Source organism: Pleurodeles waltl, chromosome 1_1 (assembly GCF_031143425.1).
Source record: "Pleurodeles waltl isolate 20211129_DDA chromosome 1_1, aPleWal1.hap1.20221129, whole genome shotgun sequence".
Taxonomy (NCBI): Eukaryota; Metazoa; Chordata; class Amphibia; order Caudata; family Salamandridae; genus Pleurodeles; species Pleurodeles waltl.
The window spans coordinates 912,473,013-912,545,101 of NC_090436.1; positions in this window are offsets into that span (position 1 = coordinate 912,473,013).

The window sequence follows — 72,089 nt, forward strand, 5'->3', positions numbered from 1 at the left end:
CGACCAAAAAAAACTTTTTCGTCACATTTCTGTGATGGAAAGTTCTGGAATCTAAGAGGAGCCACAAACTTCCTTCCACCTAGCATTCCCCAAAGTCTCCCAATAAAAATGGTACCTCACTTGTGTGGGTAGACCTAGTGCCCGCATCAGGAAATGCCCCAAAACACAACATGGACATATCAAAATGATCTATTATGAAATAATCTGTTTTTGCGGGGGGCACCTACGTTTTTGGTCCTAGGTGCGACGGTCATCTAGGGAAACCTACCAAACCCAGACTTTTTGAAAACTAGACACCTGGAGGAGTCCAGGGAGGTGTGGCTTGTGTGGACCCCCAACATTTTCTTGCCCAGACTCCTCTGCAAACCTCAAATATAGCTAAAACAGACCACATTTTCTAAACTTTCCTTTGTAGGATCACTGTGCCGGTACAAATTTCCTACCACCCAATGGTCCCCTAGATCTGCTGATAAAAATAATACCTCACTTCTGTGGGTGCCCCAGGTGCCCACAACAGGAAAAGACCAAAAATGTGTAGAAATTGAGGAGATTTCACAGCGAGTTGATAAGCACAATTCTTTCTTTTATACATTTTTAGGCGGACTCTGCTTTGGGGACCACACAAGTAAGGTATCATTTTACTTGGAAGACTGAGGGGAACGCTGGGTGGTAGGAAATTTGTGTCATCACGGTGATCCTACAAAGAAAATTGAGGAAAATATGCATTTTAAAGCAAATTTTGAGGTTTGCAGAGGAGTCTGGGTAAGACAATGATGGGGGATCCAGCAAGCCACACCTCGCTGGACTCCTCCTGGTGTATAGTTTTCAAACATGTCTGGGTTTGGCAGGTTTCCCTAGATGAAGGCTGCACCCGGGACTGAAATCGCAGCTGCCCCCCCGAAACACAGGTAGTTTTGTAATAGATCATTTTGATGTGCCCACGTCCTTCTGTGATGTTCCAAACACTTTGGGCCATATTTATACTTTTCGACGCACAACTGCGCCAACGCAGTTGTGCGTCAAAAATTCTAACGCCGGCTAACGCCATTCTGAAGCGCCATGCGGGCGCCGTATTTATTCAATGACGTTAGCCGGCGTTAGCCGGCGGAGCTGCCTGGTGTGCGTAAAAAAAAATGACTTACACCAGGCAGCGCCGGCGTAGGGGAATATGGAGCTTGGCCGTCAAAAAATGGGGAAAGTCAGGCTGAGGCAAAATTTTTGCCTCAACCCGATTTGCGCCATTTTTTTTTATTCCCAACCCCCATTGAAATGACTCCTGTCTTAGCAAAGACAGGAGTAATGCCCCCTTGCCCAATGGCCATGCCCAGGGGACTTATGTCCCCTGGGCATGGTCATTGGGCATAGTGGCATGTAGGGGGGCACAAATCAGGCCCCCCTATGCCCCAAAAAAAAAAAATATATACTTACCTGAACTTACCTTAAGTTCCCTGGGATGGGTCCCTCCATCCTTGGGCGTCCTCCTGGGGTGGGCAAGGGTGGCAGGGGGTGTCCCTGGGGGCATGGTAGGGCACCACTGTGCTCCTTCTGAGCCCACAGGTCCCTTAACGCCTGCTCTGACCAGGCGTTAAAAAATGACGCAAAAGCGGCTGGATGTCATTTTTTTTGACCCGCCCACTCCCGGGCGTCATTTTTGCCCGGGAGTGTAAATACGGCGCACATGCCTCGGAGTCATTTTTTAGAAGGGAACGCCTACCTTGCATATCATTAACGCAAAGTAGGTGTCCACGCAAAAAAATGACGCAAACTCCATGAACTTTGGCGCTAGACGCGTCTAACACCAGAGTATAAATATGGTGTTTGTTTTGCGTCGAATTTGCGTAAAAAAAAACAACGCAAATCCGGCGCAAACAGAGTATAAATATGGGCCAAAAATTGTAAAAAGAAACGCTCTTAGGTTATGTTAACAAGACCTCTCACTCCCCAATCAAGTTGGTGGCATGCTTCTACATCAGGGTCCCACTGAGACACATAGCATGTCACGGGTGTGCTTCAATGCCTGATAACAGTGGAACAGGTTTCGTCATTATTACCACACATACTGGTTGGATTTGGAACGAGGGTGAGGGACGGTTCAGTAGATCAAATTTTATTAACAAGAGATTACACAAAAATTAAATGCACTGTTAATAATTGAAAGGACAAAAAAATGAACCAATGACTCACAGCTCGTGAGCTGTAAAGCCGCAACAAGGCACCAATCACTTTACAGTCCATTCATACATCTTTCATACATGACATGCACAAGACCATTCACTCTGCCAGCCGCGGGCCCAGCATATTGCAACACTCGCATCAACATTCAGCGCTATTCAAGGGCCCATTACTTTCACACGCCCACATGCCTGATACAGCAATCACACCAACTGAAGGGAGTGTGAGGACTGGCGTTTGGCTAGCAGTGTGTTGCAGTGTCCAACAGCAAGTCACTATTTAGACCGCCAGCCAAGTGCCACTCCACGCACACTGCCAGCCAAGCACCACTCCATGCACACCACCAGCCAAGCGCCACTCTACGCACACCGCCATCACTTTTTTTTAAACAACACAGAAACCACTAACTTATTATAAGTAGGCACAACACTACAAACACAAAAGCTCTAACTAAATACATGACAGCAATGCCAACCGTAAAACTGTACATACGAAAATATAAAACAGGCAGTTTACGCTGACACTATTTCCCAGATTTTTTTTTTGTTTGGTAACTCCTGAAACAGCCGGCCACACCCAGCCCAGGCTTTGAAGGGCAATCGGGGCAGTACATCCGAGTCTCCCTCGGGACACCTCTTTGGGCACAGACTCTACATTTCTTAGATGGAAAGTGTTTTTTGGGAGTGGGAGCAATCTGATCAGGAAAGTGCCGCTCTTTCAATCTACCACATCCTCCACCACTATTACACTAGGAATTCTTGCATGATCCACTACCACAAGGCTCCCTATCACTGACTCCTGAAATTTAACAAACTTCATCCTTGACTCAGGGGAATAATCCTTGAACACAATAAAAGCATTAAAAGTTGCTAGATTAAATAAATGAATCAACAACTTTTTATATCAAACGTACGAATTATGAACAGCAGTGTAAGGTTCCAACCTTTGATCTACTCTATCAACACCACCATGTGCTTATTGTAGTCTAAAATGCACACAGGTTTGTGCACTTCAGCAACTTGACCCCAAACAGCCACAGGTGAAGTACGCTTATCATTGATGGTAGTTATCATGTACACATCCCTCCTGTCTGCAAATTTCAGAGCTAGCAGCTCATCATTCCGCAAGGCACTGTACTGTCCCCTCTTAAGTTTTTTACAGACAAGCTCACTTGGATAGTCTTTCTGGTTAGAGCAGATTGTGCCACAAGCAACAGTGTCTACGCGGAACAATTCCTTGAACTGCACTCCAGTGATATATCCCTACAAATGGTGACTTTTGTTAAACAGTCGTCTACCAAGTTCCCACACAATTTTCTCATTAACTCCAAAAGTGGGCAGACAACCAGGGGGAACAATACTGGAATCCCTACCTGCGTAGGCCCGGAAATTATAAACATATCCTGTACTACTTTCAGACAGCATTTACAATTTAATTCCATATTGTGCCCTCTTGCTAGGAATGTCCTGCCTAAAAACCAAACGACCCTTGAACAGGACCAAAGTCTCGGCCACACTTATTTCCTTGCCTGGAACATATACCTCTGAAAACTGATCTACAAAGTGATCAAGGATAGGCCTAATCTTAAAATGTCAGACAGAAACCTCACTGCCAGATTCTCTCACATCCTCCTCTGCCTCAAATGCAGAGTCAGTCTCAAAATCATGGTCAGAAGGCGACTCAAAAAGCATGCCAAAAACCTGCTGAGCGGTCACTCTGTTGCTAGCCATGACCTTTCTAAGAAGTGTAACTTGACAAATGCACCAACAACAACCAGCACTATCTAAAATAAGTAATAAACAAAGTGTGGCTTTATCAAAAGAGTTATGTACTCAACAACTATGCCACTCACTTGCCTGAAAACGATAGACACACCAGCAACTTCTCTGCACAGACACAGCAATCACCAATGATATCCCACTATAAAGAAAAAAGAAAAGCAAATAAGACATAAAATAACACAAATACCATTGTGCACAAATCTAAGAGCAATTTCACACACAATCCTGAATTTAGTGCACCACCTACAAATGTCATTCATGCATGGCAACAATACTCCTTTGAAGTAAATTGTTTTTACTTACCTGGAACATGCAACTATGCAAACCGCAGGTCAACCACTGCCAAAACCGCAACGAACCACAGCATAGGAAGCAAAAGCTTTGAGCTAGAACAAAAAGGAGAAATAGGGGGTGATTCCAACTCTGGCGGGCGGCAGTAGCCGTCCGCCAGACGGGAACCGGCATTTGGCCGCCATGCGGCCAAAATACCGCTGCCCCCATTCCAACATTCCCGCTGGGCCGGCGGGCGCTAACCAAGCGCCCGCCGGCCCAGGGGGAATGAGGCTGCAACACAGGAGTCTGCTATGCAGACAGTGAAAAGCTGGCCGGGGCCCTGTTAGGGGGCCCCTGCACTGCCCATGCCACTGGCATGGGCAGTGCAGGGGCCCCCAGGGGCCCCAGGACACCCCTTACCGCCAGCCTCTTCCTGGCGGTGAAAACCGCCAGAAACAGGCTGGCGGTACGGGGGTCAGAATCCCCAGGACAGCGCTGCTTGCAGCGCTACCCTGGCGGATTCTCCCAGCCGGGGCAAAAACGGCGGAATACCGCCGGCCCCGGCAGGGTAAAGCCGCGGTCAGAATGGCATGGGAAGCACCGCCAGCCTGTTGGCGGTGCTTCCGTCATTCGTGACCCTCAGAATGACCCCCATAATCTGTTATAATCACAAATGCAAATACTTTGCCAGTTGACAAACACCCCGGGAACAAACATTTAGAAATTTTCCCTGGTGTCTAGGCCTAAAAAAAATTAGGCCGATCTGGCCCTAAAGGGGAGTAGAAATGCCACAAGTACTGTGCTGAATCCCTTGCCCAAGGGGCCGACACCCCCACTGAAAAAAACTAAAAAATCCCTGGCTCCTTACTGGCTTCGGATGGGCCTAAAAATAATAGGCCGATCAGCCCTCAAGGGGGGCTGAAATGGAATAAAATATATTGCCCCCTTTGGGGGCGACCGTTGCCCAAGAGGCGACCCCCACACAAAGCACACACGCAAGATCCCTGGCGCTAAGTGGATTCTGCCCCCCGTGGGGGCAGATAGGCCTAATAAAATAGGCCTATCCGCCCTCAAGGGGGGCAGAAATGGCATAAAATATATTGCCCCCTTTGGGGGTGACCCTTGCCCAAGGGGCCAACCCCCAAACAAAGCACATACACACAAGATCCCTGGCGCTAAGTGGATTGCAGAGGGGCCTTAAAAGAAATAGGCTGATCTGCCCCCAAGGGGTGCAGAACTGCCCAACACTGCATTACCCCCTTTGGGGGGGGTGACCCTTGCCCAAGGGGCTGCTCCCCGACACATGAACCATCACTGAAAATAAAATAAACAATAATCCCTGGTGTCTAGTGGGCATTCCTGCTGCCCAATCGCATCACGATCAGACAGCAGGAATGCTGAAAGAGAGATCGAGGGAAAGGAATAACATCCTCCTGGCCAGAGAAGAAACTTACCTTCTTCTCCCTCAACACTCTAGAAGCAAATGCCTGCCAGCGCTTCGGGCAGCTCTAATGATTTCAGCGCGTGGTCACGTGCTGACATCATTAGACGAGGCAGGTGGGGTGGGTAGAGAAGGGGAAGCGATTCTCCTTCCAGCCCTGCCCTGGGGTGGTGGGAAGGAGGCCCTCGGGGCGAGTTCTAGCACTTCTCCCGAAGGCCTGGTGAAGGACGTAACAGTTACGTCCTAGGCACCTAAGGGGTGCTGCCCAGGTCATAGGCACCCAAGCGGTGCTGCCCAGGATGTAACCGTTATGTCCAAGGCACAGAGAGTTTAAGTCCCGAACTAAGTAGATTTGTCCATGTGGCACAGACTGATGCTACTGGGTACTCTTCCTACTGAAAGTAATTTGTTCCACATTTTCATCCTCTGATATGTGTGGTGCCTCTTGTGCCATTGGTGGTGCTGTTGAAGCAGTAGAGTCCACAGACACTTTAGGGGATGAAGATGTGGAGTCCAAGTTCCCAGCAGCTGCCATTTGTGGTAAGAGATAAGGCATCACTGCAGCAAGGAGAAACTGCAGATTTTTCAATATAGCTGCAACATCACGGTGGTAGACAGTCATGTCTTCCCTGAGGGAGGCCACTTCCCACTGAATGGACACCAGCCTGTTGTCTGCTATGCTGCTGCCAGTTTGGGAGGGGAATTGTTGTGGCCTCTCCCTCATGGCAGCAGCTATGTCCGCCAGGGACTTCTGGACTCCATGCAGTGGGGAGTGTGTGCCTCGGATGGCAGCTGTGTTTCATTAGGTGTCATGAGGAATGTCTGCACTCCCTCTAAGCTGCCTGCCACGGTCTCTATCCCCGCCCGCACCTGCTTAGCTAGCTCCCGCTGCACTCCTACCACTGTCCTCTGAAAGCTGGCCACTGGGTCCTCGGAGTCCAGGGCTTTGTCAGTACTGGAAGGTGGTATATTTTGGTTGTTGGGTGATTTATGTGGAGACCCCCCAAAGCTATGTGTCCTCCTTGGAACTGGAGATGGTGTCTGGAGGGATCCCATGACATCTGGAGAGTCGGTTAATTGATGATTGTCAGCTGGTCATCATTGAAATTCAGGACAGGCAGGCCGGCAGGAGGGAAGCCATCATGCTCTGCAATGAGATGGTGTAAAATAAATCTTAGATTGTAGTGGCAGTTGACATGGCACATAATGTATTCAGTAGTGGAGGCTCAGTGACTTGTTAATGGCCCAAGGTTGCTTTGTATGTTTGGTGGCATATTTGTTAACCCCTAGTGCCACTGGAGTGTCACGTAAAGGGACGCTCCAGTAGTGCCATGGACTGTGTTGTATTTACTAGGTGGCATTGAAACCACTTATTGTACCTTGATGCCACCTTGTAAAAATCAGCCCCTTCCCATGCAGCAGCTTGCGGGGAAAGGACGTGCAAACGCTGTTGCTTTGGGTGGCCCACGCCAACACCCATTGCAATTCGACGCAGACCCAGATTTACATGTTTTGTAGATCTAAGGCTGCAGAAATATCTAACACCACCCCAAGGATGACAGTAGCAGGGTGCAATGTCGAAGTATACTTTAATTCCTCAGCATGTTTTCCTTTGTCAATGTGTGCTGCATTACACTGCACACATGGACCAAGCAGATTGCCATATCAGATTCTTGTTGTGCAGGAAGGTGTTCTTTCCTACACAACAATATTCTCTCCCTCAACGCAGCCTTCCTTGCACTATGGTGCAAGTGATGCAGCATTTGGGATGGACAGTTAACTTACCACTGGCACAGAGGTGGACACAGGGATGGCACATATGCTTTTGATTTTTGGTCAAGACTGCATTTATTAAATGTCAGTGCGTGATCCAGCCAAATTTGGTACACAGGAACCCACCTTAATTTCCAGCTTGATCAGGGCCCCTATCTTGTTTGATGGTGGGATTGCACCTACTAGAACTACTGCACACATGGGCCCTCATGATGAGTATGGTGGTCCTATGACAACCAGACTTGCAGTTGTGCTCGGACCACCGCCAACTGCAGTGGTCCAACCGGTACATTGGGACCATGGTTTAAGCACCATGGACCAATGGCATGGTACTGCCAGGCTGCCGCCAGCTTACGGGATGGCGGTGCCACCAGTCTTGATCCTCCAGGCCAGCACTGCAATCAGCGCTGCCCTCCATGATTATTATGCCACTTTCCCACCAGCCTTTACATGGCAGTCCGTCCACCACGCAAAGGCTGGTTGTAATGGGATGTGGGGTGCCCCCCGCACTGCCCATGCACTTGCCATCTGCAGTGCAGAGGTCCCCACAGGCAGGCCCTTTGCGCTTTCCACTGCCTAATTTACTGCAGTGATAAGCACACCCCAACATTGGTGCTCGCTATATTACAAGCCAGCGTCAATGTTGTGGTGAGTTTTCCACAGAGCTGGCAGACTGAGACCACAGTTTCCATATATCGCCCCAGCCGGAATCTCACCTACTGCAGAGGGAAGACCGCACTGGCAGTTTTTTCAACACAGGACTTTGGCGGGCAACCTCCGCCGGCAGCCAGTGTCATAATGGGCACCATGACGTTCACAGACATGCACCATGTTTTGTATTTGTTCTATTGTTTGCCCATTCCAATGTGGGTAATATGGTTGTTGTTGGTTCCCCTGTATGTGTTGTGTTCAACAGGTTCCAAGCTTTAGTGCAGATTTTTCTCTTGGTGCACAGTTCAGGTCTGCAGCAATATGTGTAGCTCATCACTGCACCAGATTAGTTACTCAGGGAAGTGCCATGTTTTCTGGGATACGGGACAGCCCTACAATTCCCCCTGCAGATGCACTGATTTGTTCTCCCTGCACCAAGACATGCATTGTTGCAGCATGATATAGGAGTGGCTGCCTTGAGGGGTTGAATTGTTTATGTGCAGGGTGGTGTCCCTTCCTGCACATGTACAGGTCATGTTAGCTAAGGTGGCATTTCAATGTGTGCTGCAAGATGAAGCACACATATAATGGCAATGCAACAAGGAGGTAGGGGTGCATTTTTGCAAATGACATCACCCTGAGCCTTCCCAATGGTATTGACTTCCATCCTAGTTTCGGATATCTAAGTTGTATGGCTACAGGAAGTTTGACAATATGCAAGGGGTGTTGTGAGGGGACAGCCACAGGCACAGTATTTACACGTCTCTTCCAGTCAATGTGCTGCATATTTACGAGGTGGAGTACAGCCTTGGGGATTGCTATTGTGGTATTCTGTATATGTTGGGAGGCATAGCACAACCAAGGTGTGTGTACATGTGTTGCTTGTATGGGATTGGGGCATCTGGATTCAGGGTGCATGTGTCCCCATGCACTCCTTTAGCATGCATTGCGTGTGTCCTATCTACCTCCCCCTTCTGGCGTTGGTAAGATTCCCGTTAATTCCCCCAATCAACTTACTCTGCATTTTTGGTGGTGATTGGAAGTCGGTGCTGTCCTGTCCTTGGATTCCTGTGACCAGCTCTTCTAGGATGACCGCTGCAACCATCTCCTCCAGCTCATACAGGTCCTCCTATAGTGCAGGACTTCCACCTTCAGTTTGCAGTGCTGACTTCATGTTCTTGACCAATTTCTCCTTAGTTCTGCACTTGAAATCATGCCAGTGCTTCTTCCACTCAGTGACAGTTCTCTTCGCCTCTGCCACGCAGTTGATTTTGTCCACTATTTGCTGCCATATAGCCTCTCTCTTACCAACTGCCAATTTAGAGGTAATGAAGAGCTGGTGTCGGTGCTTTGTCACCTCTCTGACAAGGATGTTGTACTCCTCCTCACTAATGCAGCACTTGCACTTTTTCTTCGCCTTCTCAGGGACTTCTGTGGATCTTCCTGGCTGGTGCTTGGGCAATTGGGGTCTCCCTGGGGTCTCTCCTGCTCTGATTTTTCAATTTTCAGTAGCATTTACACTCTTTCCTGCTTGTGCATTTGAAATTGACACTAATGCGGGCCAAAAATGCCGGTAACCCTTTTGTGACGTTTACGTGTTGCAAAATTTTTTTGTTCCACTTTTGCAGCATTAACTTCATTTTTTATGACAACTGGGTGCAATGGTTAATGTCATTTATTTTATGCTCACGATTCCTTAGCGCCATCTTGCGCCATTCCATTAATATGGTGCCCAGCTTACACTCAGGAATTCTGCTAGCAGGCACTAAGATTTTTGACGCAAAAATGAGTTAACACAGTTTTGCGCAAAAAAGTATAAACATGCCTCATAGTTTATCATCCCTTCGTTGTGAAAGCTTTGCAGCTTCTGCTGCTGGCAGGGGTGGGGGGCAGTTTGATGCTCCTCTACCGTAGCAGAGGAGCCGCCACTGGAACTAAAGTGTTACAATTTCACAGTGTTATGAACTTGTGAGGACAGAAATGCAGTGACTGTTTTACGATCCTCTGCCGTCCCTTGTCCCTACCTACACCAATCTCATTTGTTTTTTTTATTATTTCTTTTTACCATTGCCAGAAAAGACCCTGGGTAACAATTCTGTCAATGTGCCTTCCTTTTACTTAAAATCGCTGAGTGAACTACGTTTATGTGGAGGATATATAGGAACATTTTGAAGGTCCGCTAGAAAAAGTGCACTGACCCAGAGTTAGCCACGTTAACAGGTATTTGTGAAGGTTGCTCTCATTGTGATGACATCGTTTCTTTTCTTTCATATTGTTTTATGTCACTCATTTGGTATATTGGAGCCCAAAGTCCAGATTTTAGGACAAGCACAAGTCAGGCTATGAAACTATGAAAAGTTCATTTTTGCTTCCAGCACACAAACGTATTAAGTGGATTTAGTCCAGAGCTGTTCCCTTTAAAAAGCAATACAACGTGTTCTTCTCACCTCATTTCCTTAAACCCGTTGGAGAGCTTTCTAATCAGCCCTCACCCCATACAAGAGCTTTCCAATCTGTACGAAAAGAACAGAAAATAATCAAGCCAGCATGACTATTTTCTTCCCTCCGGGAAGATTATCCATATTCCACTCTTTGCAATGGAGTGTTGCAGTTAAAAATATTGGCACAAGTGCTGGATTTCCAATTACCACTCGGAGACAGACACGCCTTTGGACCTGTAACCATGGAGGCTGCTTTTAATTACCTCAGGGCTCTGCTTTTAATTACCAGTAAGAAGAGGTATTAAAAAAAGAGCAAAAAAAACCTTGAATTCTTAAATCATTTTGAAAATCTTTTCAACGTTTGCTTACGGTGAACGACGTAGGTAAAAGCTACGTGAGGTGAGAAGAGAAGAAAGCAATACTACAGCTTAAAAAAAATCGAATTCGTCTTTGGAGTTATTTGACGCTTAGTGCGCGTGCTCAGATTTCAAGAACGAGAGATGTTTAAATGAGATGCGCGCCAAGGGCTGAACATGAAGTTGTTCACTAGTACGGCTGTCCCACAGCTCAGCTTTTATTCAAGGCCTTTGGGGAAATCTCGGAGTACAAATAGTAATTAAAGGCAAGAAGAGAAGAAAAGAATGGAACATTATAAGCATGGAAACCCAGTGTGAGGAAGGTAGCGAGTAATTAAACTGCGAAGGAGAAACATGAACTGCACATTCATCATTCTGTCCAGCGTCTAAAGGTAAAGAACCTGATAGCATAGAGTAATATCAAGAGCCGGAAAAAGTGACCTGAAATGGACTTGTTCGTTTACCTAATCAGCAGATTTACTTTGGGGGAACATATACCAATTCCATATCACGTACAGATAATGAATGAACCAGGGTGGCCACAGGGTATTGGAGGAACAGGGATTTTCTTTGCTTAAAGGTAAACCTAATTTAAAATATTAATAATAACAACTCGCAGACATTTAATTAAAAGATGCGTGCAAGCCGACAGCTGTACTTTTTGTGAGATGTTTTTATTTATTTATTGCACGGTTTTATTTAGCACAAGAGCATGGTTGATCGAGCTACATAGAACACCAAAACTGCATTAAAATGGTAATTTTTTTGTTTCAAAAATGCATTTTAATTCTACAAATACTTTACAGAATAAACGAACCAGGTCTCGAATAACGAAAAAATCCAATTTAGTAGCACAGTAAGTGGAAGAAATCCAAGGTCACAAAGTAAGTAGAGTCAACTACAGAATTAACCATGAGCGTCGTGACAGAGATATTACACGTGCTGTCACTCATCTGGTATATTAGAGGCTTGACTACTTTTCATTTATTTAGGCACTCCACAGCCATCGAAGTGCTGCCAATGGGCTAAGGGGAAAACAGGGAGTAAAAACTCAAGCTCTTGGAATTTTGATTACTTTCATGCTTCCGCCTTAATGGCCGAGGAAACCAGTTGTGGAGCAGGAAATGCCATTATTTAGATAGTACAAATCTGGGGTAGCAATAATCTACACTGCGTTTAGTCGTAGCGTCCTCATACCAGTCATTACTCAATGAGGTTTCCTTCTCGCTTCAATAGGAAAATGAACACAGGAAATGCTGTAAACACCCTCGAAGTCCTATCTGGGCACCATATACCCCTTGATTCAGCCAGCAATCTCTTGTTCTTCCAAGCGTAACACATACCAGAGAATGGGTGCAAAGGGCAGGGCGTACTGACTGGTAGAAGAGCGCTAGAACTAAGAGAACTGAATATTACTGATAAGTAATGTGCTAGGTGTTACCTCATTGATGTGCGCACATGTTCCAGTTGTTACTCCATCAAGAATATCAAAGCAATGCAGGTCAGTGTTTAGAACAATAGTAAATGAGCCCAATCATATGAACCACAGAGCAAGAAATGTATGCATCACACGGGGCTTTAGGGAAATTCATTTATGCCTAATATAGTCACTGATTTCAGATCCCCAACACAAACATTTGTTTCATCACAATTCCACTGATGAAGTTGTTTATGTTGAACAAAATTGTTAGGAACAGCCAAAAGTGCTGCTTTACAAATGTCTGTAAGAAGAACTTCAATCACCTCTGACTACGAAATGGTCAGACGTCTTTGTAGAGTTCCCCTAAGTATCCTTGGTCACTCTGTCCTCCTTTATGCCAAAGAAATAGTTCATTCTATTCGCCTACGTACTGTTAATGAGGATTTCATTTCCTTGGCTCGAACCTCTATAGGTGACAAAGAAAGCTGATATTTTCATACGACTCACCAGAGCCTTTCTCACTTCCAACAAGTGCAATTTTGCTTCCCCTGAAGAAAAGGAATTTGTGGAAAAAGCAGGTCAGATGATTTCTTGCTCCCTGTTATCAGATGATGGAACTTTAGGGAGAAGGGCAGGGTCTAATCTTACAGCCATTCTTTTCGCAAAATAGTTACAAAAGGAGGACAACATAGTAAAGCTCTTAACCAGCCTATTCGTTTTGGAAAATGTTAAAGCCACCATAAAAATCACATTCATAGTCCAAACGTGATAGAAATTGACTCAAGAAGTACACATGGAAGTACCTAAAGTGCTTTTAGCACAGACAGCAAGTCAGACAGAGGAGGTCTAAATTAAGCTCTCTGCCTCTTTAAAGACAAACCCTTGAGTAGCCATGAAATGGATGATTCTCCTTCCCCTAAATTATCCCATTAATCCACACAGACTTAAATGGATGCACACTGGGATCTTAATGTGTCTAGTAAAAGGTTTTTGTTTAAGAATATCAGAATACCAAAACAATAGGAATCTGATGGAAAAAGAGAATGGTCAGAGCAACAGGACTGCACATTTACCCGGTGTTTTGAATACGATTTTGTTGAACCCTTTAGATATTTTTCAATTGATTTAGCTAAATAAGAAGAAATTCCTCTCCTCTACCTCTGGAAATTTACAATCTGCACTTTATCAGCAAGTGAAGATGACAATGACTCCATGTGATGTTGTCATGGACTACAGCATGCAAACCACAACTTCTTGACCAGAATGAAACAGCCACGATGACCTCTTAAGACTGACTCTTTAACTTCTGTAAAATATTTGGTATAGTTGAAAAAGGTGTTATGTACATAAAAGTTTCTGAGGCAATTGTACTGTTAATTCAACCACCCCTCATCCTCAAGCCTCCACAAACCTTGAACAGAATCTCTAGGCTTGTTTCTTGCTTATGGTTGCAAAAGATTGGGGTATGGTGCCCTGAACCTCTTGCAGATATTTGAAAACTTAGCAACAGGCTCATTTCTTAGAAGGGGAACTTGTGGCTTCCACATTGTCCTTTCTCCTGATATGCACTGCTCTCAGGGAAGAACATGTCGCTTTGCCCACATGTGTATCTGCCAGTTTGATCACTCCTAGAAAACTAGTCCATTTCCTCCTTGATGATTTACATATGGAACAGTTCATAGATTGTCTTAGCATATCAGCACACACACAACCACAAACAAATTCTAGAAATGTTTCAATGCCTTTTCTACCCTGGTAATTTCTATCCAATTGGAGGATCATATACTCTGATCCCAAGACTATTGACCCTTCCCAGCATAGTCCTTCAATACTGCTCCTCATCCTAAGGAACTTTAACATGTTGTTACAATACATGTTCCACAGGCTAAAGAGGAAACTCCTTCAATAAACTGTCCAAATGTGAGCCACTATGTCAGATCTTCTTTTATCTGCAAAAAGATCCTTCCCTTCATGGAGTAATTCTGGAATTTTAAAGACCAATATGCATGCAGATATAATCACACTTGGTATAGATGCAACCGTGAACTTGGAAGCAGAAACATGCAAGACACCATAAGCCCTTGCTGTCTTAACCAAAACCTTACTGGAGCCTACTACAACTATTGTAGGAACAGTTCTATCAACTCTTGGATAACAAGCACCCTTTGCTTTGAGAGATACACCATTCCTTTCTCCAAACAAATGTCAACTCTTGCATTGGAGCCAGTTGGCATTTTTTCCTGTTCAGGAGAAGGCCATGTTGCTTCAGACAAGAATTCACTGACTCAAACCCCTCTAATGATTTCTCTCTCATTGGTTCTTTGAGAAGCCAGTTAGGGGAATACATCTTGCCCATGTAGATGGAGTACAGCAACCAAAGGTGCCACCACTTTCATAAATACATTGGGACAGACACCAGCCCGACAGTTAGGATTACACAAAACCTCAGGAATCTCTGATGACGTCTTGTTATTAGAATGTGAAAGCAAGCTTCCAAAGGGGTGATAGTTATCAGGAAACACCACGTGAGAAATACAGTAATAAACTTCTTCAAAGTCTCCATTCTGAGTGTGTATTGGTAATATCCATGTATATAGAGATTTCCAATTTACAACAATCCAGTCTTTCCTGAAATTTCAGCGGCTAATAAGATTATTGAGTATATTCCAATATTCTGCTCCCCTCTCCTTCACCAGAAATGGCACCACTGTTCCTTTCATTGGAATCTCCAGAATATTTTTCAAGGCAGTCTTTTTAAGGCTGTCAGCATTAGGATGACATTCCTCTGTTGAAGCCTTCTCAATTCAGGAACAAAAGCCAAAGACCAACCACCCCCTTGGAGTATAAAGACAAATATTTTAGTTACATGCACAGAGACCACTGACTGGGGAAGCCAAGTCCAAGTAGCCCAAATTAAGGAGGTAATACATGATCTTTTATTCCTGCAAATCACAAGGCGTGTTCATGCATTTCATTAATTCTCGATGTTAACACGTGATTATTTAGTTGACATTACAGAAGGTATCATTCTTTCTAGCGCACTAAAAAAGGTGAGATAAAAAGCACAAAGGAACTTACAGAGCATAGCCTACGTGTCTCATATTGCAAAGTAGGACCTTCCATCTAACATGGACGGCACGTACACAGGAAAGTACATCTCTACATACATATTGCTACAGCTAGCGTGCATGATATTTCATGAGAGCTGTCTTGCTAGCAAGCCTTGCATCATAATGGATTCCGAGCAAACAGAAAAGAACAGTAAACAAAGTTCAGCTAAGTCACAAGCTGTTCACCAAACAGGCCTTGTGAACATTGAGTATCACAGGGCTTAGCAGGTCCAAAATGGACTCAAGATAAAATGCGGATCTACATTCCGCCCTCTGATACTCGATGACAACCTACACTTGTTCATGTAGCAGTGTCTTTCGGGTGCCATCTTACTTTGGGGCGTCTCTTTTGTGGAGGTGTTAATGATATGGAGCAGTCTCACTACATCATCTTTCTAGCACTATCTTTATGCAGGTGGAGCACACTTGTATCAGCTCACACATTGTTATCAGAACCACTGTCCCTATTACTAGTGTCTCTATAAACCACGATCTCTAATTATGGAACCACAATACTAGCATTCCCCAAATTCCTCCAAGGTCTGTTGAGAGACGCACATTCTTTGCCTCCCTTTAGACCTTCCTTATAATTCCTATGGCCTTATTAATGCTACCACTATTGTCTGGTATACATACGCAGATAGCCTGATGGATTATGTGACATACCCCACCATCCTTTGCTAGGATGACATCTAGCGCAATTTTATTCTGAATCACCACAGCTCTCATGTCAGTGAGCTCCTCTGTAATATTTTCCAGGGCTGTTGCTATGGAGTCCGCCAAAGTTTCCACCAGTCCTGCTAGTTGGTGTATTTTGGACACAGATATTATGGCCCCAACTGTGGGCACCATCACCCCCATAACTGCTATGGCCTTATCTATCCAAGAAGGGGCCCTCCTCCCACGTGTTCCCCGGCGAGCTATGTCACTTATTTGTGACAAAGTTGTTATATATGTTATGCGTGGAAATACTAATCCTGAATAGCAGTTATTGCACCATCCAGCCAGTAGTCTGAAGTATGCAGAAATTCCACATATGAAGAAGAACCCCTAGGCCCTGATAGGCTCACTGGCAATTTCTTCGGGCCATCCCTAATTTTATCTAAGCTGGTGACCTGAGACAATCACTGGTGCCCACATTTATATTAACATTGGCATCAGTGGTACCTTCCTTACAGCGGTCATCGGCACGTTTAAGGAACTTCATCATGGGGCACAGGTACAGTTGATGCTCCTTGGCAGCCTTCTTCATAACCGGGGCACTACCCTTTGTGTACTTTATGCACCATGGTCCTTCTTCTGTCTGCTAATTCTTAGGAATGGAATGCCCACACTTCCTGCTGTTCTGTCACCTGGTACCTGCCCATCGTCTCGTTCCATCTTTATATCTTTGTCCAGTTGTCTAGCTCCCTGAAGTTGGTCCAAGATTAGCTGATCCTCTATCTGATGGGTCAGTACTCTACATGATGTGCCATTTCGGGGCCTGTCCCTGCCATAGGTATTCTTGCTATATTTAACAGGTGTGTTAAAACGCTGCTGTATTAAGCTGGTTACCAAGTTCGAGCCTACATATTTACTGAGTGGAATATCTTTATAATTCATGGTGTCTTGGGACTGTGTGGGCAAATGGGTGCATACATATCAGTTTAATACATTTGCGGTGTCTACATACATCTTTACCATTTGCACAAATGTATTCTCAGCGTATATTTCCCTAATCTCACTCCATGATACAGGTTGCAAATCTGTTGGTCCGGCCACCTTTTTGGTGTGGGAGTTGTGGGTCCAGGAAACTAGCCACTCACACTTGACTGCTGTGGCTGTTGTCATAAGGACCTGGTAGGGCCCCTTCCACTGGGACCGTAGACAATGTTGTCTGGCGTGAACTTTGACCCACACCAAGTCACCTGGCTGCAGTCTGTGTTCTGGTGGTGTCTCTTCTTCCTGTAAGGCCTACAGTACGTGGAGATAACGTAGTGTCTCTGGTATTTTCTTGCAACACTGTAACAGTAGGTTGTTTGTTAATGTTAGTGGCACCAAAACATGTGGCCAGGAATGTGCAGGGTGCAACCAAACACTATCTCATGGGGACTCAACTTTGTCACTCTGTTGGGGATGCATCTCATAGCGAGCAATGCCAATGACAGTGCATCAATTCAGGAGAGTTCAGTGAATGCACAGATCTTTCCTATCTGATTCTTAAGTACCCCATTCTTTCTCTCAACATCTCCTGCCGCTGGTGGGTGGTATGCACAGTGTCATTTCTGGGTAATCCCCAGCCCTTTGCAGAGCCCCTGAATTACATGAGAAATTAACCATGTTCTGTTGTCATAGCTCAGGAGGGCTGGGACCCCAAACAGTGGGATAAGTTCCTTCAGCAAGCACTTGGCACCTGTCTGTGCATCACAGTTTCTTGTGGGATAGGCTTCTGTCAGTTTACTAAACATGCACACAATGACCAGAACATATTTGTACTTGTGTGTTAGGGGCATTTCGATGAAGTCCATTTGCAGGCTCTCAAAGGGTCCATGTGGAAGTGGGAAGTGGCCTGATGCAGTGGCATACCCTTGCCTGTGTTGTACTGAGCTCAAATAGTGCACTGCTTCCACAAATGTTCTGCATGCTGACAGAATGTTGTGTTAAACCAACATTGGGAAAACAGGCGGCCCGTTTGAATATGCCCCAGATGCAAGGGGCCGTGGAAGAGGCACGCCATGGATGGGAGCAACATTGATGGCAGACATAATCTACAGTTTGGGCTACCCAAACCACCTCTGTATTTCGTGTACAACCTCCCCTTTTCCATTCCTCTAACTCCTGTTCTCCACACATTTGGGGTCAAAATATGTACATTCACCTTTAGCAAGTGGGATGGATATTACCTGCAACATTGCATACTCACACTCACTTAGTGCGATTCTCCTGTTTTCCCCATCAATTAAGGCATTACCTGTGGAAACAAAGGCCCTCATTATGACATTGGCGGTTAATCCCACTTAATGCCCTGGTGACTGCCGCCAACATGCTGCCGCCGCCATGGATATCCGTTCACCATATTATGACACACACACACCAATCTGTCACTATTCAGCCACAGACACAAGTCCGCCACACCAAAGGTCAGTGATAAACTGGCGGTATCAAAACCCACACCGTTACGCCAACAGAACTACACCCACCACTTTATGACCCACGAATCACCATGGCGGACATTGAATGGCAGTAAATCATTGGTAGTACATACCGCCACACTCAAAATATACACACACATACAAAACACCACAACATTGGACAATTCAAACAACACACACCTGACACCCATATACACACCACACCCACACAAAACTATAAAACACCCACCCACATTGACCACAACCCTTTATGAATACAAACCATTGGCACGAGATAGACACCACGACCTCAGACAAGACCCCAGAGCCACACACCACCATCACCTGTACATCACCCACGCACCCCACATCACACACCCCAACACATTACACAACACACCCTCACCTACACAACTCACACAACACCCATGTCACCACAAAGACACCCCAGATTCTCAGAGTAGGAGGTAAGGGTCATGGTGGAGGATATCATCAGGGTAGAGCCACAGTTATTTGGAGCGCAGGTGCAGCAGATATCCACTGCTAGGAAGATGGAGCTATGGCAGAGGATTGTGGACAGGGTCAACGGTGTGGGACAGCACCCCAGAACAAGAGACGACATAGGGAAGAGGTGGAACGACCTACAGGGAAGGTACGTTCCATTGCAGCAAGACCCCAGGTTGCTATCAAGAGGACTGGCCGTGGACCCCGACCTCCTCCACACAACTAACAACATGGGGGGAGCAAGTCTTGGCAATCATGCATCCTGAGGGCCTGGCCAGAGTAGCAGGAGGACTGGACTCTGGTAAGTCAACTCTATACTACTATCATCCCCCAACCTGCATGCCATCACATACCCTCACCCTCACTTCCATCACTCCACCACCTCCCACAGACCCCACCATCACATCCCACTCATCCCAATGCCAAACCCTGCCTGCCCTACCAATGGACGTACACCACTCACATACCTGCATGGACACCTATCACTAAAGCATGCACACTAGAGAGAATCAGCTAGCCTACCACATACCAACTTACACAAGTGAAAGCAGCCAGGGCAAATACAACCAAAGAGGGCAACCCACTGATGCACAATATGTCAGACACAGAAACTATAACCCAGCATTTACATCCCCACAAGTATCTCAGCCAATGTCAGTGGAGAGGAGGTGCCATCACTATCCAGTCCCTCCACAGAAGAGGCCCAGAGTGATGACAGCAACTCTGGTCGCCTGGATCAGGATGACCAACCTGGCCCATCACGAACCTTTGGACTGTCAGTTACCCAGCCACAGTCACACACAAACACAGAGCCTCCCCATCAGGAAACACCACCACAGCACCCACCCAGCTTACCCATACCTCTGTGCCCAGGACACGTCAATCAGCAGTGTGTCCACCTCTACAGGGACCCCAGGGCACACCTCATACTCATGACAGTCAGGGAAGTGGGGTCAGTGGCAGTGGGCACACGGTTCAGGGAACAGTGGCACAGGACAACATGGAAACTGGGAGGAGTGCTGTGTGCCAGGGGGAGGACATGCCCAGGGAACCGACTCTCCAGGAGGCACTAGCAGAGATCCTGGGAGCATACCAATATTCCAGGACACGCTGGGCCAGATCAGGCAGCTGCAGGAGGGACAGTAATAGGGTATCAGGGATTACTTGCAGGCCATCAACACCACCCTGGTCTCCATAGAAGGGGTGCTGGCAGACATGGCCAACATCATGAGGGAGGCAGCCTCACAACAGCGGGCCCCTGCCACTAGTCAGACATCTGAACTGCCTTCCACCTCCTCTGCCGCTAGAGGACAGGAGGCCCCGCCACAGGACCAACAGGCCACCAGCACCCCTCCCCTTGCAGAAGGAGAACCACTCCACCAAACATTCCCTGTGATCCAGGCAGAAGCCAGAGACTATTGCCAAGACCCCCGCCAGGAAATGAGACACTCCTGATTATCACCCTTGTGTCCCACTCTGTCACACTGTCCACCTTGAACTGCCATTGCTCTCCTTCCTGTGACCTCATGGACAATGCACCTGTGCTACAAATAGACTGGAACAATACCCTGGACTTTCCTCCATCATCACCCCAGTCCAATGCACTTGCCCCTCTAATTCGTAGCACATAAATTAACACCCTTTGACAAAATACAAGTATGAAGTATGTCAAACTTATTTAAGTATGTATTCGTATAACCATTTTCAAACATTGCAATTCAAATGCACAGTAATGTTCAAATCAGAAAGACCTGTAGTTGGCTGCAGTGATGACACCATGAGCGATAGTGGAGCACCAACATCTGCAAAATGAGTTGCCAAAGGGTACATAACAACATGCCAGTGCCAAAGATATAGAAATAATTGTCTATTAAATGTGAAGTAACACTGTCTTACCTGTGTGTCATTGGAAGTATTGTTGAATCACTGCAGTTCTATTGTCCTCATCCTCTGCCTCCTTATCCTCACTTTCCACAGGGTCCACTGCTGCCACACGGCCATCTCCAGCCTCCTCCTCCTGCAGAAAAGGCACATGGCGTCTGAGGGCCAGGCTGTGCAACATGGAGCATGGCACGATTATCTGGCAGACCTTCTTGGGTGAGTAGCAGAGGGATCTACCTGTTAGATGGAGGCACTGAAACCTGGCCTTCAGGTGGCCGAAGGTATGTTAGATAATCCTTCTTGTTCTCCCATGTGCCTCATTGTAACATTCATCTGCCCTTGTCCTGGGATTCCTCACAAGGGTCAGTAGCCATGGTAGGTTTTGGGTAACCAGAGTCACCTGCAAATATCGAGGGACAACATTTAGCCACACACTATCCCATATGGCCCACACCATACCCATACAGCAACATCTACTGGGTGGGAACCAGGATTCACACCATGTGCCTCTGTAGTTGGCCCATCACATTTGTGATGCTGCTATTCCTCAGGATAAAGGCATCCTGCACTGACCCAGGATACTTAGCATTGACATGGGAGATGTACTGGTCCGCCAAGCACACCATCTGGGCATTCACTGAGTGAAAACTCTTTCGATTTCTGAAAACCTGTTCATTCTGGCGGGGGCGAAAAAATGCAATAAGTGTACCATCAATTGCCCCAATGATGTTGGGGATATGTCTCATTGCATAGAAGTCATCTTTCACTGTGGCCAAATCTTCCACCTGGGGGAGAACAATGTAGCTGCACATGTGTTTCATCAGGGAAGACAACACTACGGTCAATACTACTGAGAAAATTGGCTGTGACATTCCTGCTGCCACTGTCACTTGGAAGGAACCAGTTGCCAAGAAATGGAGCACTGATAGCACTTGCACAAGAGGGGGGATCCCAGTGGGGTGATGCATTGCAGATATTAGGTCAGGCTCCAATTGGGCACACAGCTCCATGATTATGGCCCTGTCAAGTCTATAGGTGAGGATAATTTGCCTGTCCTCTATTGTTGCAAAGTCCACATGTGGTCTGTACATGAGGGTATGTCTCCATCTCCTATTCATCCACAGCAGTAGCTATCTATGGGGCAAATGAGTGAGGAGCCGGTCACTAACTACACAGGCAGAGCACCCAATGTCGGAAATGGCGGGAGGACCTGAGAAGTTGGCCACAGAAGACGGTGGAGGCCCAGCGAACCTTGACCCCCTGATGGCCCACTTACTGGCAGTGGCCTATGCGGAGCTGGAAGGGCGCTTGTGGGCATCACAGCAGCCACAAGGGGGTGAGTACAGTTCCCATCATTACAACTTACATATGGTAGGGGGTACCCGGGTGGGGGATGTTGCAGAGTAGGTCTCATGTTGGGCAGTGTTCTGAAGTGATAATCCTGCTACCTAGCTTGTAGGCATCCACTACTGGTCAGGGGTGTGTGGGTCTGGGATGTGCTGCAGTTGGCGGTATGTACCCCTCCCCATGCTCTGGTGGCTAGCATTATTACAGGTGGTGCATTGCACAGTGTGTGACAGTGGTGTCTACACCAACGGTGGTGTTGGTGCAGCCATTGACCCAGTGTATCCTTTGTCTCTTTCCCCCCTTTTTGTTTTGTCATTCTGTCCTTATGTGCATTACATCATCTGGCGGAAGAGCAGATGCACCGGTGACGGAAGGAGCTGCATCCCACAGAACCCAGAAGGCAGAGTCCACCGACGGTGATGGCACCAGTGGGAAGGAGGGCTACGAGAGCACCATGGCAGAGACGGGAGGGGACAGTTCAGACACAGATACTTCCCCCGGTGGGAGGCTCCCTGGTGGTGGCGGACACCTCTGTGACCACCCCAGCTACAGGTACAGCCGCCAGCCCCCTTACCAGCACTGCCCTCCCAGCAGCCCCTCAGCGAGTTGCCCTTTGCCCGCTCACCCAGGAGGATGGGCATCTCCTTCGTCCCAGGCACCTCTGGCCCTGCCCCAGTTAGCACTGCTGCCCTGAGTGAGGAGCCTATTGACCTCCTGCAATCCATCTCTGTTGGGCAGTCAACCATTGCGAATGCCATCCAGGGGCTGGCAGCCCAAATGCAACAGACAAATGCATTTCTGGAAGGCATTCACACTGGTTTGGCGGCCCAACAGAGATCAGTCCAGTCTTTGCCCTCCTCTCTGATGGCAGCCATTGTCCCTGTTTCCACCCTCCCCCCTCCAACTTCCTCTTCCCAATCCCATTCCCCTCAATCCCAACCTATCCCAAGCACACAGGCAGAAGAGCATGCACAAAGGACAACACACAAGAGTGGCACAGGCAAACACAAGCACCACACATCATCCCACAGGCACTCACACAAACACTATCCAGATGCAGACATACCAACATCCACTACCTCCACTGTGTCCCCCATCTCCTCCTCCTCCACCTCCCTCTCAGTTCCATCTACACTCACACCTGCATGCACTACATCCTCATCCACTACTGCCATCAGCACCACACCTAGCAGAACACACTGGCAGACACCACCACAACAGCCATGCACATGTCCCCTGTGTCCTCTCCCACTGTGTCTGTCCCAACTCCCAAGGTACACAAACACAAGCACTCAGACACCCAACAGTCATCCACCTCACAACAGCATTCAGCCCATGCACCTGCACCCAAACACAGCAGACAGGCTCCTCCTACAACCACTCCCTCTTCTTCATCTCCCATACCTTCTCCCTCTACCCGCCCCAATGTCCTTAATAAGTTTTTCCTCTCCACCATTGTCCTCTTCCCTAACCCTCCTCCCCCCCCATCCTTCATGTCTGGCCAGGGTGCCTAAAACCCAGGCAAGCACTTAGCCACCCAGTTCACGGGACCAGTAGTGTCCACACCCACTTGTGGTGGGAAATGATCCAGGGCACCAGGCAGCCTCAAGGAAAGCGTGCCTGCCCCTAGTGCTGCCAGGAAGGGCAAAGAGCCATCAACAGCTGCTGCCAGGAAGGTCAAGGAGCTTGCACCAAGTGCTGCCCAGAAGGGCACAGAGCCAATAACAGCTGCTGCCAGGAAACACAAGAGGCCTGGTGCAGGGACTCAGTCGGAGCCCCAACAACACCCATGGTTGTGCAGCCATCTGAGGCTGCAGGGGATGAGCTACAGCTCCCCCCCACCACCACCAGAAGCAGCAGCATCACCACCACCAGCAGTGGGCAGCCGTCTGAGGGTGCAGCGGATGGGCTGGATCCTCCCCCCACTAGCATCAGCAGCACCACCACCACTGAGCAGCCATCACCGCTGGCCAACGGTGTGCAGTCCTGCCTCCATGGACTGCTGTGTGGCCTACCCCCTGCAACCCTGTGGGAATGACACCCACCTGAGAGACTGTGACCTTGCACTCACCGGGATCAAGAGCACAGGGCACGATGCCCCCTCCAGAACCAGTGGGTATGACACCCACTCACCCCATCCTTCCTAGGATCAAGTGCACAGGACACAGTGCCCCCTCCACAGCCAGTGGGCAAGTCACCCACTTGAGAGCCTGTGGCCTTGCACTCCCCAGGACTAAGCACAGAGCATGTTGGCCCCTCCAGGACCAGTGGTGTTAATCCATCTGCCGGCTGATGTCCCCCCCCCCGTTTCCCTGTCCCTCTGAGGTGCCTGCCTATTTTCCAACTGATGCCCCTGCAGTGTTCTCTGTGTTGCTGCAGGTGACAAGTGGGGCCTTGGACTTTGGCCTGTGGCCTATGCACATTGAGGACTGGGCAGTGTCCCTTGAACTGTACATATGTATATACAATTAGACTGAATTTTCGTTTTCTACTGCATTTATATTATTACACTCACTTTCATTAATTCCTTTTGTTCTTGTGTTATTCCTGAGGAGTACGGGGTAAAAATGTTTTATTACTGCATCGGATTGTGTGTATGGTGTTGGGGTTGGGGGTTGGGTGGTACGTGTGTGTGTCACTGTTGTTTTCCTCCTCCCTCCCTCGTGTGCTAGGCGGCTGTACTCACGTGGTCATCTTCGCCGCCGTTGGTGTTCGTGGTGGAGCAGGACATAGAAGATCATTGGAAAGATCTACAGCTCGAGCTCCATGGTGGCGTGGTTGTTCCCTGTGTCTCCAATGGTGAGTCCTTTCCCTTCTGTGTTATGTTTCCGCCAGGCTTTTGATGTAGTTGGTACCGCCCCGGAAAATGTACCGGATTGGGTTGTCATAATATGGTGGGTGGAACATTGACTTCCACTTGGCTGTAGGCGGCAACCGCCGTGGTGGCTGTTGTTTCCACCCTGGCGGTCGGCGTGCTAAAGTGTCTGTCTATTTGAGTTTGCACCGCCATGGTCATAATTTGGCAGTAGTTACCGCCAGACTGTTGGTGGTATTACTGTCACTTTTACCGACCGCCAGGGTTGTAATGAGGGCCATAGTCTTTGACAGAGGGATGAGCTGCACACTTAACAATAGCAATCTTTTTTGGTAGGAGCAATGCTTGCAACTGTTCAGCAATTAATGATGCATTCTGTATTTGTTGGCCAGCTGAGGTGAGGACAACTAGCGAAAGTCATGTGTTACTCCAAAAGCGTATTGACTGTCTGTGTAAATATTTGCTGATATTTCTTCTGCCAACTTGCAAAAGTTTTACAGAAGTTAAAGAGTCAGTCTTAAGATGCCTTGTTCGTGCCACTAGTTCAGCTGCTTGGGCACTTTTTACAATTGTTAGCCTTCCTCCTTCCAGCAATCTCTTGGCTGTACCCCCTGCATAAGCATCTTGCAGTGTCCCAGTGCTGTCCCGGATGCATGACCCATTGACAAACAAGTCTCCCTCTACATATGGGAGTTGGCTATCTCTGATATCTGGCCTCACTTTTGTGCGTCTATCGATCGCCAGGAAGCAGTCGTGGAAGGAGTTGTCTATGGAGGGGTCATAATGGTCACGTTCTGTTGGCAGGAGGCAGGAGGGTCTCAGTGTGGTTCATCTTTTGATAATAATATGTGGTGCAAACAATGTCCGTTCATATCGGGAGAGGCGGGAGTTTGTTAGGTCTTGTGTTTTTGTGGTGGTCAATAATGTGTCCACAGCATGTGGAACATGCAAAATCAAGGTATGTGCCAGCACAAAAATTTCTGATTGCTCTACCATGAGAGCAGTGGAGGCCACCGCCCTCAGACATGGTGGGAATGCTACCGCAATGGGGTATAGGGTAGAGGAGTAGTAGGCCACTGGGTGGTAGAAGGAGCAGTGTTTCTGGGCCAACACCCCCAGGGAGCAGCCTCTTTTCTCATTGCAAAATAAGTGAAAGTCCTTAGTATAATCTGGGAGGCCTAATGCAGGTGCTGCACATAGTTTTCTTTTCAGTTCTTGGAAAGTTTTCTCACAGTCTGGAGACCAGGGGACTTTGTCTGGCACTTCCTTGTGGTTGAGGTTCTAGAGTGGGTGTGCTACTAAGGAAAAATTTGGTATCCAGTGCATGCAGTAACCTACTACTCCGAGGAAGCCCCTCACCTCCCTTTGCGTGCGTGGTCTTGGGAATAGGGTGATGACAGCTATCCTATCAGGAAGCAACTTTCTAGTCCCCTGAGAGAGCTCATGGCCTAAGTACTGTGCTCTTTGTGGTCTTTTCTCACTAGGTGACACAATGGTGCCATGGTGTCTTAGGTGCAAGCTGTCCAAGACGATGAGGCCAATAGCAGGTCATCAATGTACTGTATTAGGGTGGACCTAGGGGTAGCTGTAGGGATGCTAAATCTGTAAGTAGGGCATTAGAAATGATGGAAGGGGAATCACAGAACTCTTTTGGCATTCTTTCCCACGTTAACCTCCTGTCACCAAATGTAAAGGAGAAAAGGTACTGGGAATCCCTATGGAGAGGCATGGAAAATAAGGCATTGCTAAGGTCTAGGACTGAGAAGTGGGTGGCAGATATTGGGATACTGGACAAGATGGTGGCTGGGTTTGGGATCACTGGACATGACGGGACTACAACCTTGTTCAGTTCATGGAGATCTTGTGTAAATCTATATACTCGGGCCCCACCAGGCCACTTGGATGCCTTTTTCACTGAGAGGATCAGAGTGTTGCAGGGACTGTCCTGTATTTCTCTCAGTACCCCTGGCTGCAGTAGGTCTTGTATTACTGGTGCTATGCCCTCCTCCCCCTCCTTTGAAATCTTGACAGTGGTGCACTGGGCCATAATGCTCTCCACACTGGGGATAATCCATCACCCATCCCACATCATTTGCTCCTTGTGCCCAGACCTTTCTAGGAATGGAGTCCTTCAGCTCTGGGGTAATTCCCTGTTCTTTCCCCTGGGGCCACACCTCATGAATGCCTGTAATAGTAGTCCATTTGTCTTACTTTCTAGGAATACCCCATTCAGTTGAGCAGCTGATGGTGTACTGCAAATTGCACAGCAGGTCCCTTCCCATCAAATTAACAGGACAGTATTGCCTGAAAACAAATTGGTGGTCTACAGAAATGGGGCCAAATACTTCAGGGACTATGTTAAATATTCGTCAATCAGTTGTCACGTCATGCCCACTACTGTTATATGTGTTTCTGACAGTGGTGCATACAGGATGTCCGATGCCTTTAGCGTTGACCTTGTCGTCCTTTATCAACCAAAAAGGGGACAGTCTTGCTCAACACAGTCCCCTCCAAATATGGGCCTTCTTGGTCCACTGATATTACTGGGGCCATCAGACACTCTTTCTTCGTGATGCAACCATAAAAGTATGTTAATGGGGGTGGGGAGAACCTATTCTACACATGAGTCCAGTGTCCGCCGCCACTCTATGGTGGTGGTGGAGGCTGGGAGGACTATGGTCTATCCTGATAGGGCTGTGTAGTATTAGCAGCAGTAGCATCAAATGCATTATCAGTGTCAAGGGGAGGTGGTGTGCTTTGTTGTTGTTTCTGTAGACTCCTGCTTCCATGTCCCCTACCTAGGAGGGGGCAATCGGCCTTCCAGTGTCCTTGCTAGTTACAGAAGAAACATGGTGTGCCTGGAGGTGGTTGAGAGGATGCTCTCTCATATTGTCACCACCCCCACCCCCTCCTCTGCCCCTACCTCTACCCTGTCCTCCGCTGTAGAACGTCTCCTGCACCATTATCAATGTAACCTTTTTCCCTTTTTGTCTTTTCTTCTGCCTTCTGCAGATGTGATTGGTAGTCTGCACAGTATCTAGCTGTGGTCAATACTTTTTCTATAGGTTCCTGCTGCTTGCAACAGACAAAATAGGTCTGAAGCTGCATCCGGATGGGCTGTCGGAGCCCATATACAAATGTGATAACAAATTCTGGCATTGCCTCACCCAGTTGGTTTTTCATCCTACTGCTCTGCTGATAGACGTGCAATGGACGGTCATAATAACTATTCATGCTTTCATTTTGTCCTACTTTGCATGTATTTTTTTTTACCAGTCTACCTTATCTTCTGACACCTTTCTCTTTATATATTCCATCATCCTGCTCCTCTTCTCCAGGTACTCCTCCCTTCCCCCTTGGTGGCTCGTCTTTTGGCCAGTTCACCACTTTCGTGCAATCCTCCCACAAGTCCTTTGGCACAATTATGTTGAACAACGTGTCCAGATCTCTCCATAGTAACCTTCCCATTGCTACTATTCTATTTAGTTCAGTGTACCACATGTGTGGTTCCTCTCTCAATTTTAGGAAGTTCTTAGTGAACAACATTAAGTCAGATCATGTCCAAGGTACAGGGACATACAATGGTATTGCTGAGTCTTTGTTCCCTGATGATACCGTAGATATTTCCCTCAGGAGCATGGTCAGTGCTGTACCCATCAGCACCTGGTTGGTGTTGACATCATTGTCATAAATAACCTGGGCTGCTGTAATGCTTTTGAATAATTCTTTCCATTTTTGTAACTTCTGTTCGGCAGACTGCAATTTGTCTGTTAATTTAGCATCATCCCAAGACTGCAGTTCACTATATGTGAAGCTGAGCTGGGATATGTCCCAGGTGTAGTTTTGTGGTAGAGGGGCTGCACTCTTGGTATGCTGTGTATAACTGTGGTGTACTTCGGGATATTGGCCCATTAGGTCAGTGCACACTACTGTTAGTATTTCCTCCCCATGTTGGGGGTTTTGTAGCTCTCATTCATATCTGCTAGCTTCGTCCTTTTGACAACCAGGTCTGTCAGTAACGTGCGACACTTGGCACTGTCTGCCTTGAGAATCATTTTATTTTTGTTGCAGGAGAGCTGCGAGGCGTGGTATGGGGAGTGGTCTTTTTAGATGGGTGTGAGACACTGTCTTTTCTATTCCCTGTCACAGTGGTAGTGCCCAGTAAAGCCTCCATTAACATGTCTATTTTGTGTTGTGTGTGATGTGCGTAACTGCATATCTTCCAAATCTTTTGTCGCATTCCCGTGACCTCCATAGCATGATACCCCAAGTCATCTTGGAAGTTCTGTGGCCAGTTAGTTTTGACCAGAAGCGGCAGCTAGCCCCCTTCCGCTCACATTCTTTTTGCAACCGAGCACTAATGTTGCTGAGTTTCCCTGCAGCATGAGCTACTTCCTCTTTTATTTCTTTCAACAACAGGGTGTCTGCCACAGTGTTGAGCTCTGTTTCCTGTGCTTGCTCTTTGACAAGGCGCTACACCAAGACACAGCACTCTGCCTTCTCCATTGGGGACAGCTGAGAGGGTTGTATCCCTGCCGCAGAGTGCTGAGAGCATCTTTCTTGTCAAGGACAGCTGTCTGATGAGTGTTTCCTACTCTCCCCATAAGTATATCCTTTATCAGTGGGTCTTTTCCCTCATCCCCTTCTGTACCTTATTCCTGCAATTGTGTACCTACCACAGGAAGAGATAGGAAGGCCCCAACTACTTCTAACGTATAGTCTCTTCAATGCTCCATTTTTTTCTTTCCTTCTTTCTCGGTTCAGAATCCCTTTTTCAGTTCCAACAATTCCTTATACACTCACTCCTTCACATCACTAGTCACACGCAAGTCACGCAACTCAGCATCCCATATCCAGAATGCTTCCCATTCAAGATGCCTAATCTTCCTCCCTTTAAGAACCAGAATCTGTCATAAATAGTACAACTTAATTATGTGATAGGTGCCAGTCTGTGGAAATTGCAAGTCTGGTCTTTTGGCCGTCAACTTGTGCCACCTGTCAAGTAATGCATTAAGGCCTTTTCTAATGGCAACCTGGTGCATGGGTGAATTTCTAGGTGGCGCAGGCTGACTGGTATCCAGGTCCCTTTTGCTAAGAGAGTTACCCATGGTGGGGGAAATAACTTTTCCTAGTTGCATTGCATGGACAATTCAGCTGTACTTAGTTTGTGGAAACAAAAGGGTGTTGACAGGCTGTCCTTGTCGCTCATTCTCTATGGAACATGAGGGCACAGACAGTGGATACTACAAACAATTAGGCACTCATCCGCCAACAGCGCACATTGTTAATGAAAGTGAAGATACTATTTCAATCAGGATCCTTACGCAGCCAGGAAGGAAGATGACAGAAAAGTATGGAAAGAAGGTAAGAATTTCCACACCGTTGCTTTTCCACCCGGAGACGGGGGTGCGGCTGTATGGAATTGAAGTCAACCGAATCAATGGCCAGTGGCACATAGGCGGGGTAACAGGTGGTGAACCATGCATGTGCTTATATTGATACAGATACAATATAGAAAGTGGGGCACTATCCCTCAGCTGTGGCAGTGCGTCCTACCCTTTGTACTGAGTATTCCTACCATCCCTGTTTGCTAAATAGGAGCCAAAGTATGATCAAGGTGATAAAGCAGTTGGTAGATATGATGGCAATAAGAAACAATATCTCAGCTGCAGATGGCCTGTCATCAGTCGACATTAGCAGTCTGTATGTGTGCCAAAGTAATAAAAGGAAAGTTCAGTCCTGGTAAGGATAGCAGCCTGGTACCATCACTTTTTCTACAATGCCAATGTACCCCTAAAATTGAAACAGAGTCCCTACCAGAATCCCACAAACATCCAATCCTCAGGCATGCATTTTCATCAGGCATCCAAGGCCACACAAAATCCAGCATCACATGCAATCCACTATTGCATACAATCCAATATCACATGCAATCCACCCGTCACATCCAAAGAAACATAAATTGTATATACAGCAAACAATTGTCAAATGATCCTGAAATCCACGTTGTAACAAACAGTATTCAAAATTTCCATCAGCCGCTCCATCCCTTGTTTCTGGGGCCCAAGCGGGTCCCTAAGGGAATAAACGAAGGCCTCTCCCAGAATGCAGGCATCTGAAAAACAGGGGCAGAAAAGAACCAGTCTGAGGTAGTGGCAGGCCAACCAGCAAAGCACCACCACGGCCTGCTGAACCGGGGCAGACCACTACCACCCCTCCTGGCCAGGTCTCTCTCCCCAGCCCCACTGGCTGAGGACACTAGTGTCACAGTCCCTCTGGCTGTGATCAGAGACACCCTCACTGGCTGTCTATAGAAACACTTGTCCCACTCCCACCAACTGCATACAGGACTGGCACAGCCTCTTTGGCTGTAACCAGGGGCAACCTCCCCTCCAGTTGTCCACACAAAACACAGCGCCATTGGCTGCAAATATCAACAAAGAGCGCCACCCCCTCACAACACGAAAACAAAAAACTCAACTGTTAACCCAGGAAGAAAGGGGATAGGAAACTGTATATGAAGAGGGAGAACAGCAAATTAACTCAGAATCCGACAAGTGGCAGATGACTACCAATGCAAAATCAGCAGCAGCCATCTGAGAGGGGGTGGCACGACTGGCACCAAAGGCAGAGGAGAAAAAGAGACAGAAAAAAACACTGCTCAGGGGGAGGAAGACGGTAAAAATCTGAACAAAAACAGAATCCATGAAACCAGCTTCACCCCTTACCATTCCACTCCCCTTTGGTGTATACACAGCCACAGTGTATAGGCAAAACAACAGGGGACCAGGAAGTGGCTGATACACACCCCAGCACTGGCTCCGTTTCCAGGGAGGGCCACTCTGAGCACGGCAGGGAAGACCACAGGTGCAGGGGCCCCTCAAACAGCTGGGAGCCAGGCAGGGGAGAACGTCAGTCCAGGCACTGCATTCTTCACCAAAGATGTTGAAGCCATCTCAATTCAGGAACAAAAGCCAAAGACCAACTAGCCCCTTTGAGTATAAAGAAAACTAACTCGGGGAGCCAAGTCTAAGTAGTCCAAATTAAGGAAGTAATACATTATCTCTTATTCCTGCAAACCACAAGGCATGTTCAAGCATTTAATTAATTCTCAATGTTAACACGTGATTATTTCTTGGATATTGCAGAAGGTATTACCATTAATTCTTTCTAGCGCACCAGATAAGGTGATGTAAAATACAGAAAGGAAGTTACAGAACATAGCCTATGTGTCTCATATTGCAAGGTGGAGCCTTCCATCTGACATGGATGGCATGTACACAGGATAGTACATTTCTTCATACATATTGCCTCAGCTAGCGTGCAATGATATTTAATGAGAGCTGTCTTGCTAGGAAGCCTTGCATCATAACGCGCTCTGAGCAAACAGAAACGAACAACAAACACATTTCACCTAAGTCATGAGCTGTTCAACAAAAGGCCTTGTTATCACTGTGTATCATGGGGCTTAGCAGGCCCAATATGGACTCAAGATAAAATGTGATTCTACACCCCCAAACTTTTTGCCTTTACCCTCCAGTTTTTGCTGACATTCATTTTTGTTGGCTCTAGGACTCTGCACACTTTACCACTGCTTACCTTTGCTAAAGTGTGTGTTTATTTCTCCTTTAAACATGGTAAAGTTGGCTTACACCGTATTGGCATATTTAGGTTACTTATAATTCTCTTGTAGAGTGGTATACCATATTTCCAGGGCCGGTAATCTAACTAAATGCTACTAGTTAACCAGCAGCACATATTATGCCACCCACTTAAGTAGTTCCTTACAACATGTCCCTTGTCTGTCATTGCACCCCTGATGCATTTTTAAACTGCCAATTCGACTTGGCAATATAACTTCCTTGCTCAGCCTTAAACTCACCTTTTATTACATATAATTCACTTCTAAGGTAGGCCTCAGGTAGCCAATAGAGCAGGGTGCATTGTAATTGAAAGATTAGACAAGCACTTATAAGTTTTACATCTCCTGGTAGTGAAAACTCCTAAATTTATTTTTCACTACTCTGAAACCTTCCTCTCCTGTAGGATAACATTGAGGTGCGTTATGACATTTAATAAAAGCTAACCTTTGATTGGGAACAGTTTAACCTTTTGTACTTGGTGCCTGCAAAATTGTAATTTAAAAGATTATTTATTAATACTGTCAGATTGTAAATTACAAGTTTGAAAATACCTCTTTCAGAAAGTTGGCATTTTCCTGCCTTAGCAGCTTGCTCCTCGGTCACATGACTGGGGGTAGTTGGCAGTTGGAATTTGTTGATTTCTCCCAGACAGCACAATAGAGGGATTAGGCTTCCTTGGATGGGCTTCCACTGGCAGAATTGTGGGGCAGAGTTGGTCACACCCACGCTTACAACTGAATGGGCTGTACTCTGCCTTCACACAAAAGACATGTCAATCTTGTAGTGTTCATCCATCAGACAGGAACCAGGACAGGGGAAAAAAGGACCTTCAGGCCCTTCTAAATGAATACTCTAGAAACATCTCTTCAAAGAAGGCACCACGTATAACAATAGGACCCTCAGATCTACTCTTCAGTTCACTTTCTGAACCTGTTGAAGGACCCTCAGAGGCCTACCTGCTGCTGTGGCCTGCTGTATACTCCACAAGAATGCTTTGCTGCACCCGGTAAGACTGCTTTGCTGCCTGGAACCTGCCTTTAATCCTCAGAGGCCTACCTTACTGTTTGAGCCCTGGTCCACAGTCCTAATTTCTCAAGCGGTACATCCCTGTTCTCTGACCCTTGGTGGTGGTGTTAAAGGTGCCCAAATAGTCAAAAGCCAAAACTTGGGACTTAGAACATTTTTGGCTAAAAACTGCTCAGAGAACTGAAAGAAGACCTGGACCAACTTGCTTGTCTATCCGCCCAAGGTGCATCACCGGTCAACTTGACTTTGCGGCAGCTCCTGACAAATTCTTCTCTACTGCAGCAAATCCTGGTCAGTGAACCTTCACCAAATGGGTATTTGACTTTGTGGAACTATTGCAGGCTACAGCCTCCATCCTCACACCCCTGGAGATATTCGACTTCTTTAAAAGAGACTAAGGCCCTTATTTAGATCTTGTGGAATCTGTCCCACAGTTGGTTAGATCATGCCAGAATCGGTCCCACCATCATTTTTATGTTGGATAATCCATCCACCAACTAGGCAGTTCACCCGCTTTATTTCCTGGTGTACCCCTTAGACGAAAGTCCGTTGGCAAACCACCATCACTGCCAGAATTGTACACAAGCTTTGATGGAGGCATAGGCAAAAGAGGCTGTCAGTGGGACCATAGCCAGTTTTTCAGCTTGGCCAATCACGATGTGCCTTCTTGCTGATGTAACTGTGGTAGCTAAACCTCCACACTTGAGTTGGAGGATTGGAAAGGATATAAACTTGAAAATTACCTTTTTTCTTCTTTTCACTTTCGTTGCCACCATGGACCGAATCACACAAGTCCTGCCATCGCTGGGGATACTGGACAACAATGCAAAAAAACCTGGTCATTGCTGGGTGTCTTTTTTTTAACTGTTACCATTGGAATTGTCTCTTTCCATTAGCTCTGGATTTATGCGTTTTAATAAATATGTAAAAGCAATAGTATAGTAATGTCCAATGCATATCTGTGTAATGTGATAGTTTAAGAAATATAAAGAAACACACCTGTATAATTTATTTACATTTACTTATTTTGTCCAAGCTGCCTTCATGCTAATGGACACCTACACAAAAAGGTCACATCAATCCCAAATACAAAATGTGACCATGCAGGTATCTGTAATCATTTTCCTTAAACTATATAAAAAAGAAACATATGCATTTCACATTATTTGAACAACATATTTCTAATAAAATGTAGTCATTGCACTACACATTGCAACAAGTGGGTTTTCAAGAAATGCACATGCAATGTCACGTTTAAAACTGACACATTTCACAAATGAATTAATGTATACCATTAATTTACATTTAGCTATAAAGTTTTTTTGTGTAATGCATATGTGTTTATTTGTAACACCTATGATTTTTTTGTTTTTTAATTGCACTTCTATTACAAGTACAATTATATATTTTTTTAATTTTGGTGTGTCCATTATCATGATGAATGCTTTCACCAAAATGACCATGTCCATAACAAAGGCATCACTAATGTAAGCACTATACAAATAAGTCCAAAATAGAAACAAAATTGTTCACTTTCATAAATGAAATTTAGTGTTAGTCACCTTTTCATAAATAACATTGTCATCCATCAACACGTTTTAATTAATAAATAATGTCAGTACCAAATTTGAGAAAATAAAAGTTTTTGATTTTTTAATGAGATCCTTCTCCCAATATTATGTGTTTTAAAAAAAAAGAAATCATAAAAAAGCAAACACAGGATCCACTGCATCAGTCTTTGGGTTTATGCCCAAAAACGTGCCTCCTAATTACACTGCCAAGGGACAAACTCCTCAGAAAGGGGGATCTAGTGAGCACAGAGCAGGCACCTCAAGGATCCTTATTGTGAGGGGTGGGTTTGTGTTTCACAGGCGTCACGGACAGGTAAGAAGTGAGATCTGGGAGGAGAAGTGGTAGAAGGGGTGGGAGAGGACTGGGTTTGTGAGGTAGAGGGAGCTGAAGTGGGTGATATGTGTGTGTCTGTCTGTTTTGCAGGTGCATGTGGGTCTGCTGTATGAGGTGTATATTTGAGTGTGTGTTCCTTGGAAGTTGGGTAGTGTTCGGATGAGTGTGTGTACTTGCGTTTGGTGGGTGTTGTTGTGGGTGTGTCTTTCTGTGAGTATTTATGTTTGGAAGTGTGAACTGTTGATGTGGTTGGTATGGTTATGGTGCATGTGTCTGTGTTTGTTGTAGCTGCATGTGTGTCTGGTATATGTTTGGTTGTGTTGGTTTTGTAGGTGTTTTTTCAAGTTGCTGTGAGTGTGGGGGTTTGGTGGGTGTTATTTTGCATGAAGGTGTACATGTGTGTGACTGTGCTTGTATGGATAAACGTGCTGTTGTGGGTGTGCTGCTTGTGGGTGTGCTGGTGGTTGTGGGTGTGCTTGTCATTGTGAAGATTTGGGGTATGCTGGTGGTTGTGTGGTGGTGGTTGTGGTGGTGGTGCCTGTGTCTGTGGTGGTGGGTGTTGTGGTTGTGGATGTGATGGTGGTGATTGTGGGTGTTGTGGTGGCAGCTGCAACACCTTTACAGAAAAAACAGAATAAACTCAACGTATTAGGTTTTTACTGTGAGAGGGGTAGGGCCACTGGCGTGACAGGGTCAGAGGGGGAGTGGTGGGCACTCCCCCTCAGTGCACATGTATGTTTGGCCGGCCGTCTCGGGCTGGCCAAATACACATACACACTGTGCTCTCTCCAGCCGAACACTCTGTTGCCGGGCTGGAGAGAGCAGGCACAGGCTCTCAGTCTGCCTGGGAGTGCCCTTGCTCGGAGCTCCCAGCCAATCCAAACACTGCTCTGAACAGCATCAGGGTTGGCTGGAGGACAGGCTGGGAGACTGTGCCTGCAATACAAGATGGAGCAGATGTAGTGGTGTGGCGGAGGTGTGGTGTGGAAAAAAGGGTACGTTTTATTATTTTATTATTAAATATTCTTTTTGGTTCTCCCCCCGCTATGCACAGATATAACATTGTTGCTGAATCTGTGCAGAGAAAAATGATAATGATTTTTTTTGTGTGAAACATTTCTTAATTTTCATAATTCACCTGCTTCAAGCCTTCAAACGTAAGTATAATTTACCATTACCCCATGTAGGGATTATTTTAAGGACCCATTTGTTCACAGTTTTGTAATTTACCATCAGAACCCCATTTCATTTTTGATCATTTCTCTTGAACATTTCACATTTCCCCTGGAATTGTTTAACACCTCTGAATGATACAGATTGGTTGTTTCCCTGTAGTGAACTCATGTCACAAATGTCCATTTGCAAAAAGTCTCTTTCATAACTCTTTCTCATCAATATTGGTTCATCATCTGGACATAAGAAAGGATACAAAAATGTTTTTTTGGGCATGTGTTACTCTGTCACCAATGTGTACACATTCCTGTCTGTTTTATTTAATAATGTTTGCCTAAGAAATTTATGTTTGTAAAAAAGAACTGGCTTACATGTACATTTGTAAAGGAGTAAGGCTTCATGTCAATCTGCAACTGTGAACAGAAACAGTTTTGAATGTTGAAGTGAAAACATATTTTTCACATGCTTTTGCTAAAACATTTCTCATTGTTCTCATGTTCCTAGTCATTTTGGGTCACTTGCTCACTATTGTTTGATTACTATACCAACTCACTAATGTGACGTTTAAAACATCCACTGTATCATAGGTGCATTGTATGCTGTGTCACCTGTAATAGGGCCAATATAACCTCCTCACAATTGTGATGGAGATTCATACCTGATACAATCATGAATTGTGGCCTGTATTGTACAACTGTCCCTCAAATCAAAGACAAGTTCTGAGGGGGCGTAGCCAAGATGGCGGACGGAGCGGACGTCTGAATCCGTCTCTGCTCCAGGTCCGATTCCAATCCTGTAAAAATTGTGACAACCTAATTAAATATTAGCACAGGACATGGCTCTCATGCCCTGAGACCACCGTACAGCACCTCCTGTGGTGCGGAGCCGGCGCCAAGAGGATTCGGACCCGAGAACAATCTTGGGCCCGCGTGTCGGTGTCAGGCAAGATGTTGCAGGTAGCTGGGGTTGGGGCCGTACTACTGCGAGGCCCGTATGGAGGAGCCAGCCGCCATGTGCAGGGTCGCGGGGACCCCTGATGTTAAGGAGATTGCTGGACCGGGACTCTTTGCCAGCGGAGCGCAGCTGTGAGATGCGATCGCACGGCCTGCCTAGCGGAGGTGGCAGCCTGCCTGGGCGCTGGATCACATTGGGCTGACGACAAGCGGAGGGGCGCATGTGGGCCAAAGGTGAGGCCCGCCGCCGGAGGTGGAGGGTGAGGAGAGGCGCAGCACCTACGTGGGTTGAGGGTTGGACTTCGTTGCGGTCTGCCTTCCCCGCCACTTGTATCGTGTCCGGCACTGTAGCCGGAAGTGCCGGTGCGCTGCTTCCCACGAGTGGGGGAACAATCTTACTGACCATATGGTCCTGTGTTCGGTGGAGGAGTGCTCCTTGGGTCGCCGCGTGGCAGGCATCGGATGTCCTTGCAAAGCCATACCCTGCTGAGTGGCTTGTGGAGTGCACGTCTTGCACCACAGATGGAATTGATTGTGGTCTACGAATTCAACATTCCCCGAGATGGGGCGCACCAAATTGGACAGGCCTGGCATGGTGGGTCCGGGTAAACGCATGTCTGCAACGCAGAGAGAGCCTGAGGCCCCCCCGGATCTACTGGCTGCGGCAACACACAGACTTTTGAGGACATTAATGCAGTGCAAAGTATTAAGTCCACACTAGAACCTTAGATTGATGCCCTGTGTATTGATGTGGGCCACTTGCGGGAAGAGTAGAAGAAATTGAAGGACCGAGTTGCAACCACTAAAAACACAGTATCAGAGTTGCGTCCCTCCCTGGTGAATGCTACCAAGCACATCAATGACTTGCAAAAAGAGGTTCTGCACCTACACCAACAACTCGAGGACCAGGAGGGGAGGTCCTGTTGCAACAATATCCGTGTGGTGGGACTACCGGAACAAGAGAAGGGCCCCAGCATGGACCTGTACATGGAGCAATGGCTGTCCCAGACAGTCCCACAAGGTAAACATTTGTCCTTCTTCTCAGAGGAGAGAGCGCAGAGGGTCCCTAGGGCTCCCCCCTCTGCTGGGGGGGCCCTCAGCTCATTGGTGGTCCGGCTCTTTAAGTACAGGGATAGAGATCACATCATGAAGAAGGCTTGTGCCGGTGGCCCCTGGAGAATCGCTAATGCGCAGGTAGACATTAACCCCGATTGCACCCTAAAGGTGCAACAAAAGCGTACCGCTTTCCTTATAGTGAAGCGCACTCTGAGGGAGCATAATGTTAGATACGCATTGCAATTTCCGGCGGCCCTCCGGATTCTAACTGACACTAACACCATCTGATTTGCAGCACTATGAACAGCTTCTACCAACGGACGCGGGGGCAGCCGCATCATTGGTGAATACACAGATTGCTCACCAACAGGCAATGGACAGATTGGCCCAGTTGCATTACAGTGACTACCAAGCCTGTAAACATGTAGAGAGAGACAAGGCGGGCAAATTGCTGGCTTGGCTCCTTCGGTCGGAGCACGCTCAGATACCAATCACTGCGTTGCGGGTTGGGAGTGACCAACTACTGAACACACAGGAAGAACTTAATGCAGCATTTTGTGACTATTATTCCACACTTTACACAGCCTCGGAGTTGGGGAGGGAGGGTGCTGCGGCGGAGGAGTTTCTGGGCTCCCTCCACTTGCCTAGAGTGTTCCCTGCAGATAGGGAGGCATTGGAGACTTCCTTACACCTTACAGAAATTGTGGAGGTCATTAAAGGTATGCCGCGGGGTAAGACACCTGGCACGGACGGGTGACCGATACAATTTTATGCTATATATTAGGCAATGTTAGCCCCTAAACTGCTTGCAATGTTCAATACAACGTTCGCTAAGGGGATCCTTCTGGCCTCCTTAAGGGAGGCAACGTTGGTGGTCCTCCCCAAACCAGGCAGAGAACCCTTACTGCTGGGGTCATAACGGCCGCTCTCATTACTCAACTCTGATTACAAGATCCTAAGCTGTATGTTAGCAGGCAGACTTATGCCCATAATCCCTGGCTTAGTTCATTCTTACCAGAATGGATTAATTCCGGGCAGAAGCACTTTCCTCAACCTTCGCCGACTGTTCTCTATTATGGACTGGGCGAGAGTGAGGGAGAGGGACACTGTGGTGGCTTCACTGGATATAGAAAAGGCATTTGATACACTGGGGTGAGACTACCTGCTGAGGGTACTGCAAAAGATGGGCTTTGGGACTAATTTCCTGAAATGGATAACTCTGTTATATCAAGCACCTTAAGCCCAGGTGAATACGGGCGCTATGATCTCTAAACCCTTTGATATTCGACGTGGGACACGACAGGGATGCCCCTCATCACCACTTCTTTTTGCGCTAGCAATGGAGCCATTGGCACAGGCCCTCAGAATGAAAGTTCCTGATTGGGGTCTGTACATGGGTGGTGAATGGCAAGTCATCCCGCTATACATGGATGACACACTGGTTTACCTTCGCGATTCCGCTGCGGTCGTGCCCCAGTTGATGGCATTGCTGCAGGGGTTGGGCAGGGTGTCCAGCCTCAAGGTAAATTGGGCAAAGACCTTTTTGTTCCCTCTTATGCCTCTGACTATGGCTCAACGTGAACAATTACCCAACACCTCCCTGTCGTGGGCATGCAACACTATTAAATACCGCGGAGTCAGGGTATACCATGAGGAAAAAGATATATTAGACACAAATATAGATAGTGTACTATCGGGAGCGAGGTCTTCATTACAATTCTGGACCTACCTCCCACTCTCCCCAATGGGCAGACTATCCATCTCTAGGATGCTGGTGCTCCCAAGATTTCTATACCATTTCTCGGCTCTCCCGATCTTCCTTCCGAATAAATGGTTCGCTGAGTTGCATTCCCTTCCTACGGCACTGATATGGGGTAAAGGTAGAATCCGGGTAGCCTTAAACAAGTTTTATGCACCTATGTCAGAGGGAGGTCTGGGTTCCCCAAATTTTGAGCACTATTTCGTAGCCGCCCAACTCCAGTGGCCTATGCGTTGGCTAGCAGGGCAAACCTTGTACAAACTATGTATCACATACAAATAAAGAGGCACAGATAGACTGTTGGGCTGGTTGATGACTCCAAACCCTGAAATGCCACTCGGTGATAGTAACTTATTAATGAGAAATGCCAAGAAATGCTGGCTCAGGTACATGCATAAATCAAGGCAGGAGTTCCCATATGCGCCACAACTATCGCTGTGGGCCCTGCCGGGTTGTACTAATAATTTGCACAAATCAACGGCGACTGCCTGGGAAGGTGCGGGAATAGTGGAGTCGGGCGACCTCTTTGAGGACCATATGCTGATCCCGTTTACTAGCTTGGTGAATGATTTCAGTGTGTCACCGGGCACCTTTCTTACTTACGTGACGATGTCTCAACTTGCGGCAGTATACTGTGGCACCATGCCCAGGGAGCCGGAGATATCTGTATTTCTCCAAACACTGCTGACACAGGGGGGTGAGCGGAATTCGATCAGAAACATCTACAAAGCGCTACACGTAGATGATAAATTTCCCCTTACATCGCTCCGAGCATACTGGGTGGAAGTGCTCTAAAGGGAACTCACAGATGCACAATGGGAACAAGCCCTCACGGCTCCGAAAATTATTTCAATGAATTTCCGCTGCAAATACATTCAATTTAATTATCTACATCACACTTACCTCGCCCCTGCAAGGTTGGCGAAGATCTACCCATCTGTAGTGGATAGGTGCACGAAATGCCACAATGGGAATGCAGATTTTCTACACATGGTATGGTCCTGCCCCCAAGTGGTTGAGTATTGGGAAACGTGGCACACTTAATGCTCGGTGTAACACACAGAACCCCTAAAAACAAGTCAGCAAACAAAATCATAGACTTATCACTCATACTAGCAAAAAGGCGTTTAGCAATGTGCAGGAAATCTGCCATGACCCCACCAGTGTCGAGATGGCTCGCGGACCTACGCAGTGGGGTTCTGGCAGAACAACAAATATTATTGTCGTCACATACCCCAGCTGGCCTCCACTCCAAACCCACAAACTGGACAGCATTTCTTGAGGAAATTGAGAGCATCCTTGATCGACGAGTAGTTCCCCCCTCCAATGCCCAATTGTACTGTGGTCTCATGGGTGACCCGTCCACTGTGCCAACTCTGGCCCTGACCGTAGTCTATAAATCCAGCTCATGCGTCTTTTGGCATGCCCTAGCTGCACACCTAGTTAATTGTAGTTTTGTTATTGTTTGATTTTTCTGGTCATAGTATGGAACATGTACACCATCCAGTGGTATGTAAATTGTCAGCCTGCAGACGACTCAGTACACATACGTCAATTTGATATGTCTTGCTTTATTAAAATGGTTGTCAAACGTAATGCATTATGTGATGATACCTATGTAAAAGCATTGATATGATGCAGCTAAACGATTGTTATGATGTATAGCTTTGCAATTGGAAATGACTTCTAATGTTCAGAAAAAAAAAGAAATAGACAAGCTCCAGGTAAATCTTATTTCTCAGGCAGGCAAGTGTCTGCTCAAACCAGCCCTTTTGTAGTGATCTGAAATCTAGTGGTAACACTTTCCAAAAATCAATACACAACACATCATCATACACCTTGTGCAAAACTTACACCGTCTAGAACTCTTTTTGTCCATTTTTATGTGTTAATCTTTATGTTGATGCCATAATGTGTTGCTGTAAACAAAAAAAGTTATCTAACAATAATAACTCAAAAAAAGAACTTACCCCCTTGATGCTGCTGTTAGGCTCTCAACTGTCCAACAAACTCTAGATAGTCCACTGCTGGGATGTAGGCCATTGAGGGGTCAGGGTGTGATTCATGTGTTTCCCACACTGGGAGGACAGGCTGAGCTGAACTTCTGATGACTTCCTGGTCCAGCGTCGTAGGTCCTCCCCTCTCTTATGACAGTGAATGCTGTGCCACTTGGAGATCCCCAGGTTCTGCACCTTCTTGGTGAACAACTTTGTAGTGAGCTGTTGACTACCCTCATCACTTGTCTTGTCCTTATTTAATAATACTGGCCACTAACATCATCTTGGCCAGGGATCCGAAAACGTTCCTGTACCGCGAGCTACTTCTGATCATTGCAAATCATTGTGAGGTACTGAACGCTAAACAACTTGCGCTTTTTTATGACACATCCCCACACCCAGCTGCACTGGCTTAATGCCTAATGTCCAAAGAGCCAGATACTATAGTTAGAACCATATACAATGACTAAGGGCACTACGGAAGGGCTGTCATGTGTATCAATGAGATCATTGTCTTTGGTGATGTATGAATATGTGTGTGTAGGAATGGGATATATTTGTATAGGTGATGGCAAGACAGTGTCATATGTACTTGCAGCACAGGACATACCTTTCCCCATATGTGGCACCATTACATGTATGATGCAAATAGACACTCGTGATTCTGAAAATGGGATACATTTAAATGGCGAGACAAAAAATATTCAGACAAGTTCATAACCTGATTTGTTTTCAGCACTTTACATTTCTATCATTTTGGCATATGGATTATACTTACGGCACAGTGTATACTGGCCACTGGAAGTAAGGGGCGTGCAGTTTGTAAATGGACAACTTTGAAGTATTAGTAAAATGAAATAAAAAGTTACCCTAATCATCAAGATAATGTTTCATTTCAATGTGCAGACATTTAAGACATTGTTAAACATCATATTGTTCACAGACAAATTACTGAGTTGACTTCCCTCCAAACACAACACTTCACTCAGTTACTAAAAGGGAGAATTTAGACTGTGTTCAAAAAAGGTACTTAAAAATGAATTTTCACTCAAACATTTACCTGTTCCTCTGTTGTCCCAAACAGCTGGCTGTACAGGGACAGAATCTCCGTGGTCAGCAATTCCAACTCCTCTGCTGAGAACTTAGGGGCCCTGTCAATTTCTTTGCAGGGAACCATGGCCCCCACAGGACAGAAACAGCAGTAAATGTTGAGGAGGTGTTGTTGCCTACAGTGTTAGAAGGCAAGTGAGCTTTTTTCATAATGCCACGAACATGAACTCTACGTACTCGACCGTCATCGGAGATGGATGGATCCAATGACTTTCGTATGTTGCTGTCACACATGTTAGCCTATGGCTTTATCTGTCATGGAGCTTCACAGCCACTATGCGTTCAAAATCCACCAATGGCCATCAAATTGCAAATGTCCTGATGGCAAGATCGGGAGGCTGCCATTTTAGAATGTGAAACTGTGTATTTTTAAATGTTAAGTGAGTCAAAATGGTGGCTAGTGTTTTTTTTTTTTTTTAAACTTAAAGTGCACAATGTAATGGTTAAATGCGATAGTGGCATGGTTTATTTTATACTCCTGCTAACAGAATTTTAGAAGAAAAAGAGATTCACTGAATAATATATTTAAAATGCATTACTTATACATTATTTAAAAAGAATATCAGACATGGAAAAAAATGTTACTTTAATCTACAGCATCACTAAAAAAAATTGTGTACATGTATGTCACAAAACATTGAATTTTACAAAGACATGAGATGTGTGTTGAATATCAAAGAAATGTTTGTACAATTAAAGAGATATTGTTCTTTTTTCTTTAATGCAGATATATGAACTCAGGGAGAAGTAGAAGACAAAAGCCTCAAGTGTTTAGACCATTTCCAGACCTTGTCACCATGGAAGAACGTAGTATTATCAAAACATCAAGTTGAGTAGGCAAACTATTATTGATGTATGTAATCAGCTGGAGACAGATCTTCTGCTTCACAGTAGGGATCCCATAAGAATAGCACCACTAGTCAAAATCATTGCAGAACTCCATTTTGTGGCCATGGGATCCTTCCAATACGCTGTGGCAGCGTCTGGTGGCATGTCACAACCAACTTTTAATGGTGTGCTTTAAGACGATCTTTCTTCAACGATAAGACACATCGACAGCTTCATCCAGATTACACACAATTAGGATTTTGCCAATGTGAAGGTAGATATTTATGCTTTGGGTGGCATACCACATGTGGCTGGAGATATTGATGGCACACATATTGTCCTAGTGCCACTGTAGGAGGCTGGCCTGGTTTGTAGTGGGTATCAAATGTACTTATACCTTATACCAGGTTAAGTTATTCCTTATTAGTGAAATGCAGTCAGTGTCTAGCAGCTAGTCTGTCTAAGTAGCTGTAGCAGAGCAGCCAAGGCTAAACTAGGAGACATGCAAAGCTCTTGCAATACCACTGTAGTCACACAGTACTCACACACATGAAAGAAAACACTCAGGGCCTCATTCCGACCCTGGCGGTGGAGTAAGCACCGCCAACAGGCTGGCGGTGCTTCTGGGGCAATTCTGACCGCGGCGTTAAAGCCGCGGTCATAAAAGGGAAACCGCCGGTTTTCCCCTGCCCCAGGGAATCCTCCACGGCGGCGCTGCAAGCAGTACCGCCATGGGGATTCCGACCCCCTTCCCGCCAGCCTGTTCCTGGCGGTTTACACCGCCAGGAAGAGGCTGGCGGGAACGGGTGTCGTGGGGCCCCCTAACAGGGCCCTAATAAGATTTTCAGTGTCTGCAAAGCAGACACTGAAAATCGCGACGGGTGCCACTGCACCCGTCGCACACTAGCAACTCCGCCGGCTCCATTCGGAGCCGGCTTCATCGTTGCTGGGGCTTTCCTGCTGGCGGTCGCCCGTCCGCCCAGTGGGAAAGTCTGAATGACCGCCGCGGTCATTTGACCGCGGTACGGTCTTTTGGCGGTCTCCGCCCGGCGGGCGGTGCCCGCCGCCCGCCGGGGTCGGAATGACCCCCTCAGTGTTACAAAAATAAAGGGACTTTATTTTGGTGACACAAATGCCAAAAATACCTTAGAGGCTATACTTCCTAAGAAGGTAAGTAATATACACAATATATACACTAGTAACCAAAAACACGTAAGTACCCTTTCAGAAAACAGTGCAAATAGTGAAAATCACAATAGGTTGCAATGGGCCTCGAGGAAACACAAACCATAACCTAAAATAGTGGAATGCGAAAGTCGGTTTCCCACCTAGGCAAGTGTAGTGTGTAGAGGAACACGGGGAGTGTAAGAAAACACCAAAGGTAAGTAATTGACCCCCTCCCAGAGCCCTGGAAAACAGGAGTACATCACAGTAAGTTTTCTGAAACACACAAGAAGTTGTGATAGAAGATTATGCAACAACCAGAAGAGACTGCAAGACACCAATGATGGATTCCTGGACCTGAAGACCTGTGGAAGAAGGGGACTAAGTCAAAGGCACTGAAGAGTCCAGGGAGAACAGGAGCCAATGCTATCCTGGATTAAGGTGCAAAAGAAGAAGCATCAGTGAGGAGACAAAGGCCCTCATTGTGACATTGGTGGTAAATCCCGCTTACCGCCACGCTGACGGGTGCCAACTTACCGCTGCGGCAGCAGATATCCATTCACCATATTATGACACACACACACCAATCCAACAGAATTAAGCCACATACAGAAATCCGCCAGATCAAAGGTCAGTGATGAAGTGGCGGTATCAAAACCCACACAGTTACGCCAACAGAATAACACCCACCACATTATGACCCACGAATCACCACGGCGGACATTCAATGGCGGTAAACCATTAGTACATACCACTATGCTCACAATGGACACCCACAGACACAACAACACCTCATTGGACAATTCAAACAACACATACCTGACACCCATACACACACTACACCCACACCCCCACACCACTATAAAACACATCCTCACATTACCCACAGCCCTTTACGATTACAATTCAAAGGCACGAGACTGACACCAAGACCGGCTAGCCAACTAGAGCCACACACCACTCATACCCATACACCACTCACACACTACACATCACACACCACAAAACATTACCCAACACACCCTCACCAACACACCTCACATAACATCCATGGCACCACAAAGATACCCCTGTTTCACAGAGGAGGAGTTAAGGGTCATGGTGGAGGAAATTGTCAGGGTAGAGCCACAGCTATTTGGAGCACAGGTGCAGCAGATATCCATTGCAAGGAAGATGGAGCTATGGCGTAGAATCTACTCTGAAAAGGTACGTTTCATAGCAGCGAGACACCAGCTAGCTATACAGAGGACTGGTGGTGGATCCCTACCTCCTCTCCCACAACTCACAGCATGGGAGGAGCAAGTCTTGGCAATGCTGCATCCTGAGGGCCTGGCTGGAGTCGGAGGAGAACTGGACTCAGGTAAGTCAACTTTCAACAAATATCACCGCCCATACCTGCATGCCATCACATACCCTTACCCTCACTCCCATAACTCCACTATCCCACACACTCCACCATCACATCTCTTCAATCCCAATGCCAAGCCCTGCATGCTGTATCAATGCATGGACATCCCTCACAGCCCTGCATTGACACTCTTCACTAAAGCATGCATAGCAGAGAGAACTAACAATCCCATCATACACCAACATACACGAGTAAAAGCTGCAGGGCAACACCAACCATAGAAGGGAAGCCAAGGATGTACAATATGTCATACACATTACCCATAAGACATCATTTACATCCCCACAGGTACCCCAGCCAATGTCACCAGAGAGGAGGTGCCAGCACTACCAAGTCCCCCAACAGAAGAGGCCCACAGTGATGACAGGAACTCTGGTCTCCTGAATCTGGATGATCTACCTGGCCCATCAGGGACTCCTGGACAGCCGGTTACCCAAGCCCAGTCACAGACCACCACAGACCCTCCCCCACCAGGAAACAACACCACAGCACCCACCCAGCGTCCCCAAACCTCTGTCCCCAGGACACATCAATCAGCAGTGGGCCCACCTATACAGGGACACCAGGCTACACTTTGCACCCAAGACAATCAGGTACCTGGGGTCAGTGGCAGTGGGCACACGGTTCAGGGGACAGAGGCACAGGCCACCAGAGACACTGGGTGGACTGCTATGCACCAGGGGGAGGACAGGCCCAGGGAACCGACTCTCCAGGAGGCACTCTCTGAGATCCTGTGAGCCTATCAACATTCCCAGGACACGATGGGCCAGATCCCGGACAACCTGCAGAACAACAGGGGGCTGCAGGAGGGACAGTACCAGGGGATCAGGGAGGACTTGCAGGCCATCAACACCACCCTGATCTCCATAGCAGGGGGTCTGGCAGACATGGCCAACATTATGAGGGAGGTAACAGCACACCAGCAGGCCCTGCCACTAGCCAGTCATCTGAACAGCCTTCCACTTCCGCAGCCAGGAGGCCCCACCAAAGGACTCACAGGCCACCAGCACCCCTCCCCCTGCAGAAGGTGAACCACCCCGCAAACGTTCCCTGCGATCCAGGCAGAAGCCAGAGGCACTTGCCAAGACCCATGCCAGGAAATGAGACTCTACTTATTGTCCCCCTTGTGTCCCACACAGTCACCCTATCCACCTTGAACTGCCATTGCTCCCCTTTCTATGTCCCCTTGGACAATGCACCTGTGCTACAAACAGACCGGTACAATAACTCTGGACTTTCCTCCATCATCACCCCATCCCATTGCACTTTTCCCATATATGTTAGTACTTCAATAAACACCCTTTGATAACAATTGATTTCGAGTATGTCATGTATTTCAAATATGTATTGATTGAAACAGGTACAAACAGTGCAAATTAACTGGACATAGAATGAGCATAGAATTAATGACCTGTAGCTGGCTGTTGTGATTACACCACACCAGGTGTATCTGTCATATCACTAACATCTGCAAAATGAATAGCCAGAGGGAACAGTAAGTAAGCATAGAATTGGGAAATACCAGCATTCCAATGCTGCAAAGAATACAACTAAGGTCATTGAAATGTAAAGTTACACTGTCTTACCTGTGTGTCATTGGAAGTAGTGACGGATTACAGATGTTCTGTTGTCCTCATCCTCATCCTCTGCCTCCTCATCCTCACTGTCCACAGGGTCAACTCCTGCAACAGGGGCATCTCCAGTCTCCTACTCCTGCAGAAAAGGGACATGGCTTCGGAGGGTCAGGTTGTGCAACATACAGCATGCCACTACTATCTGGCAGACCTTCTTGGGTGAGAAGCACAGGGATCTACCCGTTGGATGGAGGCACCGGAGCCTGGCCTTCAGGAGGCCAAAGGTTCTCTCAATTATCCTTCTGGTTTGCCCATGTGCCTCATTATAACGTTCTTGTGCCCTTGTCCTGGCATTCCTCACAGGGGTCAGTAGCCATGACAGTATGTGCCTATTTCTCCTGCGATGCAGCATTATTCCATAGGCCTGTTCTTCCCCCCAAAATGGCATTCATCTGTCCTGTGTGGAGGGACAGGTGGAAGTGAGGTAATGCTGCTGATGTTGTGCTCGGTGGCGGGAGGCGGTCGGGAACCGCGTGCAATTACTCATTGGTTAATATTGGGACCTATGGGGTACAGTGGCCAATGGCGATCTATGCCAGTGGTGACGGTATGCACCACCGCGGACGTGACTGCCATTTTCTATCATATTTCTCACTTGTTTCCTGACCTTCCATAGGAGAGGACCTACACTGCATGTGCTGCAGTGACCTGTGTCTGGAACCTACCATGGCCCGTGTGACCGGGGAAAGGGCCCCAGCCTTCAATTTGGAGGAGTTGGAGAGACTAGTGGATGGGGCCCTACCCTAGTACAGACTGCTGTATGGGCCTTCAGACTAACAGGTGAGTACACTGTGAGCACAATGCATGTGGCATGCATGTATAGAGGTGTGTGTGAAGGCATCGTATAAAGGGGAGGGATATCCTCTTGGCTGGGAACACATTGAGTGCTGGGCTATGTGTGTGCCAATAGTGCTGTAAACAGGTATGGTGGGCCACCTGTGTAACTGGCTGGATTGTTTGTCTAATGGTGTTCTCCTGTGTGTAATGCCTATGCAGGTCAGCACCCATCAAAAGAAGGGTGTATGGTGTGCCATCGCCAAGGAGGTTTGTACCCTGGGGGTCTATGGCAGGCAAACAGTGGGAGGACCTGAGAAGCTGGGCATGGAAGACTGCGGAGGCCAAACTGGGGATGGTCTCTGAATGAGGAAGGTGTGTCCTTCGAACCCTGACGCCCCTGATGGCCCGCATACTGGCGGTGGCCTATCCAGAGCTGGATGGGCACTTGAGAGCAACACAGCAACCACAAGGGGGTAAGTACAGGGGATATCATTACAACTTACGGCTAGTGGGGTGGTATACTGGTGGTGGGTGGGTGTCTGTGGGTGCCCCACTAGGCCAGGCCAGACATAGCAGCGTAGGTCCTATGGTGGCTAAGGGTCTGAAGGGGAAATACTGCCTACCTAGCTTTGTTAGCATCCACTATTGGCCAGGGCTGCATGGGTCCCAGGTGTGCTGCAGTTGGCTGTGTGTGCTCCTCCTCATGCATTGGTGGCAAGCAATATCACTGGTAGTGTGATGCATAGTGTGTAGACCTGTACCCCGTGTGTGAGGGTGCTGTGTACTCCAATGGTGGTGTTGGTGCAGTCATTGACCCAGTGTATCCTTTGTCTCTCTCCCTCCTTTCTTGTTTTTTCATCCTGTCCTTATGTGCATTAGCATCTTCTGGCGGAGGAGCTGAGGCACCAGCGACGGAGGGAATTGCATCCCGCAAGACCCTGAAGGCAGAGTGCACCAACGCTGAGGGCACCAATGGGACGGAGGGTGAGGGAAGCACCACAGCGGAGACTGGAGCGGACACTACAGTCTCTGATATCTCCTCCGATGGGAGCTCCCTGGTGGTGGCGGACACCTCTATGACCACCCCAGCTACAGGTACAGCCACCACCCCATACCAGCACCGCCCTCCCAACAGCCCCTTAGCGAGTTGCCCGTGCCTGCTCACCCAGGAGGGTGGGCATCGCCATCGCCCCAGACACCTCAGGCCCTGCCCCAGTGAGCCCTGCTGCCCTAAGTGAGGACGCTATTGACCTCCTGAGATCCATCTCTGTAGGACAATCAACCATTGTGAATGCCATCCAGGGGTTGGCAGCCCAGATGCAACAATCCAATGCATTCTTGGAGGGCATTCAGAGTGGATTGGTGGCCCAACAGAGATCGATTCAGGCTATGGCCTCCTCTCTGATGACAGCCATTGTCCCTCTTTCTACTGTCCCCTCTCCAAATTCCACTTCCCTGTCACATTTTCCTCCACCCTAACCCATCCCAAGCACACAGTAAAACAAGCATGCACACAGGACAACACACAAAAATATCACAGGCAAACACAAGCACCACAATTCATCCCACAGGCACTCACACAAACACCATCTAGTTGCAGACACAACATCCATTATTTCCACTGTCTCCCTCTCCTCCTCCTCCTCCACCTCCCAACCAGTTACGTCCACACTCACACCTGCATGCACTACATCATCATCCACTATCTGCATCACCACCACACCAAGCAGAACACACTTCACTGGCGGACACCTATACAACATCTATGCACACGTCCCCTGTTTCCTATCCCACTGTGTCTGTCCCCCCCCCAAGGTACACAAACGCAAGCACTCAGACACCCAACAGCCATCCACCTCACAACAGCATACAACCCATGCACCTACACCCAAATCCAGCAAATACCTCCAATAACCACTCCCTCATTCTCCACTCCCATTACTTCTCTCTCTTCCCACACCAATGTCCCTAAAAAGCTTTTCCTTTCCACCATTGACCTCTTCCCTATCCCTTCCCCCTGTCCTACATGTATGGCCATGGTATCAAGAACCCAGCCAAGCACCTCAGCCAAACAGTCCACGGGCCCAGTTCCATTAGCACCTACTCATGGGGGAAAGGATTCCAGGCCACAAATACTGTAGGGGAAGGAGCCAGCTATCAAAAAGGGGAAGGAGCCTGCAGCAGCCAGCAGAAAGGGGAAGGAGCCTGCCCCAGCCAGCAAGGAGTGGAAGGAGCTGCAGCAGCCAGCAGAAAAGGGAATGAGCCTGCAAGCAGGAAGGGGAAGGAGCCTGCACCAGCCAGCAAGAAGGGGAAGGAGCATGCACCAGCAAGCAAAAAGGGGAAGGAGCCTGCACCAGCAGCTGTCGCAGAGCCCCCCCACCAGCTGTGGTTGTGCAGCCATCAGTGAGTGCAGGGGCTGAGCAGAGCCACCCACTACCACCACCACCACAGTGCAGCCGTTGCAGGGTACAGGGGCGGAGCAGGAGCCTCCCACTTCCACCACCACCACCACAGTGCAGCCATCGCAGGGTACAGGAGTTGAGCAGGAGCCTCCCACAACCAACCCCACCACAGTGTAGCCATCGCAGGGAGCAGGGGCTGAGCAGAAGCCTGCCACTACCACCACCACCACCACAGTGCAGCCGTCACCGCCGGCGGACGCCATTTGATCCAGCCTCCATGGGCTGCTGTGCAGCTGTGTGGCCTGACCCCTCCAGAACCAGTGGGGTATTCACCCACCTGAGAGGATGTGGCCTTGCATACCCCAGGACCAAGCACAGGGCTTGTTGCCCCCTCCAGATCCAGGGTGGAAGACACACTTGAGAGACTGTGGCCTTGCAGTCCCCAGGACCAAGCAGAGAGCATGTTGCCCCCTCCAGAACCAGTGGGCCAGTCACCCACCTGAGAGACTGTGGCCTTGCACTCCTCAAGACCAAGCACAGGGCAATATTGTCCCCTCCAGAACCAGTGGTCTTGTTTTTGCATCTGGCGAGGTGCCCCCGCCTCCCCCTGAGGAGCCTGCCTATTTGCTAACTGATGCCCCTGCAATGTTCTCTCCATATTGGTGCAGGTAACAAGTGGGGCCTTGGACTTTGTCCTGTGGCCATGTGGCCCCTGTGAACTGAGGACTGGGCAGTGTTGCTTTTTTGTACATTTGTACATATCTGTTGCATTGGCAAATCGTATTATTAATTTTGTGTTGATCTTATTATAATCACTTTACTCAATTCATGTTGTGCTGGCGTTATTCAGACTAGTTACAGGGATAAATCGTTTTCTTGTGCAGCTGGTTGCGTGTATGGTGTGTGTGTATGGGGTGTGTGTGGTGCGTGTGTGTGTGTCACTTTCATTTTCCTCCCGCCTCCCTTGTGCGCTAGGCGGCTGTACTCATCATTGTCTTCACCAGCGTTGGTGTTCGTGGTGGAGCATAACGTAGAAGGTGCCTGCTGAAGTTGGGAAGTGACTCCGCCCCGCCAGGGGAGAGTCCTTCTGTTCTTCTGGTGCAGGCTGAAGACAGGCAGTCCTTGAAGGATGCATGACCTGGAAACTGTTGCAGTTGCTGGCGGGAGCTGAAGTTACAATATTGCAGAAGTCGTGTTTGCTTCTTTGTTGCAGTTTGTAGAGTTCCTGGAGGGTTCAGCTGAGGTTCTGTCGGTAGAAGAGGAAATAAAGGATGCAGACGATTCCTGCTGGAGTCTTGCAATCCGAATCTGAAGCAACACCCAGAGGAGAGACCCTAAATAGCCCTGAAAGGCGAACTGCTCACCTAACCAGGTAAGCACCTATCAGGAGAGGACTCTGACGTCACCTGCTGGTACTGGCCACTGAGGTGCTCCCAGAGTGCCCCACCACCTTGGAATCCAAGATGGCAAAACCCAGGGTCTCTCTGGAGGAGATCTGGGTACCACCCCTGGGGTGGTGATGGACAGGGGAGTGTTCACTCCCCTTTCCTTTATCCAGTTTCACTCCAGAGCAGGGACTGGGGGTCCCTGAACCAGTGTAGACTGGATTATGCAAGGAGGTCACCAAATGTGCCCTTCAAAGCATTTCCAGAGGCTCTGGGAAGCTATCACTCCCATGCCTGTAACACCTATTTCCAAAGGGAGAGGGTGTAACACCCATTTCCTAAAGGAAATCCTTTGTTCTGTCTTCCTGGGCTTGAGCTGCTCAAGCAACAGGAGGGCAGAAACCTGTCTGTGAGGTGGCAGCATCTGGGGCTGCCTGGAAAACCTCAGAAGGGTGGTATGGCAGTCCTGGGGGTCCACTGTGGAGCCTCCAGAGTTCATGGGATTGTGCAACCAATACTGGAATCAGTATTGGGGTACAGTTCCCAGTTGTTAGACACCTTACATGACCATATTCGGGGTTACCATTGAGAAGCTGGACATAGGTATTGACCTATGTCCAGTGCATGTGTAAAATTGTGTCCCCGCACTCACTCCCTGTGATGGAACATCCCCTACATTGCTGAGGATGGAGACCATGAAGAGCTACCGGTGAGGATGTTGAAATGCCACATGAAGATGGTGAAGAGGAAGGAATTGATGTACGTCAAGATGTTATTGTCCACTTCTTCACATGAGTGTAAGTATATCTTAACATAACATTACAATAAAAGTTCAAACAACTAGTAAGATAAAGAACATATTAGTATCTGGTGGACATTTGTTAGGAATGGGTAATTCAGGAAATTCCAGGGCAAAAATATTTGTTGATAAAATTTCTGACATATTGATGACTGTGTTCATTTACATTGTTTATCTTTGATTGCTCTAAGTGATGAGATTTGATTATTTTTCAGTTGTAATGTGTCTCTTTCCTCACACAAAACCCTTAATTTTTTCTTGTTATTTCGTTTTAGGATCCTTCACCATGTCATCTTTATTTGGACATTTCAAAGTTGCGATATTTGCTGTTATATGCTGCTGTTGCAAAGGGTATGGCTTGACTGCCGAAGATGACGGTCTAACCGAGCTCCATAGGATAGACACAGAAATCGCCATTTATCCTGCACACCATGGTGACATTTGCAACTCAAACGACTTCTATATAGAGCTAGGCATTGCAGAGGTTCCAACCACAGCAGAGCACTGTGAGGCCCAGCGAACACAACAGGACTCCTCCCCCACTGGAATCGGCAGAATCAACACAGCCTAAGCAGCAAAGTCACCCGCAACTCTATGACTCTTGGGGCGCAACGCCGGCATTGGAGCGGTCTTGAGGTTCACCTTCATGGGGGAATTCTTCTCAACGGCTTGGGTGGCCCCCATCGTAGCCGAATACCCCCAGCTTGGTAGCGACTTACTAGTGGCGGTGCACTGCACCTCATCTCCAGCCCGATCGACTGACACAACATATCGAGTGGCCACACAGGTACGCCAGATACCCCTCCTCCATTTACATCAGGGCCATCGCTACGGTCAGGCCAACTGAAAAATGGCATCTCTTGGAGTCCTGTCAACAGTAGGGTGGAAGCCCTGAGCATCAAAAGTGAGAAAGGGGGCACTCTTAAAGTCTAGATACCCTGACATTACAGCATATTTCTGTCTGGTAAGCAGGCCCCCTTCTCCCTCCTTGTTACACTTACTGTCATTAACTCTGCCTAACAGATGGCCATATCCACATTCCAGGGAGCAGCAATCACAGGGGTAGGGCCCTTCTGAGAGCCCACATTCCCTTCTAAGGACATTACCGCAGGATTTCTCAAAACAGTGAATCAGTGTACTGGCTCTTAACGAGGCCTAACGGCTACTGAGACCCTGCACCATAGGACACATTATGGGTCACCCATTTTAACCTCTCCTCTGGCAGATCCATGGGGGCCCTGCCTCTACATTTTGGAGGGTCACTGAGGGTTACAGACAAATGAAACCAATGGGAGCCTGCCCACTATAACACCGACTACCTGACTGGGCGTCCTTTCCTCCTTCACCCTTGATTGAAGGCCCCTTCATTTTCCCGGCACCAACTGCGTCAACGGACGGACCTTATCACACATTCTATTACCTGCAGCACCATGTAGGTCACATCACTGACAATGCAAGTATTCCATATTTAGGCCTAAGTCTTGTTTTGCCTGGGCCGTTAATAGTGCAGGCCCTTGTAACACCTCAAGAACTCTCGTTGGCTATAGAAACCAGTCAACCCCGTCAGGCTCCACTCCTACAGCTCATAGACTCTGTATTATGGGGACACACCTGTTGTCTGGGACCCGGTTTCCATGCCTTCTGTCATCCTCTGCTGGGGTAGAACTACATCCCCTAGCAGGCACTGTCAGCCAAGAGAATGGTGGTGGAGCTACATGCAATAAAGCACCTCTCATAGAACCGCAGAGGGGGATGAACGTCAGATGCACCTGGGCGTGCACCAAGGCGAAGACCAGGCGAAGACTGGGCCCATCATTGCGCAGAATAGGCTGGGCTGCCCCCCCACATCATCCATCTTCCTGAGACCAGCTGCATTTAGGATTGATGAACTGTGAGTGTTTCATCCCTTTTTTGTTTTCCTGCTTATGGAGATTTTTTTTATGAACCGGGAAAAGTGAAGCCGATTAACATGGACAAATGGAAGATGACAGACTTAATTAAGTCCATCACCAAGAAATGAAGAAACTCGAGGCTGCGTAGGAGCTCCCTTCTGCTCCACAGCTGAGTAATCGGTTGGCACAAAGAGGGAAGCCGCAATCAAGAGGAATGGTTGCGCAGTGCAAGCCGAGTGCATCTCAGGCAAAACCGGCTCAAAGGAGGAGGCAGCCTGGAAACCGTTGCGGTCCGTGTTGAGATCACGACCTATCTCGGGTACTGCAACATGCATCAGTTGAAGGTACAGAGGGGAGAGGTGGGCAGAGGCGAACAGAGGCGGAAACGACCCTTGGCAAGAGCACTCTCGAGGTCCACAGGAGGAGTGGAACCCTCCCAGTTAGGACACTCGGTGAGGCAGAGACACTACCCCCCCCAAAATAACTAAAAGAACTAAATATTTTTTTTTTTTAAATTAGTATAACCAAGCAGGACATGGAGGAGAAGGAATTAACCTACAGGAGTGACAGGATAAGTAAGGGGGCAGATGGAGGAGGTCTTCTATAGGACTGCCCACAAGGGATATACAGGAACTCCCCCTTTCACCTTCAAAACAATAGGAAAAAAAGGAAAAGCTGCTAACACGGTGAAGTACACCTCCCCTAACAGGAGGGGACACTAGGTATCCTGCTAGGCTGTTGGAGCATGGTGGGGAGTCACGGAAGCGGCTGGTGTAGCCACAGGTGCAGCTTGTGGCCCCCCCAGGAGTCTCTGACTACTCAGAAGGGGTTTTTCAAGTACTGGGGAGCCATCTCTTGCCAGCAATGCGGCATTCTCCCGAGACCTTCAGAGTAAGGCCTGTTCCTCACTAAAAACTCTCAGGTCAGCGTGGAGTATAAAAAATAAGCGTCCTGTACCCTCAGATAAGATTGCGAACATTAAGTTAAGCATGAATACTAGAAGCCTTCAACAGATGGTGATCAATGGCTCTAGATCTCACCTGGCTCTACTCCCTAGCTCGATAGACCTAGATCAATCTAACCCCTGTGATAATGCTGCATTAGAAAGGGGTCCATCGACACACCAGACGAAGAGCAAGGGATGCAAGACAAACCTGATAACTTTGATTTATATAATCAGCTAAAACCGTGAATAAGCTGAGTATTTGATGAAGGCGAGTTTCAGGAGAGTGGCGGTGGCTCTTAGCAGCTTTACCTGCTATTCTGCGGCAGGGCTGGCAGGGGATCAAAGGAGAATTTTCTGGGATCCCAGCCCTCCAGCCATACTTTAATCCTTGCAGAAGATACCCTCTCTTTTTCTATTCAGAAATACATACTGATAGGGAGGCAAGCGCCACCAGCCCCTCCATGATGTCCGAGAGACACATGGAAACCAGGACTAGTCAGCAGGGGCAGGAAAGATAGCAGGCAGATTCGCAACCACATGAGGAGCAGGACAAGTGAGTTGAAGGAGAAGGCTCTACTCATTCTGAACCCCTGCTTCATCAAATATTAAATGAGCTTAAGTCTTTAAAAAATTCACAAACAGAAGTGAATTACAAAACAGAGGCACAGCTAAACTTGATAAATGCCAACATCCAGCATTTTAATTCTTGTATCATAGAGGTAGAACAGCAAGTCTCAGATTTGGAAGATGGATGAATCCACCTGGCACCTGCAATCTCCAAATTTCAAGCTGATCTGCTGGAGTTAAAGATTCAGATAGACGATGTGGAGAACCGTTCACGCAGATCGAATTTAAGAATCACGGAGGTGCCAGAAGGCCAGGAGAATGGGCAGACTGTCATAGAATTGATTACAGGCCTTGTTAAACAACATGTACTCTTGGAACTGGCGGATAGCCATCAGCATTTCTTAATTATGTGAGCTCATCGCATACCGGCAGTGCAACTACCTAATGCTAAATACGTTCAAACAATACTGGTGAACTTTGGTGATTTTTGTATTAAAGAACTCATTTTACATCAGGCGATTAAGAGCAGAGTACATCAGATCCCTGGCGATTACACTTTTAGAATATTTTCAGACATGTCAGTTGCCGCTGCACATAGGAGGAGGGAACTAAAGGAACTGAAGGAAATGATTCTGGCATTTCAAAAAGCAGGCGGTCTGGCTGGGCTCGTCCAGCAATCAAAGCTAAAAGTCTTTTTTAAGGGCCAGTCAAATATAGTCCACACAGTGGATGTGGCCAAAACTTTGTTGCACTCTATAAGTAATGGGGAGGGAGTGGGTTGAGGAGGGTAGCATTTAGTAGGATGCGCTTCACTGAAAATATTTGGAATTTTTTTGCTTGCTAAACGGAGCACAGTGCACTTAGTTACTATGGTGGTCATTCCGACCTAGGCGGGCGGCGGTTGCCGCCCGCCCGTTGGAATCCGCCTGAATACCGCCCCGCGGTCAATTGACCGCGAGGGGTATTCTGACTTTCCCGCTGGGCCGGCGGGCGATCTGATTCAGATCGCCCGCCGGCCCAGCGGGAAAGCGCCTTCCACAAGGAAGCCGGCTCGGAATCGAGCCGGCGGAGTGGAAGGCGTGCGACGGGTGCAGCAGCACCCGTCGCGCTTTTCAGTGTCTGCATCGCAGACACTGAAAAGCCTAGTTGGGCCCTGTTAGGGGGCCCCTGCCGTGCCCATGCCATGGGCATGGGCACGGCAGGGGCCCCGCGACCCCCCCTACCGCCATCCTGTTCATGGCGGCTTTCCCGCCATGAACAGGATGGCGGTAGGGGGGGTCAGAATCCCCTCGGCGGCGCAGCGAGCTGCGCCGCCTTGGAGGATTCTAAGGGTCAGTGGAAAACCGGCGGGAGACCGCCGGTTTTCCCGTTCTGACCGCGGCCAAAGCGCCGCGGTCAGAATGACCAAGGGAGCACCGCCGGCCTGTCGGCGGTGCTCCCGCCCCCGTTGGCCCTGGCGGTAGGGAACCGCCAGGGTCAGAATAAGGGCCTATATGTTGTTAACCCACTGTTGCTACTGATGACCACGTGCCATGTCACCCAAGTGGAGAATGAGGGGAGGGATGGTTGCGAGAGTGTGGGAGGATCACTGAGTAGGATTAAGGGTGGGGAGCGCTCTGAGAGCCCCTATACGGGAGGGCCTCGAATTCAGATTACTCAGAGAGGAAGGGGAGGGATGGGGGTGGGCTCAGGGTTGTAGCAAGGGAATTCACATGTGGGGATTAAAAGATTGAGAAAATTCAGTTTTTTTTCACGAAGTAGCACACACTGTGTATGGCTTGATAAGGTTTACTAAAGAGCCAACTAACAAGTATGACCAAGCTTAAGGTCATTTCCTGCAATGTGAATGGCAGTTCAAATAGGCAGAAATATAAGGCAATGCTAAAATGGTTGATATCATTCAATCCCGATGTCACTTATTTTCCAAGAAACCCATCTAAAGAGTAATAGCCCCAAAATATATATAATCCAAAACAGCAGCTCCTTTCACCTCATCTGGGGTGGCAGTCAAAGAGGTGGCAATATGTCAGTAACAGAATCAATTGGATTATAAAAGAGGTCATTTGAGACTGCAAGGGGAGGTGGATCTGGCTCAAAGTCTTACAATCAGGAGCCCAAGTTAATTTGGTTAACTACTAGGGCCAGTTATGGATGAAGTAGAGCCACTAATGCAACTCTATAATATAGCAATGAGTGCCACTGGCCCTTTTATTATTGGAGGGGATACTAGTTATATACAAGATATAATACTAGATACCTCTAATCGGGTGAAAAGGCAAGTAAAACCTAAAACTCAAAGACTTTTGAACACAATAAAAAGTGATTTCCAGGTAGTAGACTCCTGGCGAGAAGAACACCCTGTAGCCACTCAATATACTTGGTTTTCACATCATTACAAAACTGCCCCCAGATACATTTTTTTAAATATCTCATACATTGAAGAAGGCGGCCTGGTATATATGGGCAAACGCTTTTTCTAACAATTCAGCGGTCACGGTGACGACAGAACTGGAGGTGTCTAGCAAAGAGAGACCCAGATGGCAGCTTGATAGATGTTTGCTAAGTAATCAGCAGTGGGTTACATACATGAGTAAATTCATACAGGAGTTCTTCCAGTTCAATCAGAATTCTGCATCTCTGTTCAATGTATGGGAGGCATTTAAAGCTACAGCCAGGGGGCAAATTATTTCTTTTAAAGTATCGCAGACTCGACAGTGAGAGCTTCAAATTAAAAAAACTTCAGATGGCAATAGACAAAGCGACGGATGATTGTATGAAAGCAGGAGGACAGGAAGCGCCCAGGCGTAAACTCAATCAAACAAAGGCTAAGTTAAAAGATTTTTTTATTTTTGAAAAAAAACTAGCTCAAGGGCTTATCAGCAGCAGGTTTACGAAGAAAGTCAACAGATAAACACTTTGCTTAGGCCACTCGCATAAACCACGAAAAATAGACACTACATCAATTTCAGGATACCTGAAGACTAGCACAATCGTTACTGAGGAGAAGGATATTGCTCGAGTATTTCTGTCACATTACTCTAGAATTTATGAGAATGATTACGCAGTTTCACTCTCACAGTTAGATCAGTATTACAAGTCTATCACGTTACCTAAAACCCTGTTAAAGGTTCAAAACGATATAGCACAGAAGATTACGTCATCTGAGATTAAGGGAGCTATCCAGAGAATGCCAAGTGAAAAAGCTTGCAGTGGATATGGCATTCCAATAGAATTCTATAAAACCTTCTGTGAAGAGCTTGCACCATTTCTGACGGAATTATGTAATGCAATACTCGAGAGAGCAGAAATACCTCCAGCGTTCAAAGAATCAACAATAGTCAGTTTTTTAAAAAATAAATAAAAATCCACTGAAGCCTGATCCATATCGCCCAAAGAATCTGCTGAATGCAGATTACAAAATTTTAACAAAGGTCTGGGCTATCAGGATCACACCAGTTGCACAACAATTAATACATGAAGACCAGAACGGTTTTGTAGCTAGCAGGCTGATGACATCCAATACAAACTATTTAATACAGGCAATCGAGTATTTTTCGGTCAATATGAACCCTGCGGTAATGGTAGGGCTGGACGCAGAGAAAGCCTTCCATCTAGTCAATTGGGGAGCCTTGTTATACAGCCTAACCAAATTTGGTTTCCCTTCGCACTTCACTTCGATGATAAGGCAGTTGTATGAGGGCGCTCATGCCAGAAATGTTATTAATTCAAAGGTTAGAGGCACAATTCAGATTAAAAGAGGTGCTAGACAGGGATGTCCTCTCTCCCTATACTCTGTACCTTTTTTATTGAACCTCTTGCTCAGGTAATACGTAGTTCGAAGGAAATCATGTCATCAACAGCAAATATGCCAAAAATTAAGCTCTTTGCTGATGACATAATTTTATACTTGAAACCAGATATTGCCAACGTCCAAAGAGTACTGGAAAAGATTAATGAGTTCACTCAACCAGGGGGATACATGATGAATGAAAGCAAAATGGAGGTTCTTTTATTTAATACAGGAACAGGGAATCTTCCTCATGCTTTTCAGCAGCAGCTAATTCATCCGAACCCATTAGGTATTTGGGAATTTATGTCACAAAGAATTATGGACATTTGTTTAACCTTACTTATGTTAGGATGCTTGCAAAAGTGCAAGCATTTTTGCAAAGATGGATAGTTCTCCCGTTGACTCTGATAGGGAAAGTCTCCTTAATTAAGATGTCAATTCTCCTGCTTTTTCTTTTTTTATTCAATAATGTACCAATAAGAATAAACAACTCTTATTTTTGTGAACTGGATTCCATGCTACAATGCTTTATATGGGAGAAGAAAGCCCCAAGGGTGAGGCTCTCAGTTGTCCAGCTCAATAGAAACTAATGGGCCTGGCACTTCCTAATTTTCAAGTTTATTATCTGGCCGCTTTGCAGGTTATATTGGCATGACACCTTGCTATCGGAGGAACAATGGACATTTTTTTGGGTCAATGATCACAGAATCAGCAGTAAGTTTCCCTGCATTCATTAAAACTCCCAAACTCCCCCAAAAAAACGATATAAGTATATCCACGATTTTAGTAAAAGAGTAGAGATCTTAAGCAAAATACATCAAGTACCATCGGGCTATATTTATCTACAATTACAGGAGTGTAAATACTTTGGTCCACACCTTCCAGAAATGGTGATAGCCCAATGGAATAGCAAAGGGTTTAAAGAGATGGGGGATTACATTTTTAAGAAATAGATACATCACTTGGGACAAGGTTGAAACTAGGCTCGAAGATACGCAACTAGACTCCTTTTGAGCTTTTCTCAGATCTCCCATTTTCGTAGTGCTAATATACCCCAGGAAAGTACCAAAGAACACCAGACATGGAGGGCTTTAATCAGAAGTAAAGTACTTGGTACAGGGAATTGGTAAAGATTGCTAGTCTGCAATAATTTCTTACAGATTTCAGGGATAATATCTTCAGAAGAACACAATGTGTAATATCTAACAAAGAGTAAATAATTATTTTGGAAATAGGCTACACATCTTTGAGGGCAGCTAACTATAAAATTATGTCTTTCCTTTCCAGATGGATGGCTTATTACACTCCTGAAAAGAAACACAACATGTTTCTGTCAGTTCCTGATCAATGCTTTTGCTTTTATCAGGAGGGGTGGGGGAACTGGCTGCATGATTTTTAGACTGTCCCAAATTACCTACTTTCTGGTTGGAAATCACAGCTCTAACTCAAGGATTGAGCTAGATTCAAGCCTAGATCTGTTTGGAGTCTCTGAGAAAACATGTCAGCTAGCAAAACATCAACAATTTTTCATAGTAACCGTTCTTGCAGTAGCTTGATCAATAATACTCCAGTTTTGGTGGACTCAAATGATTCCGACCATGCAGAACTGGTGGAATAAAATACTAAGAACTAAGAAATATGAATAAGCATACTCAAAACGTGTGGGGAGTAAAAAAAGATTCACAGCTATATGGCATTATTTAGAGGAGTAGTAAGTCATGAACAAGGAAAGCTGGGAGTTGTGTGAAGATATTGCTTGTTAATAAAGTATAATAATGTATAAACTATATAAAATGACTGAAACCTTGGAGTGATTATAAATTAGACAGTGTCTTGAATCAATATGGCTGATTCTGTAATTAAGGCAAATATAGCAAGGTTATTGTGATCTGACCAGCCAAAGAAAATGGATTCTTATGGCTTAATGCTACTTAGGTATAATTCTTGTTTTATTTTTGTATATGTATACTTGAAATAAAAAAAAAGAAATGAAGAAAATCATCAAGGCCCTGCACCGCCTAGTATAATTGATTGGCAGAAACTGTTGATTGGATGACACAAACAATCTAATCAAAGAGGTTGAATTTATTTTGAGCACTGAACCATCTGGGCTGTAGAATCAAATTTAAAAGTGCCTGCTATGTTTAAAAAAAAGTTAGAGGAACAGAAACTGCTCCACTTGCCAATGTTGCTAGGTGCAGTGATAAACAGGGTCATGTACCTGTTCCCACTGAAGCAAATCTTCCACTATATCCCAACTTAATTGTTGTACCGAATGTCCCTTGCTCAAACTGCTATTCGGCACTCTCTGAGACTGCAAGTATAAGTCAACCATATATACAAGAGCATTAAACACGTAAGGCTAGTATTGCTGGCCCAGATGATGGCATAACTGTCATGAGCCACTAGCATGTAGAGGTGGCTGCCCCATCAGAGGCTGGGGTGAATTTTTCAGCTTTTCTTACTAAATTGGATGACATTAAAGACCTTCTTTTAACTTCAACCCAGCACTTTGTAAAACCCCCAAAGTTGATTGGTACCTGCAAATGTAGCTGTCATGCTAACCCTGGCTCAGTGCCCATGAGATGTTCCAATACTGCTTTATTAAGCACAAGTAATGTTGAGGCTGCTTCAATGGCTAATGTAAACACTTAATTGTCTTCAGTATCCATATAAGAGTGTTACCGATCTCCAATCCCTCTTGTGCCAATGTAAAACCTCCCAAAAGAAGGACTCCTGGACTTCTGAGTCATCAGTGGGCAGATCCAATTTTGCCCAGGATGCAAATTCAACTAGCAGGGCTCACCAGAGCCCTAGGAAATCACATACTACCTGGATTTATACAAAATCTTATTTGTCTATAGACAGAAATTTACCAGTACTGACACACTTGGGAGGCAAACATGCCACTACTAAAATTCTAAACTGAGTAAAAATGCTTACAAAGATAATGACTCCTTAATTAACAAGGTTATACACTAGCTTAGATCTAAGAGAGGCTGGTAAGACATTGTGAGATTTGATGTGGAGAATGCCAAGCAATACCCTCAGGAATTCTCCTCTTTTGATGATATAAAGTTGAGCTAAAAAACATGTTTTTGGCTCATGGCCTCATTAATATGGAACTCCTTGCCTGTCACTTAACACACTCTGGGGCATAGTTATACTTTTTGGTGCAAAATTGCACTAACACAGTTTTGCATCAAAATGTTTTGCACTGGCTTGCACCATTCCTGAGCTTCAGCCCGGCAGCATATTTATGGAATGGTGCAATCTGGTGCAAAGGGTTGGGTAGCGTAAAAAAAATGACGTTAGCCCAGTGGGGGAGCCAGTATGGGAGAAGGGGGTTTTGCACCAAAAAATGACGGTAGGCAGGTTAGAGTATAAAAAAAAAAATACTCTAACCAGTCTAGCATCATTTTCTGAGGCAAAACCATCCATACCACATGACTCCTATCTTGGAAAAGACAGGAGTCATGCCCATCACCCCAATGTCCAGCACAGGGGACCAGTGTCCCCTGGGCATGACCATTGCACTCAGTGCCATGAAGGGGGACCCATTTTAGGGCCCCCAATGGCACAAAAAAAAAAGAAATACTTACCTGTACTTACCTATACTTACCTTGGATGGGGTCCCCCATCCTCTGCTGTCCCTCTGGTGTCGGTGGGGGTATCCCTGGAGCCTGGGGAGGGCACCTGTGGGCTTATTCCATGGTGTTTCACCATGGAAATAGCCCCACAGGTCCCCTAACGCATGCCCTGACCCAGGCGTTAAATAATGGTACAAAGCAAGCTTTGCACCAATATTTGACCCCTCCACCCCCGTGTGTGATGTTAGCATGGGGGATAAATATGGTGCTAAGGCTATTGAGTCATTTTTTGCACTGGAACGCCTAGCACGCATCTCACTTGACGCGAGGTAGGTTTCCACATCCAAAAAATGAGTTTAACTCCATAACTTTGGCGCTAGACAGGTCAAGTGCCAAAGTATAAATATGGAGTTAGTTTTGCACCGAATTAGCGTAAAACAATGACACAAATTAGGTGCAAAACAAGTATAAATATGCCCCTCTGTTTCTTGTGAGATCAAGATCAAGAAACAGCCTCTTTGGTCACTGGCTGCTAGTTCTTCCTACATCTAGTCCAAACCTGGCAAAGTTTCAGGGAGGGCTGATATCGCTACTCTCAATCAGCAAACTTTAGAATAGGATTCTGGACTGACTACGGTTGATTTATGCAGTAGAGAGCTAAGGCAAAAAGGTGAAAAAAAATCTCTCAACCTCACCTCCCGCAAATATGAAGGCTGATTCAAGTTACCCTGGAACCCAGGGCTGCTTTGTGTTATATTCCAATCCTGTGAGTGCTTGCAGTACCCTCCTATGGCCACAAGTGGAGCATGAGGACTTTAGCTTCATTTTGTGGAATTTAGCTGGGATTAAATCTAAGGTGATTCATTTGTAGAGCAGTATGACTTTTGCCTGTTTCAAGAGACCTGGCAAATGAAAAGGCCATTATAAATGGTTTTGTTACTTATAACGTGGAAGCAGAAGTGCTGGAAAAATGTGGTTGTGCCATGGGTAGGCTGATGACACTGGTCAAATGCAATATTGTTTGTATTCATGAATTACTGCGTTTTTTATTCTCCTGATTTATTGGGCCTTCGGCTAAAGTTGCCAACAGGCCTGGCACTGATCTTACTGAATCTGTATGTAAGGTCAATGCCTGCTGGCTGTGACTCCACAGTTATAACACAACTGGACAAGTCAATTGAAACATACCAATATGGGTCCAAAGTTATTGTACCTGGAGATTTTAACGTTTCTTTTGATCTCGCTACTTCAATTAGTGTTGTTACTGAACAGGAGGATAAATTCTGGATGCAGGGAAGCGTCATCTTTCTAATACTGCTATGCAGGTTGTATCTATGGTGGTTGAAAGGAGAGCGTGCAATGGAAGAACACCCTCTGACCTTGGTAGAGCGGCCACGTTTCACAGGGGATCCTTATCCAATGTCATTGATTATTTTTGGCTTGATGTCGCCCTTTGCCCTATGTGCCCCGACATGGAGGTTGTCCACCATATTGATAGCAATCATAACCCCTTGATTACTACTCCAATGGGGGAAGACTTTGTGAGATTACAGCCAACCCACCCTCATATGCTTCCTGACCCTATGGTGGCTAATAATTTCAGAAGAGTTGTCTGGCCTAAAGTACTACTGAATAATAATTTGCATGCAGTGATTTACCAGTGGTTAGTGTATTACATGTCTGAGTATGAGAACACTCCTCAGTCAGATACACCAATTTTAGATATTCATAAGCATATTTTTTGTACATTGGAGGGAGTTTTTTATAAAGAAATAGGGATGAGATCCAATAATTGCCCACAAGACTCTAAATGGTTTCCATCTCTCTGTCAGTCTTTTAAAAAAGCTGAGAGAGGATGAAGTTGCTCTGAAATCTGTGCAGCACGCTCCAGAAATAAAGCTGTTCTCAATCAGACTAAGCACAAGTGGCAGGATATGTTACAGGCCTTAAAAACTAATGACTTTTTGGCTTTATCTAACGTTTGGAAATGCTGGGAGTATGAACCCCAGATGTCATCATATTCAACGCAAATGACGGGAGGATCATTTTGAACAATTGTACATCAAAGATGCTTTATTTGTCCATTCTTCTGCTGAGTCAAATAAGAGTGCAACGGCCACTAGGTCAATTGTGGGTCCTGGGCAAACCACAAGTGTTTCTTTTAGTTTAGAGGATACACTTTCTGCTATACATAATCTTAAGACCCTTACGGCCTTTGGGGAACTTATACAAGTCTGAGCCTCACCTCTAGGCCTTCTGAATGAACCTCTTGTAAATGTGATTGAAGTGGGGTGGGGGAAGATTTCGGATACCTGAGGGGAGCGGAGATAATTCCCACCTTCAAGAAGGGTGATGCTGGATGTCCTGCTAATTACAGACCTACTAGTCTGATTGACAACCCCCAAAAGATATTTTGTTAGCATATACTCATTAAGTTGAAAGAGTGGATGGGTGCTGAGCATATATTGCCCCCCTTACAAATAGGATTTCGAGCCAAAATTAGCACATTAGATCAAGTCTTTAGATTCTCCCTCCTTTATTGGAAATGTGTACTCTTGGGCAGACAGAAATTATTTCTTGCTTTTGTTGATCTCTGCTCCGCATTCAATCTAGTCCCATGCAAGAAACTCTGGAGCGTATTAGAAGACATGGAGGTTCCGACAGGCTTACTAGAACTTCTTATCAGGCTCCATGAACATAAATATGCCCAAGTAAGGTGGGAGGACAAAGGCGAATTTACAAAGCAAATTTCAATATTGCGTTGGGTAAGGCAGGGGTGTGTTCTTGTGCCAACATTGTTTAATTTATTTGTTAACAATGTGGTAGAAGAGCTAGGGAACTGTGTTAATGATTTTCCTTTTTTAAACAGGGTGAAAATACAAATACTTCTCTTTACAGATAACTCACTGCTGATATTCAAGTCACCGATTGGCCTTCAAACTTTGGTGGATAGATTTTTGGAGTTTTTTTTTAAAAATGGGTTTGCAGCCGAATGTGGCTAAAACAAAGTTTATGGTCCTTGGCAAGTCTGCAACTAGCAGAAGGACTGTGAAGATAGGATCCAACCCATTAGAGAGGGTGAAAAGTTTTGACTATCTGGGTGTGATGCTTTGTCACAAATTTCACCGGATGTCGTAAGTTCTAAAAGGCTCCCTTACTTTGTTCCACCGATCTAAGGTCATACTGTGATTGTATAAAGAAAAACACCCTCACAACATATTTCACCAGCCCTAGAATCTTATCACGGTAAGGCCTAGAGTACAGAAATTTGGAGCTACTTGTTTGTAACTGAGAATAAATTAATTACCTCGAAGCACCCCTTTTATTTTATTACATCTTGATTTAGGTCTCAAATGAGTGTCAGATCTGGCTCAGTTGAGGTCCTTGCTATTTTGGATTTGTGTCTGGACAACCCCAGAACTTGCTGCTTATTGAAAATCCATCCAGGAATGAATGGAGCTGGATCATAATTTGAAGGGATTTTAATATTTTTGAATTTTAGTGGTTTTGAATAAGTTAAGTTCTATTGCGTTGATTTGTTTTATTTTTGTTCTGCTTTGATTTTGAATTGATTAAGATTGCTGTGATGCACTTGATCGTTTTTAACCGAATAAAGTTTGCACTGACACTGACTCTCTATTACAACACTGAGGTGACCGGCTTATGAATTCCCATAACATCTCCTCCATCTGCATGCGACCATAGCTCTCATAGTGCCGGGTCTCATATATCCGCTTGAGCATTGTTACCCAGGGAAGGCACAACACATCAGTCCTCATCCAAGATGTAAGGAGGCAACCTCGACATACCAAAAGGACATAATGGGCGGAGGGAAAATACCCTAAAACTCAGTCTTGTTCACCATCTCCGTTGTATGACTCAGTCAACCATGAAGAGGACGGGAACTCCTTGCCATCTTGAGCAGGAACCTTCTCCGCTAAATTATATGCCATACTGCAATTTATCCTGCATATCTGTTGAATCCCAAAATAAAGGGAGATCAGAGTGAATTTTGGCCTCCTATGAAATGAGCAAAGAAAACTTGCATCTAGGGTCATGGATACAGAATGAACCATCGAGGACCTACAACCCCAGCTGGCAGATCAATCAAGAATAACCCAGGACCTCGCTGAGAGGGTTTGTTGCTTGGAATGGAGGATGCTAAAGGGAGGGTGAGAAGAAATAATATTTGAGTGGTTGGCCCACCCGAGGGTGCAGAGGACACTGACTCAATGAATAACTTCCTGGAGAAGTGGATCAAAACATTTACTCTGACTCAATCACTCTCAGCTCATTTCTCTATGGAGACGAATTGAGTACCAACTTGACAACCCCCACTGGCTCACCCCCCCTGCCCTGTGGTAACAAAAACCCTTAATTATGAAGACTAGGATGTAATCCTACAAGTGTTACTCGGCATATGCCTGAGGAGTATTACTCTGGATCTGGCCCGGTATCCCATTCAAGGCCCTATACACAGTGGCTGATAGGGAGAAATTAAATGTGTTTGTGGAGGGCTGAGTAGATGGGGAACATGTTCTCCTTGGCATCTGCGCCCCCAAATCAGAGGAAGCACAGTTTTGGGCTGCAGTCTCAACAGTACTATCGAGGTGGGTGGGAATTCCCCAGAACCTAGTAGGAGATTATAATAACATACTTGACATCTCCCTTGACCAGTTCCACTTTCCCCTACCTCAATCCCCCACTCACGAATGCTCCAGGCAGTTCTCCCATTGTGTTAGTCAGTGCCCACTTCTGGATGCTTGGTGACTTCATAACCTTCATCAATATTTATACTCTCACTACACGGCACCCCATGACTTGTAAGTTTGCCTAGACTGCTTCCTATGTATTTCTGACTTAAACCTGCACCTCACACACACTGATTATTTATGTCAAATCTTGTCGGACCATGCTGCCCACATACTAGATATAGAATGGAATGCACCAAATCCCCCGGTCTTTACCTGGCACCCGTCAAAAGATGTACTAGACAATCAGGTTTTTTGCAATACACAATTGACTCCTGTTAGACCTTGCATCCTGGGTGTGGTCTCCCCTGTTCTTTTTTGCCTCTGCTTCCTCTGTGTTGACTGTGTGCTGGGTTAGGTACTTAAGTCCTTAGTATAGTGCACTAGAGGTGCTCAGGGCCTGTAAATTGAATGCTACCAGTGGGCCTGCAGCACTGATTGTACCACCCACATGAGTAGCCCTGTAAACATGTCTCAGACCTGCTACTGCAGTGTCCATGTGTCCAGTCTTACACTGCCAATTTTCCCTTTTTGTACATGTTAGGCACACCTAAGGTAGGCCCTAGGTAGCCCCATGGGCAGGGTGCAGTGTATTTAAAAGGTAGGACTATACTGGTGTGTTTTATATGTCCTGATTTTGAAATACTGCCAAAGTCCGTTTTCACTATTGCAAGGCCTATCCCTCATAAGTTAACATGAGGGATTGCCTTTAAATATCTTGTGAGTGCAGTTTTACATTGGGAGCGGATAGAGATGTGGAGTTTGGGTTCCCTGAACTCACAATTTAGAAATACATCTTTTGGTGAAGTTGGTTTTTAGATCGTCGGTTCGAAAATGCCACTTTTGGAAAGTGGGTATTTTATTGCTTAACCATTCTGTGCCTTTTCCTGCCTGTGGAATCCACATCTGAGTCAGATGAACAGTGAAACAAAGGGAGCTTAGGAATGTCCTGCATATACTGATTAGTCTCCTGGGCTAGATGGGGAGGGAGGAGCTGACACTTACACCTGAAAGGTTAGGTCAATGCAGACTCTAACCCCCTGAAGTGTGTCTGGGGCCCGGCCTGGTCAAGGCAGGATCTTGTGAACAACATAGACTTTCCTTTGAAGTCTGCCTACTTCAAAGGCAGAAAGGAGTATAAGTAGTGGACCCAAACCCCCAGATTTTTAGATTACTTCTGGACTCAAGAGGAACCACTGCCAAGGAGAAGAGCTGAAAAGTTAGAGGAGGAATGCTGCTCCGTTGCCTGTGACTGTGCTTTGCTTGGTTGGCCTGCAGTTGCTGCTTCTGCCTAAAAGAGGACAAAAACTGGACTTTGTGGTATATTCCTGCTTGTGAAGTATCTCCAAGGGCCTGGACTGAGCTTGCTTCCTGCTTTGAAGTCCCAGGGCCATACAGACTTCCTTTACCAGCATCTTGGCTCTCTGCTGAGACTCCTACCCTGCCAAGTGGTGCCCACTCCAGTCCCAGGGCCCTTGAAAGGTAAAGCTGGTGGAACCAAGGTGGAAATCATGCACAAGAGCTGTGCAGGGAAAACGTTGATGCACCACCTGCCACGCAGCTGTAAAAATGACATACCACCTGAATCGTGGCTGAGAAATTGATGCACCACCTGCATCGTGGCTGGAAAATTGACTCATCACCTGCATCGTGGCTAGAGAAAAAAATACAACACCCTCTTGCGGCTGCTGAAATCAATGCAACACCAACTCAGCATGGTTCCTCATCACCGTGCAGTCGGATTTCGGTCGTAACATTGCTGGGTGTCAAAATTGATGTGAACCTGCCCGGACCCGAGGTGCCTGTATGGAAATTGATGCATCACTATCTGGCGGGAGAGAAAAACAATGCATCACCTACCCAATTGGAGAAGAAATGACGCACGGCCTCACTTGCGAGTAAGGAATTAACGCATCACTGACTTTTCCAATGCTTGCTTGCCCGTGCTGCTTTATTTTTTACGCAAACCAGGTACCAGGGGGCATATTTATACTCTGTTTGCACCGAATTAGTGTCATTTTTTTTTACTCTAATTCGGTGCAAAACTAACTCCATATTTATACTTTGGTGCTAGACCCCTCTAGCACCAAATTTATGGAGTTAAAGTCATTTTTTGAAAGTGGAGACCTACTTTGCCTTAATGAGATGCAAGGTAGGCGTTCCCGTGCAAAAAGTGACTCTATGGCCTTAACGCCATATTTAGGGGCATATTTATACTCTGCGGCATATTTATACTCTGTTTGCACCGAATTAGTGTCATTTTTTTTTACTCTAATTCGGTGCAAAACTAACTCCATATTTATACTTTGGTGCTAGACCCATCTAGCACCAAGGCCCTGATTTAAACTTTTTTTGCACCGCATTAACGTCATTTTATGACACAAAAGTGGCGCAAACTTACAAAATATTGGCCCATATTTATACTTTTTGCTGCAAAACTGCACTAACTCAGTTTTGCA